The sequence below is a fragment of the Manis javanica genome, chromosome 4 (genome assembly GCF_040802235.1).
Source record: "Manis javanica isolate MJ-LG chromosome 4, MJ_LKY, whole genome shotgun sequence".
Taxonomy (NCBI): domain Eukaryota; kingdom Metazoa; phylum Chordata; class Mammalia; order Pholidota; family Manidae; genus Manis; species Manis javanica.
In genome coordinates this window covers 40,634,235-40,695,182 of record NC_133159.1, presented here as the reverse complement: position 1 = coordinate 40,695,182, position 60,948 = coordinate 40,634,235, and the positions used below count along the sequence as shown (strand labels likewise).

Sequence of the window (60,948 nt, the reverse complement as noted above, 5' to 3'; positions counted from 1 at the left end):
TGAGAGGTTTAAAAGTAATTAATTTATATACGTCTGTTTTAAAAGAAAGGATTAGATAACTGGGGAACAATCTTACCTAATCAACTCTAATTTTAGCCCTTTACAACTGTATTACAACTTTATTTAACTTAGTAGAAGCCAAAATTGATTAATCTTAATATAGTACGTGGAGATCAAATTAAAGAATACAAAGTACCTTAACAAAATATTCAGCTCAATACTAGTTTCTCAATATCATCACCAAACTACTGTGAAAGAAGCCTTGTAATAAATAAAGACTAAGAGCAATACAGAAGATGATTTAAAAAAAAAATTCATTTACCAATTTTAACAATCTAGGAAAAAAGAGTCTGACTATAATACTTGATGACAGACATCATGTTTAAGTAGAAAACACAAGGATAAAAAAAAGTAGTATCGCTGAAAATATTGCACAACTTCAGGTGTTTCCTCCAAATTTGCTTTATGTAATTGGATGGACATAAATTAATGAACAAAAACTTAAGTGAGATACATATAACAATTTAACAGAACCTGATAATCTAATTTCTTTCAGTTTTTTCCCAAATTCATTTTTTAAGTCTTTCCATCATGGACTTATAAGAAAATTAACCAACATATGGATACTACAGTCGACTGTCAAATCTTTATAAAGTATTTATGACATACTAAATTCCTCTATAATGCAATTATGAAGAACCTTCAAGATTTTTTTTTTGTATGTAGAAAAGTGTTAGAGTCAAATATTCAACTCAATATAAGAAACATTTCCAATTTGTTAGGTTGAGATTACTTTTGCTAATGAATGATTTTTTAGCTGTAATATCACTGATCTGAACAAATACTTTGAGTACATAAGGAAAAATAAACACATGCTAAATGGATAAAACACTACAACTACATCTTACTAGACCATTTCTACCTCTAACACTTCAGAAGCTTAGAGATTCAGAGTGTTCTTACATTAACCTCAAGAAAAAGATAAAGGAGAAATTCCTTCTTTTGAGATCACAACTGTGAAGTCATGTGGTTATACAAATTCTGCATTTGTGTGCAAAACATGAAATATATTTCTCTTAATTCTTCCCTGCTTATTAGACTTGTCAGTCACCTGGCAGGACTTTTCCTTTCCAAGAAACAAAGATGGAGATGTGTTTTATATAACTTCAATAACCTCAGCACTACGATAATAAGAGATGCAGTATCCTTTTGCTATGGTTCAAGACAACAGGAGGTTACAGGAAAGAATAAATCAAAACTGATACAACTGAGAAACTTTTCAGTTTCATGGTTCCACTTTCATTTTTACTTAAGCATGGTGGCATTATCAAACTCAATAAATCAGAAATCTTAATACTTAAAACTTCACCTTGACTTTCAATTATCACCATATTAACAACGAAAATAATTAGATAAAACATAGGAAAGGGTAATATTAAACCCCACTTTATTAGTGTTGGTTTTCTGACATTAACTTATTTTTTTATAGAAAAGGGATAGTGCATCTCAGTTTGCTTACAAGCTAGGAGATAACTTTGAATTCTGCATTTCCTAACTGCAAACAGATATAGCACTTGTAACAGGTTATAAATAAACTGGTTTTCAAGCATAGAGCCAGCCCCAACGATAATAATACACTATTTAAAAAGACCTAAGGCAATGAATTCCATTTCCAATGGAAAAAAATAACTGTGCAAACAAGCTTAAAACTACTTTTTTTTTGTGCCAGTGTTATAAAATGTAGCTTTTAATAAAACCTTGACCCAAATGCCAGCAACTTCGGAAAAGAATTTGGGTGGCAGGGGTAAAAAGAAAGTTGTTTCATTTAGGGAAAACAACCACTATCTTTTTCCTAATCTTCAACACACACAATTTAAACATATACAGTTGCTGTAGCACTTTACACAATTCCTATGTACTGGAGCGATAACAAGATCTAAATACAATTATATTTTTAAACACTGGGTCAAGGCTTTACATAAAAATACCATCCTACTTTTCCCCTAAGTTTCTAAAATATGACGTACTTTCCCCCAACATCTGCAGCCATTCAGGAATTTTTAGGAAAACTTTTGTGCATGATCTTAATTCCTAATCCCTGGCTCTTTGGGCTCAGTGACAAAAGATCAAAACCACCAAAAATGATGGTTCACTTGAAGTCAGATGAGAGACCCTGGCTCAATTAGTCTCGTAGGACGAAAGCAGTGCTGCATCAACTGGCTCCATGCAGGAGGGGCACGTGAAGGATCTCATCAACCAGTCATCTATACAGTCCAGGTGATAGATGTGCATGCATGGCAGAAATCGAATTGGGTCCCCATAAACAAAGTCCATCATGCAGATCACACACCTGTCGGGGGTGAGGGAGAGAAATAAGAAAGCTTTTTTAGGAGGTGATCCTTAAAATCCCATTACAAACAGTATTAATCTAATCTAAATAGATAAAAATAGCATGCCTGGCATCCTACTACCAAAGCATGCAAATCAAAATCCCCTAGGTATTTGAAGCTTTGAGAGTAATCAACAAAGCCAAGAAAAATGGATCACATGGGGATCAAGTCCAGTGCTGGACCTATGCTAGTGAGACAGCTACATATTATAGAAGACACCTGAACGAGAATGTGATGCTTTAAGCAGCAAACCATTAGTTAGATCAATTTTGTTTACCTGAGTTTTTTAGTATAATCCCAGTAGTAAGATTGCTCATTTAAAAATTGTATGTAAAAACAGAACCGCTAATTTTTGATTAAGTACTGGGCTTAGGCCAAAGGTCTCTTCATTAGCCCCGGTTTCAAGCTCACTGCACTTTATTCTACAGGTTCAAGAAACAACCCAATTCTGCAGTGTTTCAGAAGTCACATATTAGATTATGATCTTAAGCACTAGCATTAAATGATGCTATGGCTCAAACAGCCAAACATCAACAGTAAATTAGATTATGTGCTGGCAAGACCGTTCTGAAACTAAAAGGAGAATGGCTATCCTCATAAGGGATTCTCAGAAAATAATGAGCTCGGAGGACAAAACTCTACAGACGCAAAATTTTGTATTCAACTCATCAAGCTTAACAAAATTATACAAGTTAAAAATGGACATAAGATTTTGCTCACATCAGTAAAAACCTTAACAAAACAATTTTAATGGCTGTATAACCTCCTAAAGTATTCTGATACCACAATTTACTGAACTATATCTCTACTATTGTTTTTCACTAAAAACTTGGGTGAATCTCTGTGCATAAAGCTCTAGGAGTTGGAGTGAGGTACATATTTGGGATACATCTGCAAAATTAACTGTCTCTAAAGTTATAGACCTGAAGGTTCTTCACATATTGCCAAACTGCTTTTCCAGCTAACATGTCCACCAGCAATGTTGACACTAGTTAATAGGTGAATCATTTTAACTGTCATCCAAATAAACACAGGCAACAAATAAAGTGGTCAGAATTCATACCATTATTTCTAAGCTATTTTTAAATGAAAATTCTGAATTGCCACATCTAAACATTATCTTGCACGAACTGATTACATTAAATATCCAACTTCTAAAATGAAGAATATTTTTTCAGAAGCAAATCTCTAATGATAGGTCTTTGAAACATGCATAAATTTATTAAAACTTACTCCCGGATCTTTTTTTCTGATCCATCTCTTCCAGGGTCATAAACTCCTTTAGGCAGATGTTGTATAAGGCCTATTCTTTGAGCTATCCTAATTTGTTCCTCTTCGGTCAGCTGAGTTGCTAGGCGAGTCTGACTAGGTGTTGGATGATAGACTGGAACTGGAACTTGTTCCTGTATTTTTAAAAATGGAGAAAAGGATGATTTTTTAAAAAATCTGTTTTTCTGAGGGAATGTTTTCCTTTTGTTTCTTTTTTTTTGGCTGGGAACTAGGGGGTTGGGGACCTTGGGGAGAGGCAGACTGGGCTAGCATGCAGTAGTATGAGATACTGTTTTACCTTGCCTTAACTTGCCAGCATATCTGACCTACTTTTAAAGGATATAAACACAAGCTTCACTGAAAAATTGTCACAGAATACTATTTGAAGTATTTTTACATGAAGTCCATATAACCCAGATATACATTCCTGATACACAAATAGATATATTGGTATAAATGGAGTTTTGTGGCCTCATATACCATCACTGACATTAATACTGGCCATTATAGACTCTTCCTACTCACAAATTTTTTCTTCCCATACAGACAACAACCTTAAAATTAAATTTATTTGGAAAGACTGGAAATTGTAGAATTAACTTTTGTAAAATCCCTGTTAGGCTTCTGGGTACATATTTGGATATAACTGAATGAGTCAAATGAAGCCATTCTTCCTCTCAAATAGAATACATAAGCTTTTAGGATGCAAATAAAATAACTAAATAATCTTCTTATACAATTCATTTACTTGCTACATCACTATATAAAATATATTAATTTAGACATTTTTTCTCAGTTATGAATTTTATTTACTCTTTATACATTCTTTCAACAGATACTCAATAAGTATCTGTTATGTGCCAGCTGATGGGGAATCGAGAGTAAACAAAATAAAGTTTCTAGAGTGATGGGGATATAACTTTACATAAGATGCCCAAGGAACACCTCTCCTGATAAGACATTTGAGGAAGATAGTGTACCTTTGACCTAATGATTTCACTGTGGCTAGACCCATTTTTGAGTCATTTAATATGGTTTTCTAGAGAATATTTTTACTGAATTAACTGATTTAAACACAACACCCTGAATTTGTGTCTGAAGCTTGCATGGGAAATTTAATGACAAATCATAACTACCTATTCCATTAGAAAATTTTTCCATCCATCCTGTTGGATCAATCATGATCTCTTCAATTTAAGCACTTGTTTACAATGACAGCAAACATTTCCAATTGTGAAGTTATGCTGGCTCAAGGAATGATTACTAAATTTGTGATAAGCTTTAAAAAAAATTCTGGGACATGAACTCTCATCTAGAACTAGCATCAACTGGGGCTGTTTTTAGCTAATGGCTTCTGTAGTTCAAAATAAAATAACTGAGAGAGTACCCATGATAAGAGACTTTATAAAATAGAACTCAGGTATAAATATCCTTTAGAGAAAGTCTCAGATACACATAAATTTGGCTGAAATACTGAAATATTCAATTCAAGGAGAAAGACTTTATCACAATGTCTCCTAAAGTATGATGATGTCCCTTTAAATTACCCTTATTCTTGTAATTCTCCTCTCTGACAGTAGTTATTGAGTTTCTTGTCAAAGGCAGTTTGACCTAAGACTTTAAACATTCCTTTTCTCTGAGATTCAGAACAAATATATAATTAAAGATCTCAGAACCCAGTAAATCCTTTATCAAATAATTAAGAATTTCTGACACAAGTAAGATAGTAATTCACTTTCGTGTTTTATGAATTTCCACATAAAATCATTAATAGTTACTTTAAGTATTCTCATACTTCTATCTTATCATTTAGGAAATAATAACCAAGCATGTGAATGCTTATCAGAACTATATTCTTCATGCAAATATTTATTTAGTGCATAATTACATGCAAAGAAGACATCATGTTATTATGTATCGTTCTTGGATGCAGAAAACCTTGGGTTTAAGTTACTTCTCTGCCACTAACAGAGTGACCATGTTTTTAAGCTATTTAAGATATCTGGATTAGATTAGCTCAAGCTCTGAGAATCTTTTATATATAACATGCATATTAAAGCCCTAGCTTATGCACTAGAAAAATAACTTTGTTAACCAGGCTTTATAGCAAATGTAAAAGTTATATGACTCCTTAGTTATTAATGATCCTAATTATGGCTGTTGACTTTCTGGTTTAGATATCCACCTCTTTAAGATTTTACACCTTGTAGGAAAACTCAATGTAGAAGTTTCATGGTTCAGAGTAAAGAATGTCTCTAGCTCTCCTACTTATTGGCTGTAAGGCCTTGACCAAATTATTTAACTTTTATGAGTCTAGTTTCTCCATGGGTAAAGTACCATGGCCACTGTAAGAATTAAATAGGAATTTTCAAGTGTTGTCCCTGGTACAGTATGAGACACACACATAAAAGCTCAATAAATGTTAGTTATTATAATTGCAATTCCACCCTTATATGACTATAGAACAGCATTTCAATGTTTAAGAAATGGATTGGATTTACATGTTAATTATACCTTAACAAAGCTGGAAATTCAAACAAAACTTAATCGAAGGAGTGAGTAGGAGGAGAAGAAATAGATTAGATTATGGCAGAGGTAAATTAAACTTTCCACGAAAGAATCTTAGAATTCATCTAAGATGAACTTTCCCATTTTAGAGGCCCAAGCTTGCCTATAGTCCCAGAATAACTGACAGTGTTGGAATTAGAATTCTCATCTCCCTCTTAAGTCAGTAATTTCTAATATACCAGTTTGGTTGCTGAATAGCCAGGAGATTCTATACATTAAATGATTTGGCTTTTCTCCATTTACATTACTTTGAATAGTGGTATCTTGAAAAGACATTTTAAGAAATCCACCAAAATAATATGGGTAAATGTAGTAACCACATTGTTTTTTCATGTGAAACCTTCATAAGAGTGTATATCAATCATACCTTAATAAAAAATTTTTTAAAAAAGAAAGCCATCAAGATAAGGCATTTCTAATAAACGGTTTTATGAAGGTTTTTCATCTGTGATAAAGGTTTATAATTTCAATAACTTCTAAAACTTAAGAATTTTCAAGGAATGCCAAATCCATCTTTAAATTGCTCCTATAAAATAGATTCTATTACTGATAGAATTTTAAACTCCAAAATCTCATCATACCTTCTCTGTCATTTGATTGGAATTCCTGTGGTTCACAGGTAGTTATTACTGTGAGGTTGGGAGATCACATTCTGCTTCTACCTAAGCTCAAGAAGTTGTTTCAGAACACTAAGGGACAAGCCATAAAAAGAAAAGAAATCCTGCCATTTGCAATAATATGGATGATCTACAGGATATTATGCTCAGTGAAATAAGCCAGGCAGAGAAAGACAAATACCATATGATTGCACTTATTTGTGGAATATAAAAACAAAGCAAAACAGAAAGGACAAAACAGGATAGACTCACAGACACTGAGAAGTGACTAGTTACCAAGGGGGAGGGGAGGAAGGATAAAAGGGCAGAATAATTCGCAGTCACAATATAAGTTGATCACGGGATTGTTGAATCACTGTGATGTACCTTTGAAACCAATATAAGACTGTATATTAATGATACTTTAATAAAAAAACCCGCTAGGACAGTTTTCTCTTTGTGTTCATTTTGGGATTTCTGACCTCTGGTTGTCACTTTCTCATACTACCAGGTCTAAAAAGGTTTAACACAACATATGAATCTGTTGGAATTTTTTTAAGCAACAAAATTATCTTGTTCAGAGGAATCTTACTTAGAGTCACAATATTTAAAACTGAGTTTCTGTGGTGGAACGGGGATGGAATTGGAATGTGACCTAGTAGGGATGAGGAACCCTATCCTCACTCCCTACCTGAAGTATCTGTGCAGAATCCTAGGAATCACTGGAGCAGTTTTTAAAACATTGCTATCTAAGAACATGGGATTTTAAGTTTGAAAAATTAAAAGATTTGTGTCTCTGTTACTTACTGTGGCTTAATCCCAAGTCTCTTATTATATCTGACTAAAGGCAATAATAGCACCACTGTAGAGGGTGATGATACAATTATATAAGCACATCGAAGAGTTTTCTAAATGTCAACATTTGCAAGTTATTTTAAACCTTTGTTTTCTTCCCATCATCAACCAACTCTGGTTTGCAGACTTTAAGCTAACTGCTATTGTTACTGGATTTGGTCCTGGCTTTCTGGCTTGTCCTTAAATACAAAACACTCTTTGGCCTCTGTTGTGACCTCTGCTACCTCTGAATTTGCAACCCTTGGATTACCATTTTCAGTCTGAACTACCTTCCCCATCCTCAGTCCCAGGCTGGCTGACCAGTGCTGCTGAGCTACTATCCACACCAAGATAATGCATATAAAGTCAGAATGGCAACAACCGGTGTAAGTCTATGGGTAAGAAGGGACGCCAAAATCCTTGAACATACCTACTACAAGCAGAAAGAACTGTTTTAGAAGTAATAACCTCTTAGCATGTGCTTTAAGAGGCTATATTTCTTCAGCTTTGTGGTTCACATATGTGTACAGAGAACACAGAAAGCAGAACAGGAAAGCTCTGCTTTATGAAGAAACCTATAAGTAGATATTGGGAAAAAAATCCTATCATTAATTATTCATATTATGGATGTATTTTCTTCTTTGCATTTTTTATTAAACCAGAGGAACCCTCTAAGTACTACCTAGATATTTAAAATGACTCAACATTCTAATTTGTTTACATGCAACTCTTCAGAAAGCTATACAGAGAAGGAAATGACTAATAACTCCTGATATTTTAAAGATGAATGTGGCCTCACCCTTCTTACCACATACTTAATTTTAATTCCCATACTTGTTAAAAATGACTTGATATCAGTTATTATTTAGTAACTAGAGATCCACTGGTATTTTCTAGATGGCAAAATGGAATCTTGTCTCTGATAGCTAGAAGACATTGAATGGAAGATTAGACAGAGATATAAAAATAGCAATTTTTGAAAGACCTAGACTCTAGGACAGTTCTCACTACACCCTAACTGATGGTTCACTGTACCTAAACTCCTTGCGTAAACAATATGATTTATGCTGAACACCTGCTTTCCTTCTAGGAATCTGGAATTTTGGTTATGTGTTAGGCCGTGGATGCCTATGGAGTAACTAGGGCTTCCGTGGTAGACAACCCTTCACACGTCAGCACAATTCAATGTTGGAGTAAACACATTCTGTGTGACTCCATTAGGAGAAGACTCTTAGAAGCTTGTGTCTGTTTCCTATGGAACTATGCACCTTTCCCCTGTACTGATTTTGACTTGATCATATATATTTTTTTATTTTGGTATCATTAATACACACTTACTTGAGCAACATTGTGGTTACTAGATTCCCCCATTATCAAGTCCCTACCACATACCCCATTACAGTCATTCTCCATCAGCACAGTAAGACGCTATAGAGTCACTACTTGTCTTCTCTATGCTATACTGCCTTCCCCATGAACCCCCAACATTATGTGTGCTAATCGTAATGCCCCTTATTCTCCTTCTCCTTCCCTCCCCCCACACCCATTCCCTTTCCCTTTAGCAACTGTTAGTCCATTCTTGGGTTCTGTGAGTCTGCTGCTGTTTTCTTCCTTCAGTTTTTGCTTTGTTCTTATGCTCCACAGATGAGTGAAATCATTTGGTACTTGTCTTTCTCCACCTGGTTTATTTCACTGAGCATAATACCCTCTAGCTCTATCCATGTTTTTGCCAATAGTAGGATTTGTTTTCTTCTTATGGCTGAATAATACTCCATTGTGTATATGTACCAAATATTCTTTATCCATTCATCTACTGATGGACACTTAGGTGCTTCCATTTCTTGGCTATTATAAATAGTGCTGCGATAAACATAGGGGTGCATATGTCTTTTTGAAACTGGGAAACTGCATTCTTAGGGTAAATTCCTAGGAGTGGAATTCCTGGGTCAAATGGTATTTCTATTTTTAGTTTTTTGAGGAACCTCCATACTGCTTTCCACAATGGTTGAACTAGCTTACATTCCCACCAGCAGTGTAGGAGGATTTCCCTTTCTCCACATCCTCGCCAGCATTTGTTGTTCCTAGTCTTTTCTATGTTGGCCATCTTAACTGGCATGAGGTGATATCTCATCTCATTTTAATTTGCATTTCCCCAATAATTAGCAAGGTGGAGCATCTTTTCATGGGCCTGGTGGCCATCTGAATTTGATTCCTACTTTGGAGAAGTGTCTGTTCATATCCTCTGCCCATTTTTTAACAGGGTTATTTGCTTTTTGGGTGTTGAGGTGTGTGATTTACTTATATATTTTGGATATTAACCCTTTGTCAAATATCATTTATGAATATATTCTCCCATACTATAGGATGCCTTTTTGTTCTGCTGATGGTGTCCTTTGCTGAACAGAAGCTTTTTAGTGTGATGCAGTCCCATTTGTTCATTTTTTACTTTGTTTCCCTTGCCCAAGCAGATGCGTTCAGGAAGAAGTTGGTCATGTTTATATTCAAGAGATTTTTGCCTATGTTGACTTCTAAGAGTTTTATGGATTCATGACTTACATTCAGGTCTTTGATCCATTTTGAGTATACTTTTATGTATGGGGTTAGACAATAATCCAGTTTCATTCTCTTGCTTGTAGCTGTCCAGTTTTATCAACACCAGGTGTTGAAGAGGCTGTATTCCCCACTGTATGTCCATGGCTCCTTTATTGTATATTGACTGTATATGCTTGGGTTTATATCTGGGCTCTCTAGTCTGTTCCATTGGTCTATGGATCTGTTCTTGTGCCAGTACCAAATTGTCTTGATTACTGTGGCTTTGTAGTAAAGCTTGAAGTCGGGGAGAGTAATCCCCCCACCCCGACCCCCAGCTTTATTCTTCCTTCTCAGGATTACTTTGGCTATTCAGGGTCTTTTGTGGTTCCACATGAATTTTAGAACTATTTGCTCTAGTTTGTTGAAGAATGCTGTTGGTATTTTGATAGGGAATGCATTGAATCTATAGATTATTTTAGGCAGGATGGCCATTTTGACAATATTAATTCTTCCTATCCATGAGCATGGGATGTTTTTCCATTTTGGGTAACTTCTTTAATTTCTCTCATGAGTGTCTTGTAGTTTTCAGAGAATAGATCTTTCACCTCCTTGGTTAGGTTTATTCCTAGATATTTTATTCTTTTTGACACAATTGTGAATGGAACTGTTTTCCTGATTTCTCTTTCTGCTAGTTCACCATTAGTGTATAGGAATGCAACAGATTTCTGTGTATTAATTTTGTATCCTGCAACTTTGCTGAATTCAGATATTAGATCTAGTAGTTTCAGAGTGGATTCTTCAGGGTTTTTTATGTACCATATCATGTCATCTGCAAATAGGGACAGTTTAACTTCTTCCTTGCCAATCTGGAGGCCTTTTATTTCTTTGTGTTGTCTGGTTGCCATGGCTAGGATCTCCAGTACTATGTTGAATAAAAGTGGGAAGAGTGGGCACCCTTGTCTTGTTCCTGACCTTAAAGAAAAGCTTTCAGCTTCTCGCTGTTAAGTATGATGTTGGCTGTGGGTTTGTCATATATGGCCTTTATTATGTTGAGGTACTTGTCCTCTATACCCATTTTGTTGAGAGTTTTTATCATAAATGGAAGTTGAATTTTGTTGAATGCTTTTTCAGCATCTATGGAGATGATCATGTGGTTTTTGTCCTTTGATCATACCAGAGCTATGATTATAAGTCCTGTGAGTCCTCCTACAGAATCTGTGGACATTCTATATAATGTTCAAAGTGATGGATAGTGTGCACATCAACTCCTTTGTTTTCAAATAGCTTATTTGGCAACATTCATTAGAAATGCTCCTTTGTGGAAAGGGGTGTTAATGGTGGTGGTTCAGAGAGTACTTGTGTTTTACTTTTCTCAAAGTATATTTAAAATGACCCCTTAAGGAACAAATATTGTGAATTTATTATTTAGCATGGAGGAAAAAATTTTTAGATTATGTGTCATGGGCTAAACTGTGTCTCCCAAATTCATACACTGAAGTTCCAAATCCTAGCACCTAAGAAATTGACTTTATTTGGAGTGACAAATGGGACTATTTTGTTCTAGCCTCTTTTCCTGCCCTATACTTTTCACCTATTAACTATGCTCATGTTGACAGCTAAAATTGCCACCTCGATATAAATGGTTCACGAATTCATATTCTAGTCTAGATCTCTCTTTTAAACTCCAAACTCTACTTGACAGTTCCAATTTTATGTCCCCAAAAGTGCTTCAAATTCAACATGTCCAAAAATGTACTCTCTCCACCCCCAAAAGCTGGTCCTCTTCTAGGCTTCCCTACTTCAATGAATGACACAACTGTCTTTCTAGTTCTGTAAGACAGAGACATCCTTGGCACCTCCTCCTCCCTTACCCTCTTATATTCAATATACCACCAAGTTCTAGTGAATTTGTTTTCTACTGAAATACTGACAGACTTGTCATTTCTTTCCATGTCTATTGCCAGTACTCCAATCTAAGCTCTCATTTCTTCCCTGGTGTACAATACTAGCTAACAAAATCCCAATTTGTTCTCTACCTAGAAGCAATCCTTTCAAAACAAATTCAACCCTATGTCTTCCTCATATGTACCTCTAAACCTGTCCGACAGCTTCTTGTTGCTCTTAGGATGGAAGCAAAAGTCCTTAGCAAGGCCGCCAAAGCCCTGCATAGTCTGGTGACCCTGTCTACCTACCAACAACTCACTGCTTTCTAGCCCCACTTGGCTTTCTTTCAAATCTTTAAAGAACCATGATCTCTACTATACAAAGAGAGTACACCGGCTGCACGTACTTTCTCCATCAAAACTCTCCTCTATTGTCACAACTCTGCTTAAATAACTCCTTTTCTTCCTTCAGAGTTTAGTTCAACTTCTGTGTTCTCAGAAACCTTCCCTAACTAACCATTCTCTAGTATAGACTGTGTGCAACCTTCCTCACAGCACTTGTCATAGTTGCAATTTTACACTGTTTTAAGATCCATGATAAGAATTCTGTTTTTGTTCCTCACTGAACAGAGAGATGAATAAATGGTCCAATAAAAATGTTACCTACTAATGTTTAAAAGTAGTAATTCATTAACTTATTCCAGTGGCTCTTTTCACGTCAGTGTTTCTTTACATTTCTGGGAATCCCAGGCCAATTGTTAAATATTTAAAGTTAGTGTGTATGCCATAACACTGGGATTACAGAGTTGTTTGTTTTGCTAAGTATATTCTTTAAGAATGAATGATAATAATGGTACCTACCTACCTCCACTGCTCCCCAGCCATATGAACCCTAATTTTGAAGACCTGTAGAAAATGTTTACAAATTAATCATTTCCAATGTACAAAAAAGCACTTAGTACGAAAAGGCATGCTATGAATCAGTTTATGAAAATCTAAACCACCAATGCACTAAACTGCTAATTAATATAAATGCTGGCACCTTCAAATAGGTCATCTAATTTGTTGCCCTCACTGCTACATCTATGAATATAATTAGTGAGTTATTTTATGCTTGGGCTAAAAAGGTGTGTGCTTACCTGAGTGATTATTTGGTCAGTGTACTTCCTTATCACTAGACCATAAACTTGGTAAGGACAGGGGCTGTGTCTGCGTTGCCTACCAATGTATATGGTTTACTCAACACAGTATCTAGCACATAGTAGGGACTAAATAAACATTGATGAGTACTGACTTAAAGCTTTCATGTTCCTGTAATCCATGCCATATATTCATTACCAGGATATTGTAAATATGCTATGAAAAAAATTACTAAATGATTTGGATTAAGCCAGTAAAACCAAAAGGAAAACTCAATATAAATTACAACCAACATTTCTTCTCCAAGTGACAATACCTGGTTTGTTGCCTTTTCCAAACTTCCCAAACTACCTACCTAACCCACAGAAACTTCAATCAAAATGTCCCAAAACAAACTAATAATCTCTATTTTCATAATCCTTCTCAAACTCAGAATTTCTATGCCCAGTACCTAGATTAATGATAGAGAAGTAGTGGAGAGAGAACAGATATTTCATGGAATTTCAGCTCAGGTACTTATCATCAAAGTTACTTAACTTTAAGTCTAAGGTTTCTCATCAGAAAAATAAATATAATATCTATCTTGAAAGAGTGTTATAAGGAAAAACTAAGAAAATGTAAAGTACCTACACCAAGATAGAAACTCAGTATCTGGGCCTTCCTATAATGACTAGATGTCATCTAAAGTATTCATCTCATCCTTTCTGATTCCTCTGACTTTCTCCTTTTCTTTATCTCCATCATTTACTTAAAAGTCTTATAATCTTAACTATCATTTCCTCAATGTTGATTGATAGGAGACACATGTACTTGCCCTGTGAGTTTAAATTCTGAGAAAGGGAATTCACTGTAAGAGAAGCAAATATATTTTAAATAAATTTAAACATTATTTTTCTTAATGTTTTAATTTTCCCCGTAAGCCTTCATGCAAACAAAACCAAAACAAGAGAATCCAAGGAAAAGTAGCTGCCTTAAAGAAAAGGATAATTTAAAATTAAAATGTGCATTAGGAAAAGAAATGCAGCATCACTGAAGGGGATAGAAGAAAAAAGGAACAAAGGATTACAAAATATGCTGAGGCAGAGCAAAGGGAAAAAACAGGGTCAGTCATACAAAAAAGCAAGGTCTGACCTTCTGATGAGAAAAATTGCTGAAGCATTCCAGTTGTTTGTTAATAATAATGAAGCATCTACGAAATGATGAATGTTGTGAAAAATATAATAGGCTCCAGTATTAGGGAGTTTACAAGCCGAGAGAAACAAATCAAAGTGTAAACATGTCTATCTGAAAGTCACTGTATTAAAAAAGCTGGACCCAATTAACAAATATGATACAATTTCAGAAAGTAAAACAATGCAGCAGGGAAGTGCCTAAATAATGTGCTGAGGCTGAAAATAGTACAAGTCTGGTTTGTGGTGAAGGAAAAATAAAGTCACTGCTAAAGAATGCAGCTTGTCACCAAAAGCTGTACCCTTTCCTCCAGTAGGAAATAAGAATCAACCCGTCTTAAGAATTTTCTCCTTACTGCCGAACAAGCTGCTGCTGGCACCACCCCCTCCCTAGCTGCAGTCTCCGACTGGCAATGTTTTTTCTGAATTTTGCTAGACTGAAATTTAAGGCCATAAAATGGAGGATTTGGAATGTACATTCTAACTCTGATGTTCATTCAATGACACTTAACCAAAAAAAACCAAAACAACCAACCAAAACAACCGAAAGATTGGCAATAATGCAGTTTCTGACCATAAAGGATAACAATTATACATAAGGGGGGGAAAGACTTAGCATCCCATCTACTATGACACTAATAGATGATGTTATATTTAATGAGTTAAGTAGATAAATAAGAGTGATCTGCATAGAAAAACAGTACTGCTTCTATGGAGGTGGTCTGGCCTTTGTTTCTTAAAGAAATGAACAAGTTGACTTCTTTCCTTCCTTACATAAATATTCATTAAGCACTTATGACACAGGTTATTTATACACAGTATCCTAACTGGGGGAGGGTTGGTAGGCATTACCGCCAGAGGAACTGTCCATTAGAAAGTCATTAGAGACTTATTCATCTATCTGATGCCCAAGACAACTGAAATCAAGGTCCCATTTTGAGTCTAGGCACCAATTACAGTATTTCTTGAATACCCAACTATATTTCAGATGCTGTTTTAGGCAAAGGAGATATAATGGTGGCCAAGATGGGCAAGGTCTCTGTGCTTATAAAGCCTAATTCCTCCATAGCAGGCGGATAGAAAGAGAGTAAACAAGTAAAAAGAAGAGAACTACCTCACTCACAGCTCCTACTATCCCTAAATTACCCATGACCTGGCAACTTCTGGGACAGGCAGGCATACATTCTAGTGGACCCACAGCGTAGCCAATATTTGATGACTTGCTGGTGGAGAGGTTGAACCAATCAAACTCTTCTTTTAAAATTGGAAAAACTGAATCAACTGACCTAAAAAGTCATGAGCAGCAAAAAAGAAGCATGTGTAAACTAAGGTTATGAGGAAACTAATGGTATCAAAGACAGAGCCCACAAATGAAAAACTCCTGTAGGCCCTTGGTAAGAGAAATGGGAGAGTGACTGCCTCAGCTCTTTGAAGCTTTCTGATTGTAATCCATGTGTATTACTAAAATAAAGCACCTTTTCTCTGAGTTAATTTTGTCTAACACAAGAGTCTCCTAAGCACCATCATCATTCTTTCCTAAATTAGACTTAAATTAGACTACCTTTTCCTTCTCACCAAACTAGCTTCCAGAAGGAAAATGGCACCCACTTACTGACAAAGAATTGCTTACGAGTGGCGCAGTTCTCCAGGGAAGTTGTAGGCTAAGAGACACCTCTGACTCAGTGCATGAATTACTGTTGGAACCACTTCCTTGTTAAGGCCAAAAAAATATTGGAATTTTTCTCATTTAAGCATTTTACCTTTGAATTTTAGCAGCTCACAGAATAAGAACATACTAATACACTAAAGAATTCTTTGCAAAACCAGAGCTGGAATATTTATAGTCTTTAAGGAGTTAAAAGATGAGAACTTTAAAACAAAGGTACTAATTTCAAAAAAGAATGTCTGTGGCAGCCAAAGATTGGCTTTGGAGCTCAGGAATTCTGGCATATTTACTGCACTAAGTTCTCTTAACAGGAACCCTCCTCCCCTACTCTTTTTTTAAGCTGTTTTATTAAAGAACCCAGACTAATAAAAATTAATTTTCTCTAAAAACTGCTGACCTTAGGTTGTAAGAATTTTGTAAACAATTTGTTAAGAAGTAGATTTCTTGGATTCTAACAGTTTTAGAGGCTAAACAAAACCAGCCTGTTAAATGTACACATCAATTGAAATATATATTGATTTCAAAAAGCATTGGAAAGTTTGAAAAAGTACATCCCAGCAGTGAGGAAATATCATCACTGTAAGATAAAAGGCCTATACATTTAGAATAATAACCTTTATTGAGATAAAATCCACACAATATATTAACCCATTTAAAGTACACCATCCAATGACTTGTAGTAATTACCACAGTTATGCAACCATCATTACAATCACAGAACATTTTCATCACCCTCAAAAAAAACCCCCCAATGTAATTGTAGATTAATGATACCAAAACAAAACAAAACAAAAAAACCCATACCCTTAACAGTCATTTCCCCTTTCCCCTCAAAATCTCCAGCCCTAGGAAACCACTCAACTGCTTTCTGTCTCGATAGATTTGCCTATTTTGGACATTTCATATACATGGAATTATACTAATGTTTTTGAAGGCCTAAAACTAGGCGTGTTCTCAAAGATCACCCATGTTGTAATATGTATAAGTACCTCATTCCATTTATTGTTGAATAATATTGCATTGTATACACCACATTTTATTTAGCTATTCAGCAGTTGAGCATTTAGGTTGGTTACAACTTTTTGGTTATTACCAAAACACTGCTCTGAGCATTCATGTACAAGTTTCTGTGTGGACATTAAGGTTTCTTTCTCTTGGTTATACATCTAGGAACAGAATTGCTGGGTCATATGATAACTCTATGTCCAATCTTTTGAGGAACTGCCAAACTGTTCTCCAAAACACCTGTACCATTTTACTTCCCCGCCAGCACTGTATGAAGGTTCCTTCCAATTTCTCCACATCACTGTCAAATGTTATTTTCTGTCTTTATTATAACCATGCGAGTGGCTGGGACACACATTTCCCTGATAGCAAATTAGGCATCTTTTCACATGTGCTGATTGGCCGTTTGTGTATCTTGTAGAAATGTCTTTTCAGATCCTTTATCCTTTTTAAAATTGGGTTGTCTTTACTGCATTCTAAGAGTTCTTTATACATCCTGGACTCCAGTCCCTTATCAAATAAATGGCTTGCAAATATTTTCTTGCATTCTTTGAGTTGTCTTTTCACCTTCTTGATGGTGTTCTTTGAAGCACAGGTTTTGAATTCTGGTGATGTCCACCTTTTTTAGTCACTTGTGCTTTTGGTATCATAACTAGGGCTATGAAGGTCATGAAGACCTATTCTTATTTAAGATTTTCATAGTTTCAGCTCTTACATTTAAGTATATGAACTAAGTTAATTTTTGTATATATGAGAAAGGGTCTATAACTTCATTCTTTGTATGTGAATAAGCAGGTGTCCCAGTACCATTTATTTAAACTATTTTGAAATGCCTACATTTTAATGTGAGATTTTTCCCCAAGAAGCCTAGTGAAATATTTTGGAGTGGAAGTGAAAGGAGTTAAGGATCTTATAAAAGAGCTGATCCGAAGCAACCAGGGTCTCTTGAGGATGCTTAAAATTAGTCTGATCAAGTAGGCTTTCTATATCCTCTAGTCAGATCTCCTGCTAAAGCTTCTACACAGGTGGTTCCTATTTTCTAATGCACCATTTATTCAATTATCATATCCCTAATAACTGCCTTCTAACTGTGTTATTTCACATAACATACCCTAACATAGGAAACAAGAAAAATTATAGTTGTCTATGGATGATCCTCTTTAAGATACAGACAAAAAAGCCCTGGATCTCAATGTTGAGACTATATTAAATAAACAGTAAGATGCTAGTATTTGTCTACTAGCCTTGTAGGTGTCAAGTGTCAGCCCCTGTAAGTGTGGAAGTAGAAAATCAGGTTTAGTTTTTGGACTCTTCCTCAAGCTCAATTCCAGAGTCATGTCATCAGTAAACTGTTTTAACTAATAAGAGAAATGGCAAATAGCAGGAATTCTATGGAAAACATTCATGGAATATAGAATGCTTAAGTCCTTTTGGTAATGAACTTAAAAAAAAAAGAACCTCCTCATTTGACCTAAACAGTAAAAATTCAAGTAAAACAAAGTGAAGATTACTAGGGTTATTAATCTTAGAACCCAAATGTAAAGTTCTACCAAGGCTACTTACCGATCAGCTAGCTATTTACAAGTTATTTTCAAACTGAAACTGTAAGTGCACTACCTTTTCATAAAATGCTCCCTGGCACAAATTTCTAGATAAGAAACACACCTCATTATCTCCTCTACCTCTACTCCTATCAAGAATCAAGAAATTTACCATGGAATATCAAGAAATGGACATGAACTACATGTGCAGAATAATACAGACTTAATAGGACACTTAATGGCTTTAAAGAATTAGAGCTTTAAAGACTGGCAATAGGAGATAATACTTAAAAATGACAAAGTAAAAATTAAAAGGATGCAAAAACAGAGTATTGTTACAACATGTTTAAAATATTTGCTTTTAGAAAGAAATATACATTGGAATGTTAACTATAGTTGCATTAGAGTATTACAAATATGAGTTATAATTATTTCTCTGTAATTATACTCAATTTACAATTTATTATAAAGATGGAAGACAACATTATAAAGTTGGTATCACTAATAGCTAATTTTTAAAAATGCTGTTAGGAAATTCAATTTATAAACTGAACAGAAAATGATAGCAAAATAGAGACAAGTCATAATGCATACTTAATTCTGATAATATGACTTTTACAGCTGAGTCTAACTCTACTTCTTTCAAATTGAGGTGAAATTCTCATAACATAAAGTTGACCAATTTAAAGAGAATAATTCAGTGGTCTTTAGTACATTCATAATGTTGTGAATTACCTCTACTTCCAAAACACTTCTATCACTCCAAAATAAACCTCTGTACCAATTAGGTAGTTACCACACATCCCCCCTTTTCCCCAGCCTCTGGCCACTACCTATTTCTATGGGCTTACCTATTCTGTGTATTTCTTACAAATAAGAATCATACAGTAATGTGACCTCTTGTATCTGGCTTCTTCACTCAGCATAATGTATTCAAGGTTCATCCACACTGTAGCATGTATTAACTCCATTTTTAAGATACAGTGAATCAGTCTAATACATACACATATAATTTTTTAGTCTAATATTCTTTTTATTCTTTTGAGTGTTCCTTGCATGGAGGACATGACTATTAGCTAAACAATACTTGGTTTCAACAATGCAACTCGAGAAAGTACACAAATCAGTGGAAAGTAATTTTATTTTTTTACACTTGAAAGAATAAAGCTGCCAAAAAAAGAGGATTGTTCACAAATTTCAAAATATCTTTTTCAAGTACACAAACCACTCTTATTAGAATTATGCAATGAAATCCAGTGACAGAACATGCTGTATATCCTAAGTCAGGAAAATGCGGCTCAGTACAGAGTCACAAAATAACTGCAGGACCTTGTCACATCCATTCAGTCAAATTTCCAAGAATATCAGACATTAAATGTTCTTAAATATTTGGCCTTTATATGAAACAACAGGCACTGAGGAATCAGTGAAGACATATAACATAAAGACTACATTTTAACAGGCTGACAGTGGCAAACAAGATAGATACACTGAAGAAGGCCATGAAATAAAGCAGGAACAGAAGTTTGATCAAAGGTTGTTAATCTGAGGTCTAGGATTAAGGGAGTATATTAATTCCTTGAAATCGAATGCAAAATTCTGTGCACCCTTCTAGGAAAAAGAGGTTCAGCTTCTCAACAGTTAACAAAGAAAGGGTTAAACATTTAGGTGAACTTAGATGGTTGCCATAAAAGTAGAAAAACCATCTGAAGTATTAGGAAAAAAATCCAAACAGGGGAATAAATGTGGGAATGGGAAGGTGGTCTTGATTTGATACTTGAACACCCAGACCCCCAAGAAGCTCCTTACAAAATTCTTAATCCAAAGTTAGCCCTCCCACTTCAACCCTTCTCTAGCACTTGTTACCCCTATGACTTCGTGCTGCTTCATGTTTATATCCTATACATGGCCCATGGCACCTAAAAGTGAAAGTGACATCACAGACCCACTAAAACTGCTGAAAAAATTATTAACCATTTGAAGGTGACTTAAGTCACTCTGCAAACAAATCTGAAATTTGGGCTTAATCAATTTTTCTATTTTGATTAAAATTACATGCTCCATAACTGAAAAACAGTAGAAAATTGAAATTCTTTGGAAATTGGGCAGTAATGTCTACAGTTTCTGAACCTATAACACAGTCTTTGCCCTAAAGAGGGCTTTTTGCCCTCTAGATGGGCTAGATTCATTTAAACCTAGAATAAAGGGTCCCAATTTGAGGCTACCAAACTAATCCTAATTCTTCTATTAAAAGGTAACTTCTGAAAGTGATTTTTGAATGACAAAACATGTAGTTTCAGGAATTTTCCTGGCTCCTGTCATCATCAAATAGGAAATAGGTTAGATAGAAAATGGCACTTGAAATAAATACTATGCAGCTTAAAAAATGAAGCTTTTTATGTACTGATAGGGAACAGTTTCAAGATTTAAAAAGTGGGGGGGCGGGAGCAAGGTACAGAATTTTGTGTGTAGTGGGCAACTTTTTGTATAACGGGGTAGGGAAGAACTATTTTTATTTGCTTGCTTGTATAAAATCTCTTGATTCACAAAAACACTAACATTGGCTGTTTCTGGGATATGGAACTGAGTGGCTAGAGTACCGAAGTGGTTGGAGTCTTACAGAATGACCACATGAATGTATTACTTAGTACTTATTATTAAAAATATTTTAAGGCTAACCTTACTATCTCTTGATTCCATCTGTTTGTAATTTCTCAAAACCTTTCACTATGGATTTTCGCTGTTCTCCCTAGTCAACCTCTTCTTTTCACTTGTTTATAAACATGATTTAGTCTCATTAAAACAAACTAATCCATCTTCAATTCCATATCTCATTATTGCCCTATTCCTGTATCCCTGCATGGCTAATCTCCTCCCAAAACATTCTGTTCTTGAATGTTTCTATACCACAATCTCCAGGATACATTTTTTCCATACAATTCATTACTAAATTCTGCTGTTTTTGTCTCTTAAACATCAACAGAGGTCATCTATAACTCTTTTTCTCTATTCCCAATACCCTAGTTATCAATATTTGCTAATGCAACTAGTCTTCCCATATCCACTATCCCCTTCCAGTTTGTTCTCGGGGATCTCTTTTTAAAATGGAAATTAATTTCCATCATCACCCCCAACCCCATCCTTTATTTGCTAGCTTCCCACTCCTTTAGGATAACAAAATAAGGACCTGGCACAAGCATCTTCATGACTATTCCCACTGGCCAAAGTACCCACTTCTCTAAAATGCTCTTTCACAGAGAGACAAGTTTGGACTCCTAAGAGATCTTGTTTGAGATGCTAGACATACAAAGTATTTTAAATGTATTTCATAATCTTATCTTTCTGGCTGTACATCTTGGAATTTTTTCTAAACTGCAGGTCATAACCTTTTGTGGGTTGTGAAATCAATTCTAGAGGTCACAGTTAGGAATTTTAGAAAATGAAATACGATATACAGAATATATAGTATGGGTCAATACTGTTTTATGAAATTTGTTTTCATTTTTATAAGCTAAAGCATGGTATAAAATGGTTTTTCTTATTTTAAGTTGAGAAAAATGAAATCCCGTAGTCTCAGCAATTTTTTTGAGATTATCATGTTTTCCTTGTAATACAAAACTTTTTTATCTGTAAGAAATTCTACTCCAAGTTAACTTTTCAAATAGATTCCAGAAATTCAGCCATTGTCAATGGCCTCATTTCATGCTACCTAATCTTAAACGAGGTCTGACAATTTACCTAATTATGTTGCAACAGCAAAATTTAACTGAATTCCTATACCACACACCTATCAGAACTCTGTGGCTCAAGCCCCAAAGGCTTTGTGGTATCTGGCAGGGGTGATATGAGCTCTTTACCTGTAACTCAGAGACTGCCTCTCAAGGATTAACCTTTGTGGCAAGAAGCCTTTGGCAATCTAATGAAAGTTATGGACCCCTTTTCACAGTGTTTTTGGATGAATACACAGGATTACCAAGGAAATCAATTTATGGAAATGCAGTTCCATCCCTGGTCCTAAATGGGTCTGTGGACCTAACGGTAAGTATTTATCAATCTAAAGATTACATTTAGCTTAAGAATTTAGATTTTACAAGGAGTTCTAGCTAATTAAAGCCTATTTTAAGGGATAAATAAAAAGTATTTTGAGAAACAAAATCTAGAGAGAAAAATTCCAGACAATTAAACACAGTGAGGAAGGGAAAGGGACACATATGTGAAAAATGAAACACTGATAAGCATACCTCAATTTTAAGAAGGTTCCTTCCCTTTATTTTTCTACTCTCATACGCATGTGGACTTCCTATCAAAATTGACTTTATTTAGCAAATTTGTACCAAGGAAAACTTTAAAATAAATCGTTTTAAGCTTAAAAAAAAAAGATGCCCATGTAACCAACTCCCAAAACAGTACTGCCTTTGGGAATCTCTTTATTGGTAGTTGTCAAGAAGTATTATGAGGGGCTTGATTATCTGGTTTTCTGATATGCAGATTAGATGAGGTACTGCAAGGGTAGATGCACTAATAGCAGATGAGGAACCATCTGACAGTGGGAAAATACAGTGAGGAAAAAAATGATAAAAAGCAAGTATAAGAATTAAAAGCAGAATAGGCTTTACCAATAACACAAATAGTCCTACATAATTCAAGACTTTGAAGGCACCATTCTACTACCTCTAGTGTATAGTAAACTAATCTTTCTAATAATTTTGAATCAATAAAATCAGATAAAAACTTCAAAACCTCCCTTTTATCCTCAATTACCAACTGAGGATAGAAAAGACAGACCTGCGAACACCAAAAACACACTTTGATATCTTCAGCATTTCCTGAGTGGCAGCACTGCTTATCTGTAAATGACAAAATAGATGTTATATACAAAGGTATTTTTGTCAATTTAGTAGAACACTGTTGTGCCATATGAAACTTATCTTTGTATGATTTATGAAATACTTTTAGAAGACCCACTTCATCATAAAGGAATCTCATTATCTTAATTATCACTGTATAAACCATTTTGTTTCAGTATCTAATTCTTCTGACAGATTCACTCTACTGGAAATGGACTCCTAGTTTCCCATGACTGCCTTTGAGCTAAATCTAGTGTACGGTATCCATCGTCACTCTTCTACTATTCCTCTGCCACACTGCACAATTACCTTCACAGTCTAAAACTCAATTTTCACAGCTGCCCAGCTCTACTGCTAAGCCAGTTTCATCATTTTTAAGATGGGAATAATATTCACTTTCAAAGAATTATTATGAAAATTGAGAACTTGGTAGTTTCTGGTCTGGCATGTAAGGAGCTTACAGAAGTTGCCACTCCACCCTAACAAAAAAATATCTGAAAAAAAAAATCAACAACTCTTCTTAGATCTGTCAGAGAAGTGAGGTCACCCCAAAATTGCTGACAGACAAGTGGATAAGAAAATCATAACTTACTGGAGTAGAAACCCAGCCACTGCTAGGGAAGGAAAACCTGAACTCTAACTGATGGGCTACTGGGGGTTGGCTCAGTGAGGACAAGTCTGAATTAAAAACTCCAGGCGAGGCCACCTTTCTGTAGTTTTCTCTCCAAAGAGCTCTATAAGGTCTATACAGTATCAGAGAAAAATTCCCTCATGCTTCCAACAGGGGGAGAGGAAAAGGAATGACTCTAATAGATACCAGCATTCTATTCTCCTTAACAAGGTCTACCTACCCTCAGGAAAAACTATTTTGCCAGAACCAACCTGCTGGAGTTTTCTCAGAATCTAACCTATCTGAGAAAGTGAAGTAAACCAGCCTTCTCTAGCTTTCCACATGTGGGAAGAGAAATATCAAACCCCATCTCTCTCTTGCCTCCTATCTCACCAAAAGGGGTATAGGGCACATACTGACAAGCACTGAGGATTGCAAATTAAAACAACCATACTTCTATACACCTATTAAAATGGTGAAAATCTGAAACACTGACAACATGAAATGCTGGTGAGGATTGTGGAGCAAAAGTAATTCTCAGTCACTGCTGTTGGGAATGCAAAGTGGCCCTGCCACTATGGAAGATAGTTTAGTGGTTTCTTATCTTACAAAACCAAACATATTCTTACGATGTATGATCCAGCAATTGTGCACCTTGGTAATTACCCAAGGGAGTTGAAAACTATGTCCACCCAAAAACCTGCACATGATTTGCAGCATCTGTATTCGTAACTGCCAAAGCTTGGAACAACCAAAATTTCCCTTAGTACGTGAATGGATAAACTGGTACATCAAGATAATGCAATACTATTCAGTGTTTAAAAGAAATGAGCTATCCAGCCATGAAAAGACATGGAGGAACCTCAAATGCATAATACCACTAAAGGAACCTTAAATGCATGTCACTACGTGAAAGAAGCCAATCTGAAAAGGGCTCCATGCTGTGTAACTCCAACTATATAACATTGTGGAAAAGGCCAAATTATGGTGACAGGATTTTTAGGGCAAGGAAGCTAATTTATGTGATTCTATAATGATGGATCCATGTCATTATACATTTGTCCAAATTCATAGAGTGTACAACACCAAGAGTGAATCCTAATGTAAACTATAGACTTTATGTGATTATGATGTGTCACTGTCGGTTCACTTGTTCCCTTGGTTATACGTATACTAGTGGGGTTGCTGTCATGGAATTCTATGTTTAAACTTTTGATGAACTGCCAAATTGTTTTCCAAAGCACTTGTACCATTTTATATACCCCACTAGCAGTGCACAAGGGTTCCAATTTCTGCACACTGTCACTATAAAACTTATTTATTATTAAGTCATTCTAGTGGCTATAAAGTGATATCTCACTGTAGTTTTGACTATATTTCCCTAAAGGATAATAACATTGACCATCTTTTCATGTGCTTGCTGGTCATTTGAATAGACATTTGGAGAAATGTCTATTCAGATCCTTTGCCCATTTTTAACTGGGTTGTGTTTTTCATTTTTGAGTTGTAAGAAAAATTGTAAGAATTCTTTATTGTTTTCCCTTGTCAGACACATGATTTGCCGAGGTTTTCTATTTTGTGGGTTGTCTTTTTACTTTCTCAGTGGAGTTAATAACACAAAAGTTATTAATCCTGATGAATCCAATTTATTTTCTTGTTATCTGAGCTTTTAGTGTTTTATCTAAGAAAAATTTTGCCTAACCCAAGATCACGAAGATTTACCCCTATGTTTTCTTCTAAGGATTACATTTTTAGGTCTCACACTTAGGTGCGTGATTCATTTTGAGTTTTTTTGTGTGTGTATAGTGTATGGAAATTTATTCTTTTGCATATGACCATTCTGTTGTTACAGCACCTTTTGAAGAGTATTCTTTCCCCATTATCTTGGCATTCCTCCCCAAAAATCAATTGTCCATAAGTGTAAGGGTTTATTTCTCGACTCTTCAGTTATGTTCCATTGATTTCTATGTCTATTCTTAATGCTAGTACTATACTACCTTTGTAATAAATTTGAAATAAGAAGAGTGACTCTTCCAAATTTATTCTTATTATTCAACACTTACTATTCAACAACTTTGGGCTATTCTTAGTCCCTTTTAATTTCACATGAAATTTAGGATAGGTTGCCAATTTCTGCAAATAAGCCAGCTGGGATTGAGAAGGCCTCATTATTAAACTTTAAAAAAATCAACCTACATTGACGCATCATTAGCATCCAAAGTTCATAGTTATGTTTACACTATGTAGTCTACTAAGTACACAATAACATTATATGACTTAGCTAAAATACACTATTGCTAAAAAATGCTAACCATCATCTGAGCTTTCAGAGAGTTGTGATTATAATATGTAAAAGTTCACTGGACTTATATATAAAAGTTAAGATACTGTTAGTTATACTACCAAAGATATACTCTTTAATACATATAAACAAAAGGTTTATTTACACACACACACACACACACACACACACACACACACAGACACACACACATTATTATTACACTTTAACTGTATAACATTATACAACACCCTCTAAATTCAGCTCACCACCTTCTGGTTATCCTTTCAGTTCCAAGCTCCCTCACTCACAGTTTAATTAGAGTGGTTCTTTTGGTTTATTCATTTTTTACACTGATGTTCATGTAAGTCTTCATTTGAAGTCTTCAGAAGCTAAGAAGTAAATCTGTGATTCACTCTTCCCTGTCACAACTTGATCCCCCTACCTCAAAAGTCTACATGAAACAATCAAATGTTTGATTATATACTGTTTCACACTGAACTAATACATGTTTCATGTATACACATTATTCTTGTCTCCTTAACTAAAATGACAATTTCTTAAGGGTAAAGGACCCATATCTCCTTTCCCCTTGGTGCCTAACATGTAGTTGCTGATGGAGAGAAGAAACTAGTCCTGGTTTTTATCTGTTTATGGTAAACTGCATGAACATAAGAAATTACTATCAAAATTACATGTAATTTTGTTGCATCAGTTAAAAAAGTCTTACTCTTTTTAAAGCCACTCAGCTTCATACGATTTCAGAAAATTTTAATAAACTTAGAAAGAAATATATCTGGAGGACTGCTTTCTTCATTCGCATGCTTTCAGATCGCTTAGTTACCTTACTGTACATACGCTCTCTGGATTAAGTAACAAGATAATTACTCAACTGGCCTCTGGGAGCACACTCAAGGTTGGCTATTTAATTAAAAGACAGGTATATGTGCATTCATATCAACTTGAACTTAAAACATACTTAATCCATTAAAATAAGGAATTCTAAGATTTCAAAAGCAACATATCATAAAGCCAAACTGAGTATCAAAATCAAAAGGTCAGGCAGATTCCCTAAGAGCACAAAATATATTTAGTTCTCCCTTATCACTTAACTTTTCAATTGCAAGTAGCAATCTCTTCTGCCATTAAAAACACACACTTTGGCTGTCTATAAAACCAGCTTTTCTTCATATTGTTCCACTTTCTGAGTCTTTAGTATCCTTACCAACTCACTATAAATTTCATTTATATCACAATTGCAAAAATCCTTAATTCTGAGCAAGTTAACAGTATCATAAATATATGTGAAATTCAATATAAAAGTTAGTGGTAAGGAAAATCAACTTCTAGAAATTGGTTACAGCCTATTTTTTTAAATAACCTATCTGACTACAGGGCAGAAATACATTATCCCTAACTCTTTGCTTGAAGGAAGGTAATACACAGTAGACGATTAATTCAGAAATGGTTAAGGCAAGATGACAAAGGAATATTAACAGCTAATTTCATTTGCATTTACAATCATCCTCTTTTCACTCTGCTCCTCATTTCCAGAATTCATCTTGGCTGAGACACAGTAAACACAGAAGACAAAGAGAAAAGTGGCACACATTGAAGAAAAGTCAGGGAGAACCTACAGTAGTCATTCTGTGACAATTTTTCTATTTAGAAGAAACCGAGTAAAAGTTAAGACGTTTAAAAGGAGAATCCTATCCTACCTAAAGGATGGGATTTTAAATAATTTAAATTTTACAGCAAAACATGGAGGCTTCTACGAACTATTTATTAAAAAATGTTTTTAAGAAAGTCAAGTTCTTAGATCTTACGTACCAAGTAACTCATTATCCCTATCTTCTCAGGTTACCCTATAATTAGCTCTCGAATTAAACTCTTGATGCATAGACTGTCCTACTCTTAATGGTGTATACATTCTTAATGGCAGAATCAGCCTTAATCAAAGGACATCCAGAGTAGGAGATCAGGCATAAACAAAACCCCTGCAACAATGGTTACAAATAATGGTTATATCCTTGCTTATTTACTAAAAATAAAATAAAGTAAATAAAGTTAAATAAAGTACATGGAACATAAACCAAACTCAAATGAAAAATGTGCAGAGATTAACTTATCCAATGTTCATGCAATTTATAAATTAGAAGTGAGTAAAACACTCAATATAGTCAGATAAAATAGTTAATGTGGGAAAGAAAAATAGCAGAACCTCATGCTCTTACAGAAAAATGTAATAACTGATTTTCACATTTACTCAAGTATTTGAGTGCCTGCTATCTGAAAAGCATGGTTCCAGCAATGCGAAGATGAATCATCAGACTGGGATTCTTAGAGATGGGACATTGCTATAAGTAATTAAAAATCAAATAGGAAGTGTAAAGTGTCCTAAGAATGGTAAACAAAGGGCTAAAGGAGTTCAGATTAAGACATTACTCCTGTTGGAGATCAGAAAAGGATCCATGGCATCAAGCTGGACCTTGAAAGCTAGAATTTATATGGGGAACCATTAAGAAAATCAAAAGCAGACACTGAAGAGCCAAAGGCATATATATAAATACAAACTACTCTGAGTAAATAGGTTGTATATAAGACTACAAAAACACTGGAGAAGTTTATAAGGAGCCAGATCATGACTTTGAATGCTAAAACAGGGATCTTCAGTGATGACTCATGTAGAGTCATTAAGGATTAAGAGGCATGGGAACTGATCTGAATAGTTTATCTAGCAGCAAGGAATGAAATGAATGGGGAAGAAAGGAGACATCAATTGCATTATGGTGACAGGTAATGAGGACCTCATTCATGGTGGTAAAAGTATAAGAGGGAAAAGGCATAAATCTAAGTTAGTCACTGGATGTCTACAATGCATAAGGTGCCATTCATTCCACACCACAAAAGAAAATTTATATATATATATATATATATATATATATTATTAAGGTATTATTGACATACAATCTTATTCTCAGGTTTCACATGAGCAACACTGTGGTTACTACATTCCCCCTCATTACCAAGTCCCCACCACATACCCCACAACAGTCACTGTCCATCAGCATAGTAAGATGCTATAGAATCACTACGTGCCTTCTTTGTGCTATACTGCCTTCCCCACGCTCCACCTATATTATTTGTGCTAATCATAATACCTCTTAATCCCCTTCTCCCTCCCTCCCCACCCACCCTCCCCAACCCCTTTCCCTTTGGTAACTGCTAGTCTATTCTGTTGCTGTTTTATTCTTTCCATTTTTGCTTTGTTGTTATACTCCACAGATGAGTGAAATCATTTGGTACTTGTCTTTCTCCACCTGGCTAATATTTCACTGAGCACAATACCCTCTAGCTCCATCCATGTTGTTGCAAATGGTAGAAATGGTAGGATTTGTTTTCTTCTTATAGCTGAATAATATTCCATTGTGTATATGTACCACATCTTCTTTATCCATTCATCTACTGATGGACACTTAGGTTGCTTCCATGTCTTGGCTACTGTAAATAGTGCTGCAATAAACACAGGGCTGCATATGTCTTTTTGAATCTGTGATCTTGTTTACCATGGGAGAAATTTTTAAAATCTTAACACAACATTCTCATTTTTAAGAAACTATAATCTGAAAAAAAAATAATTGTTTAAGCACCAAGAGCTAACTAGTAAGGTAATTTAGGATTTCCATATAAACATTACAAACTAAAGTACTGCACTTAAAGAAACTGAAAGTGCAAAAGAAAATGGTCAGGAAAGGCTTTAAGAGGCTGGAGTTGACCTGTACCTTAATGTAAAGGCAGAACTTCAAAGGGGAGGGGTGGATAAAATTTCACACAAAGGGTGTGTTTATTAAGACCAAGATGTGAAATACATTTTGAGGTAATTTCCACCAAAAAGGTAAACAAAATGCTAATACATAAAAACAAATCTTCAATTAACTGAATTTAACTTCAAAAAGTTATCAGAAAAACAAGGTATGAATGTATTATTACAACTTTTAATGCTTAAAAATAAGCATATTATTTTATTCTAGTTCTTAAAGGAGGTAGTTACTTTTAATGAGTTCCATGAGACCAAGCCTTCTTTTAAAAGTTATCTTGAAGAAAACTTTATTCTGTCACAATTTGAACTATCCAAAATGTTGCTTTGTTTTTTTGTAAAAGAAGTTCCTCATAACATAATATGATAACCTCTCTTCATATTTTACATGTGACAAGGATTTGAACGCAGATTCATCTGACTCCAAAACGAGAGCCACACTTGCCCTCACTCCTGTACTAACAATAACTTTTCTTGATTTTAAAATCTCAAATACATTAATCACAAAGTGTAAGACAAGAGGAAGAGATTAGTAAATCTCAAACTACATAACTACTGCAAAACTGAGTGAGTACCAATCTTTGTGTACACACACACACACAAACACACACACACACACACACACAGTATTCAGACAGAAATACTGCAGTGGCTTTTGTTGTTGTCCAGTGAATATTATGCTCTTTCTAACACAGTGCTGCTCTTGAATTAGCATATGACAAAGGAGTGTCTTAGAGTGACAGTAATACCTCAATCTGTTCACATATACCTTTCATCGCTGGGCTACCTACCTGGCCCTTTCCTCTTAGTGGCCTTCATTTCCCAGGCTTGAATGACTTATCCTCCATCTCACTACCCTTCTAAGACTGCCCTTGATGGGTATATTTCCCTTGTATTCTTTTTTAAACATTCAGGAAGGAGAGAGTTGAGAGTATGCCAAACTTCTTTTTTCTTACAATTGAAGAAAAGCTTCAACTTCTTTCCTCCATTTCTTTAATAACAAGGATTCAAGTGTTTTCTCATAAACATTTTGTATAATATAGCGTGAAGAAAAACCTAAATTATTTTCTCAGTGATTATTTCAAACCAATCTCTATATTTAATATTATTGGGACTTAATTTTTAGGACTGAGTACTTAAAAATGATTCATAACAAAAGAAAAAAGGCACTAGGATATGCTTAGTTCTTTTAAGACATTTGACTGCACTTGCCTCCAAATAAACGGTTATATTTCATTTCATTTCAAAGAAATCCATTCACTCAACCAATAATTGAGTGCCTAATGTGTGCAGACTGTTCTAGGTGTTCAGGAAACAATTTTTTAAATCCCCTTTCCTCAGGGTGCTTGCTACCTAGTGGGAGGAGACAGATAATAAAAAATAAAGATAGTGTGTTAGAAAGTGATAAATACTATGGGAGAAAAATAGAACAGGGGGAGAATTCTAGGGTGTTGAGACAGGGTTGTAATTTTAAATAGAGATGTCACAGATGGTTTAAGGTGTCATATGAGTAAAGACTTGAAGGTGAGGGAGTAAGTAAGCCATGGTGATACCTGGGGGAAAAGTACTCCAAGTATGGAAACAACCAGGGCAAAGGTCCTGGAGCATCTTAGGAACAAGCAGGCCAGAGAAGCTAAAGGAAAGCCAGCAGGGAGGAGAGTAGGAGAGTTGTCAAGAGAGGTATGTTTGAGGGCAGAAGAAAAGAATGTGTAGGGTTTATGGGATACTAAGGAATTTGGCTTTTATTTAAATGAAATGGGAATGCACAGAAGTTGCAAAGTGACAAGATCTTTTTACACCAGAATCACTCCGGCTGCTGGGTTCAGAACAGATTATAGGGAGGGAAGGGTAAAGGCAGAGAGACCAGTTAGGAAGCCACTAACGAACCCAGTATAGAAATATGTACTTCCTATATGCTTTTACCATAACAGTGCAGCTTTTACTTTAAAGCATAAGTATATAAAACAAACCTCTTCAATCCTGCTAATAGGAAATAACTGGAATTTAAGAGTTTTACTTGAGTTCTTGACATATATGTACATTGTGCAACACAAACACAAGGCCATCTTTTAACTACTCAGTACAGGGACATACCAAGTATTTTCCTTTATAGTCAGCTATTCCCTTTAAGAATTTTAAAAAAATCCTATTTCAGCTAAGACTATTCTTTTAAGAAATAAACCAATGTTCGGGTAGCTCTGTTAATTATATACCAACAAAAAATTACATTTTTTTGAAGAAAAAAATAAATTATTTCCACTACTGAACATATATATCATCTACCTTGGATTGGTATTTCTTAGCTCATCTAAATTAACCATTCCCCAAAATCTTATTTCCTTCGTGGGGGAAAATTTTTTTTTCTAAAAGTTTCTTTTTTGCTCCTATCTTAAATTATTTTACTTCCAATTGATACCAAATTTGCATATCAGTATCTAAGTCATTGACTTCAGGAAAGGGCAACCACAAAAAACTCCAACTGTCACAAATAACATGTTTCAAAAAATGTTCCTTCATGATGCCAAAACTCTCATTGACAAATAGAATTCCCAAAAATTCTAAAGAAGTTATCCTTAACACTGTAGTATCATATGGATAAGAGAAACAAAGCAATAAGTCAAAGATACCAATTTGCCTGGAAAGGGGCTAGGGAATATGGGAGATTTTTAAATAAAATTTATATCCCTAAAAAACTTGTTCATGAAACAACTGAAATAAGCACATTGTTCTATAGTATAAGGGAAATGAAAAGTGAGATATAAACAATATACTTGCTTCAAAGATTCAGAAAGACATCTAGATTTAGGTTGGATTTTTAAGACTTCACCTGTGACAACTGTATGGAAGGAATGGATATGTAAACTTACAACATGGACAATTCAAATTCATTAATTCATTCAATATTTAGGTTTTTATTTTGTGCCAGAAATTACACAAAGCACTGGGGACATCGTCCTTATTCTCAAGGGCTTATAGTCTTCATTTACCCCAGTTACTGAGTATCTACTATGAGCCAGATGCTGGAGATACAACAGCAAACAGGTGAGACAGGATCCCTACCTGCATGTAGCTTACACTGGGGAAGGAAGGAAATGCCTCAAGGATGAGACAACATCTAACTAAACAAGGATATTAACTCTCAAGAGTTATATGTACTGTTTAAGTAAGTGTTGAGGGTTCTGGGGACACAAGGGAGTGCTGGATTCAGAGAAGGACGGAGGGGAATGAAGGGACTTCAGATGTGAGGTGACACAAGAGCTGAGTCCTCAAAGAGGGTTAGATGTGCACCTGGCCGACCTTGGGGGAAGGGCTCCAAGCAGAAGGAGCAACTGGAGCAACTGCAGAGAGGTGTGAACAGGCTGGTGTATTTGGTAGGACTGGAATACAAGAATGTCAGATAGTCATGGAGGCTTCAATTAAGACTATTAGTATATATGAGAAGCCCTTGAAGGATTTTATTCAGAAAACCAACATATATAATCAGGTTTTTCTGGTGTGATGAGACACTGGTTTACACAGGAATGAGAAAAGAATAACACTAGATGATGTCACCACATGAAACAACAAAGGAGAATGCCTAGTTAGAAAACTAAACTGCCTTTAGGAAAAAAATTAAGCCATTTAATTATTCAAGCCCGACTGGAAATAAAGCTTTTAACAAACATCATTTAAAATCGAAAAAAGTAGAAGAAAGGTTTTGTGTATCTTGTACATTATTGCATCCACATATATATTTTGAGTTTTCTCAAGAGGTCTTGGCTCTTCATGAATTGTGGAAACACATCTGGAGCTGCTGATTGCTGTACAAAAAGCAATGAAACTACTCAGGAGAAAAGTCTTTGATACACAGGGAGAACCATGAGCAACACCAGGTATTTCTTAAGCCAGGTTTAAAGCTTTCCAAAGTTCAAGATAATCAAGTTTTATTGAATCAGCGTGTTTAAAAGCCGTGTCATAGGGGTAGAGCAAAAAGAGGAGGGGTTACAAATTAATATATACATATATATAAACAAGTAACTCGATGTCGTTGGGTCTAAAATCACCACTTGACGAACTTCTCCCAAGTAATAGAAACGAACACCTATCAGATCCATTAACAGACAGAGAAGAGGGAGAGAAGGGAGTGGACAACACATGAAAATATAAGTGGGATGGGGTACAACCACCTAACTAGAACCCACAATCCAGCTGGCGGCGCGATAAGGAAATCATCTCTAAACTTCACAGCTCAGACTCCACGATTCAGACAAAAGAGCAAGAAAATGTCACTCCCAAACTCTAAAGGCGAACCACAAGCCACCAGCCAAGGGGATATGATCACAGACTCTGATCCCCGAACTCAAGGACAGAGAGTGCCACCCCATACCGGGGTGGAGGTGAGGTGAAGGTTCCCCCTATTTTGGGAGCGAAGAGCAACCACCCTTAGATGAGGGGGTCAGTCACACGTAGCCCTGTCAATCCCGGCCGGAGCCGCTCTACTTGCACCCCCGCCTCCCCAACACACACACCCTCCCCTACCTGATATGGCGGCGGCGGCTCCTGCTCCGGCTCCGTCCCCTCGCCGAAACTAGCCCGGTCAGACTGAGACTCGTGAAGCAGGGAGATGTCATCCGAAGTGGGGGATTTGAGGCAGTTCCCCATCTTCTGGGGCTGGGCGTGTGATATGGGGGCGGAAGAACGTGGCGGGGTCGTTCGCACGCTCCGCGGTCAGCCTGTCAGCGAGGTGGGGTCGGGCAGCAGGCCGGGGCTCAGGCGGCGGCGGCTCCTCCGTTCCCCAGCGCCGCCGAAGCGCCGCTCATGCCAGACCCCGGCGGTGGGGGCTCAAGGCCGGGTCGCGGGCTCTACTGGGGTCGCGGCGGTCGCCTCCGGCTGAGCGAAGAATGGGGGGGGGCGGGAAGACGAAGCACTTCCCCACCCCGCCCCCCCAAGGGGCGGCGGCGGCCACGGAGCTGCTGGGCCTAATCCAGGTCAGAAGGGTGGGGGCGCGCCCGTCGCGGTCACCTCAGCTGCTGCCTCAGCGGCTGCTGCCCCTGCCAACGCCGGAGCCGCGGCCGCAGCCGCGGGCCTCATTCTACGCCGCCTCAAAGCGGCGGCGGCGGCACTCAGAACGAGGCCAGCTGCGGCCCTGCGTCACGCCGCCGTGCGTGCTCTGGTCCCGCCCCCGGCGCCGGGAGGCGTGGGCGGCCCCGGCTGCGCCCCATTCCCACCCGCCGTGCTGCTGTTCCTAGGGCCGCGCTAGTTTCCGTCTCTCTTAACAGTTGGCTCCGTACCTGACTCCGAAATCTCTCTCCAGTCTCGTGCTTCCCCACATCTGCTTTTTCCTCCCCGTTTGTTTCGGTTCTTACCTGTGCACTGTTCTGAAAGTCCTCTCACCACCTTCTGCCAAGTGATCTATTTATAAACCCGTACCTGAATGGATCACTCCCAAGGTTAAAATGTTCAATGCTTCCCCTGTGTAACCTCAGAATGAAGTCAAAGCTCACTAACGAACCTTCCCTACCTTTCCAATCACTTCCTTATCCTCCTACATCACAGCCAGATTCTTCTTCCAGTTGTCTTAGATTGTTCTATCTTTCCATTCCCACCACCATCTTCCAAGCCACCATCATCTCTCGCCCACATTACTGCAACACTCTCAGCTGTTCTCCCAGCATTCACCATTGCCCCTATCCAATCCATTATTTGCACAGTTGAATGATCTTTTTAAAATATAAGTCTGATCATGTCATTCCCGCTTAAAACCTTCAATGGCTTACCAATTCTGTTATGACTGTTGTGACTAAGCATTAATTCTTAAATGGTTTACAACTCTGACTGCCTCCCGCCAATCTTAGTAGCAGCATTGTCCTCTTACATATCTAAATTATAGGCTATTTTAAATAAAGTATTTTTGGTTATCTAGAAGGCTGTTCCCCTCTGCCTGAGGACTTTACCCATATTGTTTATCTGACGGAACCTCAACCACCCCGACCTTCCACCTCCCATCAGGTTAGCCGTTATTCCCATTTGTCCTTCCAGGACTCAGCTTCATTTCTCCCAGAAAGCTTCTAATCCTCCAGTCTGAGTTAGTTGCTTCCTCTTTGCTCCGTTAGTTGTTTCCTCTTTGCTCCATCGCTGAACTTTTCTGTCACAGCCTGATTAAGCTGAATCATCTATCCTTCCTCTGTGCAAGGGCTGGCACGTTGCCTAAGGTAGAGTAGGCTCTCTTCTTAGTTGAATGAACAAACAGCTCAAGAAGCAATGTATGCAAAGGAAGGTAACAAGAAAGTTGAGAATGAATGCTCCTAACACTCATTCAACAAGAAGTCAAGTGGGTCTCTCAATCCACTTTCTTTTATTCATCATTTACTGATTGAGTAATTGACTGATTCTGTGTACAAGACCTTAAACTAGGCACTAGGGAAACTGATATACCAGACCTGGCCTTTTCATGATGGATGCCACAGTCTAGCTTGGAAGACAAATGAACAGATGAATCCTTCTGCCATACCCCCATCAAAGGTTTTTAGAGGGCCCAGAGGAAAATGATTAGACCATTTCGATAAGGATCAGAAAAAGGATTCTTAGAAGTAGGATTGGGTTAAACTGGTCCTTATCTGAATGCTTTAACTTTGGAGTCCTGTTCTAAAAAAATTACTCTCTTATTTAAATACAGTCATGTCTCATATTAAGCATAACCTTTTTGCTATTTGCCCTTTTCTTCAAGACTTGCCTGCCTTCCTCTAATAGCCCCCACCTAAATAGGTGTATCCCTAATGCCTTGATTGTATCAGAATATTTCAAATATCCTCAAGAATCATTGCTTAATTCTCTAGCTTGGTAAAGTGAAATTACTGGATCTTTTGGGAGGAAAATGTCAGGCATTTGCCTCTTTACCCCCACTGCCATTTTCCTTATCTTCTCTGAGCTATTGCAACAGCTTCTTCTCTTTCTTTAAACTAAGTTAAACTGTGTATTTTTTAAAGCATAGGAAAAAAATCCTGGAAAGTTGCATAACAATGTGGTTGTCTGGGGTAGTAAGATTATGGGTTTTTTTGTCTGCCAAATATTTATATTTTGCAATTTTTATGTAATGAGTATAACTTCTTTAATATATTTCAATGAAGTTGTACAACTTTGTCCATAAAGATTAAGCAGATGTTTTGTTAGATTTAGTCTTAGGTACTTTATATTTCCACTGTAATAAACACCATCATTTAAAACATATTTTTCTTTTGCTGTTGTATAGAAATGTAGTTATTTAAAAATTTTTTATCAGATATGTAGAACTTTGCTAATAACTCATAAGTTTGGGGGGGCTTCCCATACAAACAATTATATCACCTGCAAATAATCACAGGTTTGTTTCTTCCTTTCCATATCAAAAAGAAATTCTCTATACCCTTATAGCTTTGTTTGTTTTTCTTGTCTTATTGCACTGGCTAGACTCCAGCATAATGTCAAATAGAAGCAGCTATCACTGGCATACTGGACTCATTCCAAATTTTAAAGGAAATGTTTCCAGTGTTTTACCTTTAAGTATGATGTTTACTATAGGGTTACTATGTTTTTGTTGTTGTTGTTGTAATCATTTGCCAGGTTAAGGGAGTTAACTTCTATTTTTAGTTTGGTAGGAGTTTTAACAGGAATTAGTATTTAATTTTACCAAATACTTTTCCTGAATCTGTTGTGATGACCATGTTTTCTTTCCATTCTGTTCTACATTGATTTACATTAATAAAGTTTTATATTCTTCTTGTATTTCTTGTTTAAACTTAGCTTGATCACAATGTAATTTTATAAATCCAATATTGAATTTGGTTTACTAATATTTTGTTTAAGACATTTCCATCTATATTATTACTGATATTTATTGATTTATAGTTTTATTTTCTTATACTGTCTTTGCTTGGTATTAAAGTTATACTAACCATACGAAATTAGTTGTAGAGAATTCCCTCTTCTACTAACTCTGAAAGAGTTTGCATAAAATTGGAATTATCTATTCCAATTTTACCTGAATGGTAAAATTACGTATAAAATCCTTTTTTTTCAATAAGGTATTGATATACACTCTTATGAAGGTTTCACATGAAAAATATTGTGCTTACTACATTCACCCATATTATCAAGCCTCCCCCTGCAACAGCTTCTTAATGAAGCCCTTGCCTCAATCCATTCTTCACACTACTGCCATGAAAAATGTGATCAAAGAGCATTCATAGGCCTCTGGTTCAGAAATTTGGCATGGTGTTAAGGCCTTGCACCACCTGGTCCCATCCTCATCTTCCATATTACTCTAATTCCAACCAGGCATCCTACGATCCAGCCACATCATACTACTTGCCTTGCCCTCAATTTTAATGATGCTTTTCTACCTCTGACTTTTTGTCATGCTGTTCCCTTCTACTGAAATACAGCCATATTTTTAGGACCCTACTTAAATACCACTTTCTTCATGTAGCTCTCCTTTCATTTTGCTTAGTTGGAATATATGTAACAATATAAAATAAGTGGGATCTATTATTCTATTATATTGTGTATATCTTTATATCATACATAAATATTTTAAAACAATTTTTTTTTATTTTGGTATCATTAATCTACAATTACATGAGGAACATTATGTTTACTAGACTCCCACCATAACCAAGCCCCCCCAAAAAACCCCATTACAGTCACTGTCCAACAGTTTTGTAAGATGCAGTAGAATTACTACTTGTCTTTTCTGTGTTGCACAGCACTCCCAGTGCCCCACCCCCCACATTATACATGCTAATCACAATGCCCCCTTTCTTTTTTTCCACCCCTCCCTTCCCACCCATCCTCCCAAGTCCCTTTACCTTTGGTAACTGTTAGTCCATTCTTGGGTTCTGTGAGTCGGCTACTGTTTTGTTCCTTCAGTTTTTTCTTTCTTCTTATACTCCACATATGAGTGAAATCATTTGGTACTTGTCCTCCGCCTGGCTTATTTCACTGAGCATAATACCCTCTAGCTCCATCCATGTTGTTGACAATAGTAGGATTTGTTTTCTTCTTATGGCTGAATAATATTCCATTGTGAATATGTACCACATCTTCTTAATCCATTCATCTACTGATGGACACTTAGGTTACTTCCATTTCTTGGCTATTGTAAATTGTGCTGTGATAAACATAGGGGTGCATATGTCTTTTTCAAAGTGGGCTGCAGCATTCTTAGGGTAAATTCCTAGAAGTGGAATTCCTGGGTCAAATGGTCTTTCTGAGTTTTTTGTGGAACCTCCATACTGCTTTCCACAATGGTTGAACTAGTTTACATTCTCACCAGCAATGTAGGAGGCTTCCCCTTTCTCCACTACCTCACCAACATTTGTTGTTGTTTGTCTTTTGGATGGTGGTGATCCTTACTGGTGTGAGGTGATATCTCATTGTGGTTTTAATTTGCATTTCTCTGATGACAAGCAATGTGGAGCATCTTTTCATGTGTCTGTTGGCCATCTGAATTTCTCCTTTGGAAAACTGTTCAGCCTCCTCTGCCCATTTTTTAATTGGATTATTTGCTTTTTGTTTGTTGAGGTGTGTGATCTCTTTATATATTTTGGATGTCAACCCTTTATCGGATCTGTCATTTATGAGTATATTCTCCCATACTGTAGGATGCCTTTTTGTTCTATTGATGGTGTCCTTTGCTGTACAGAAGCTTTTCAGCTTGATATAGTCCCACTTGTTCATTTTTGCTTTTGTTTCCCTTGCCTGGGGAAATATGCTCATGAAGAGGTCACTCATGTTTATGTCCAAGAGATTTTTGTCTTTGTTTTTTTCTAAGAGTTTTATGGTTTCATGGATTACATTCAGGTCTTTGATCCATATCTAATTTACTTTTGTGTATGGGGTTAGACAATGACCCAGTTTCATTCTCTTACATGTAGCTGTCCAGTTTTGCCAACACCAGCTGTTGAAGAAGCTGTCATTTCCCCATTATATATCCATGGCTCCTTTATTGTATATTGATTGACCATATATGTTTGGGTTAATGTCTGGACTCTCTATTCTGTTCCACTGTGGGTCTGTTCTTGTGCCAGTACCAAATTGTCTTGATTACTGTGGCTTTGGAGTAGAGCTTGAAGTTGGGAAGCGAGATCCACCCCACTTTATTCTTCCTTCTCAGGATTGCTTTGGCTATTTGAGGTCTTTGGTGGTTCCATATGAATTTGAGAACTATTTGTTCCAGTTCATTGAAGAACTGTTGGTATTTTGATAGGGATTGCATTGAATTTGTAGATTGCTTTAGGCAGGATGGCCATTTGACAATATTAATTCTTCCTAGCCAAGAACATGGGATGAGTTTCCATTTGTTAGTGTCCTCTTTAATTTCTCTTAACAGTGTCTTGTAGTTTTCAGGGTATAGGGATTTCACTTCCTTGGTTAGGTTTATTCCTAGGTATTTTATTCTTTTTGATGCTATTGTGAATGGAATTGTTTTCCTGATTTCTCTTTCTATTAGTTCATTGTTAGTGTATAGGAAAGCAACAGATTTCTGTGTGTTAATTTTGTATCCTGCAACTTTGCTGTATTCCGATATCAGTTCTAGTAGTTTTGGAGTGGAGTCTTTAGGGTTTTTTATGTACAATATCATGTCATCTGCAAATAATGACAGTTTGACTTCTTCTTTACCAATCTGGCTTCCATGTATTTCTTTGTTTTGTCTAATTGCTGTGGCTAAGACCTCCAGTACTATGTTGAATAACAGTGGTGAGAGTGGGCATCCCTGTCTTGTTCCCAATCTTAGAGGAAAAACTTTCAGCTTCTTGCTGTTCAGTATGATGTTGGCTGTGGGTTTATCATATATGGCCTTTATTTTGAAGTACTTGCCCTCTATACCCATTTTCTTGACAGTTTTTTTCATGAATGGATGTTGAATTTTGTCAAATACTTTTTCAGTATCTATGGAGATGATCATGTGGTTTTTGTCCTTCTTTTTGTTTATGTGGTGAATGATGTTGATGGATTTTTGAATGTTGTACCATCCTTGCATCCCTGAGATGAATCCCACTTGGTCATCATGTATGATCCTCTTGATATATTTTTGAATTCTGTTTGCTAATATTTTGCTGAGTATTTTTGCATCTATGTTCATCAAGGATATTGGTCTGTAATTTTCTCTTTTGGTGGGGTCTTTGCCTGGTTTTGGTATTAGGGTGATGCTGGTTTCATAGAATGATTTGGGAGTATTCTCTTCTCTTCTATTTTTTTGGAAAACTTTAAGGAGAATGAGTGTTATGTCTTCTCTTATAAAATTCTGAGGTAAATCCATCTGGCCTGAGGGTTTTGTTCTTGGGTAGTTTTTTGATTACTGCTTCAATTTTGTTGCTGGTAATTGGTCTGTTTAGATTTTCTGTTTCTTCCTTGGTCAGTCTTGGAAGGTTGTATTTTTCTAGGAAGTTGTCCATTTGTCCTAGGTTTTCCAGCTTGTTAGCATATAGGTTTTCATAGTATTCTCTAATAATTCTTTGTATTTCTGTGGGGTCCGTCGTGATTTTTCCTTTCTCATTTCTGATTCTGTTGATGTGTGTTGACTCTCTTTTTCTCTTAATAAATCTGGCTAGAGGCTTATCTATTTTGTTTATTCTCTCAAAGAACCAGCTCTTGGTTTCATTGATTTTTGCTATTGTTTTATTCTTCTCAATTTTATTTATTTCTTCTCTGATCTTTATTATGTCCATCTGTCTGCTGACCGTAGGCCTCATTTGTTCTTCTTTTTCCAATTTCAATAATTGTGACATTAGACTATTCATTTGGACTTGTTCTTCCTTCTTTAAATATGCCTGGATTGCTATATACTTTCCTCTTAAGACTGCTTTCGCTGCGTCCCACAGAAGTTGGGGCTTTGTGTTGTTGTTGTCATTTGTTTCCATATATTGCTGGATCTCTATTTTAATTTGGTCGTTGATCCATTGATTATTTAGGAGCATGTTGTTAAGCCTCCATGTGTTTGTGAGCCTTTTTGCTTTCTTTGTAGAATTTATTTCTAGTTTTATACCTTTGTGGTCTGAAAAGTTGGTTGGTAGGATTTCGATCTTTTGGAATTTACTGAGGCTCTTTTTGTGGGCTAGTATGTGGTCTATTCTGGAGAATGTTCCATGTGTACTTGAGAAGAATGTATATCCTGTTGCTTTTGGGTGTAGAGTTCTATAGATGTCATTAGGTTCATCTGTTCTAGTGTGTTGTTCAGTGCCTCTGTGTTCTTACTTATTTTCTGTCTGGTGGATCTGTCCGTTGGAGTGAGTGGTGTGTTGAAATCTCCCAGAATGAATGCAATGCATTCTATTTCCTCTTTTAATTCTGTTAATATTTGTTTCACATATGTTGGTGTTCCTGTATTGGATGTACATATATTTATAATGGTTATAACCTCTTGTTGGACTGACCCCTTTATCATTATGTAATGTCCTTCTTTATCTCTTTATCTTTTTACTTTCTTTGTTTTGAAGTGTATTTTGTCTGATACAAGTACTGCAACACCTGCTTTTTTCTCCTTGTTGTTTGCATGAAATATTTTTTTCCATCCCTTGACTTTTAGTCTGTGCATGTCTTTGGGTTTGAGGTGAGTCTCTTGTAAGCAGCATATGGATGGGTCTTGCTTTTTTATCCATTCTATTACTCTGTATCTTTTGATTGGTGCATTCAGTCCATTTACATTTAGGGTGACTATTCAAAGATTTATACTTATTGCCATTGCAGGCTTTAGATTTGTGGTTACCAAGTTAGCTTCTTTACTATCTTTACTATCTTACCGTCTAACTTAACTTGCTTATTGAGCTATTATAAGCACAGTCTGATGATTCTTTATTCCTCTCCCTTCTTATTCCTCCTCTTCCATTCTTTATATGTTAGGTGTTTTATTTTGTGCTCTTTTGTGTTTCCTTTGACTGCTTTTGTGGGTAGTTGATTTCATTTTTTGCCTTTAGTTAGTATTTGGTTGGTCTGCTTCTTTGCTGTGATTTTATTTTCTCTGGTGACATCTATTTCGCTTTAGGAGTGCTTCCATCTAGAGCAGTCCCTCTAAAATACCCTGTGGAGTTGGTTTGTGGGAGGTAAATTCCCTCAACTTTTGCTTGTCTGTAAATTGTTTAATCCCTCCTTCATATTTAAATGATAATCACGCTGGATACAGTATCCTTGGCTCAAGGTCCTTCTGTTCCATTGCATTAAATGTATCATGCCATTCTCTTCTGGCCTGTAAGGTTTCTGTTGAAAAGTCTGATGATAGCTTGATGAGTTTTCCTTTGTAGGTGACCTTTTTTCTCTCTCTGACTGCCTTTAATACTCTGTCCTTGTCCATGATCTTTGCCATTTTAATTATTATGTGTCTTGGTGTTGTCCTCTTTGGATCCCTTCTGTTGTGAGTTCTGTGTGCTTCCATGATCTGAGTGACTATTTCCTCTCCCAGTTTGGGGAAGTTTTCAACAATTATTTCTTCAAGGACACTTTCTGTCCCTTTTTCTCTCTCTTCTTCTGGTACCCCTATAATGTGCATATTGTTCCATTTGGATTGGTCACACAGTTCTCTTAATATTCTTTCATTCCTGGAGACCCTTTTATCTCTCTCTGCATCAGCTGCTCTGCATTCTTTTTCTATGATTTCTGTTTGATTAACGGCCTCTTGTACCTTGTCCATTCTACTTTTAAGTCCTTTCAGAGATTGTTTTTTTTCTGTATTCTCCCTCTCAACTTTATCCGTTAGCTCTTGCATTTTTCTCTGCAGCTCCATCAGTATGGTTATGACCTTTGTTTTGAATTCTTTTTCAGGAAGATTGGTTTAATCTATCTCCCCAGGTTCCTTCTCAGGGGATGCCTGTGTGATTCTGGTCTGGATCAAATTCTTCTGCCTTTTCATGGTGATAGAGGTAGTCATGGGCAGTTGGCACGTGTGCTAGCTGGGAGAACAACGTCCCTTCCCACTTGCTCGTTGCCTTTCTCTCCTGCAAGAACGGTGACCCTGCACGGCTTGTGCTGGGCAGCTGAATGCTGATGGAGTCTCTGAATCTGGCCCAGGCAGCTGCAGGGGTGGTGGTGGGGATGCTCTCTGTGGCTGTTGTGGGTGTGGCTGGTCTCAGGCTGCTGCTCCGGTATGGCCTGGGTTTCCCAGAGGGGGAACAGGTAGGAGGCTTTTTATCACCATCAGGTGCCTCAGAGCTGTGCTGCCACCCAGGGCATTAGGGCCCCTGGAGTTCCCCGGGATTCCCAGCTGCTGGGCTGAGTGTGCCAGAACGCTTCTGTCAAGCTGTGAGGTTCCTGTCCCTTTAAGACTTTCAAAAAGCACTTGCTTTTCTTTTGTCCCGGGGGCACTGGCTGTGGGAACCCACTGACAGGTTTAACTGTTCCATTTCCCTAGTATCCAGCACACCACACACTGTGTGTCTGTGCTCCCAGTGCAGATGGCTTGGGCTGGGTGTTGCAGTCCTGGGCTCCCACTACCTCCCTGCTCCAACTACTCTCCTCCTGCCGGGGAGCTGAGGTGGGGGGCATGCTTGGGTCCCACCAGGCCATGACTTGTATCTTACCCCCTTTGTGAGGCACTGGATTCTTGCAGATGTAGATGTAGCCTGGCTGTTGTACTGTATCTTCTGGTCTCTCTTTTAGGGATAGTTGTATTTGTTGTATTTTCAAAAATATATGATTTTGGGAGGAGATTTCTACTGCCCTACTCACACCACCATCTTGGCTCCTCTTTTCCTACACTTTTTAATTGGGTTGTTTCTTTTGTTATTGAGTTTTAGTAGTTCTTTATATATTCTGGATGCTAAGACCTTATCAGATATGTCACTTGCAATTATTTTCTCCCACTCTGTGGTTTTCCTTTTTACTCTATTGATAGTGTCTTTTGGTGCAAAAACTTTTTAAATTTTCATGAAGTCCAATTTGTCTGTCTTTTCTTTTGTTACCTGTGCCTCTGGTGTCATAACATGATGGTGTGCCCCAGAAATCATTGTGAAGTCCAATGTTGTGAAGCTTTTGTCCAATGTTTTCTTCTAAGCATTTTATTTCAGGTCTTACATTAAGATTCTTGATCCATTTTGAGTTTTGGTTAGCCAAAGATCCAACTTTATTATTTTACATGGGATGTCCATTTTACCAGCCTTATTTGTTGCAAATATTGTTGTTCTTTCCCAATTGCATGGCCTAGGCACTCTTGTCAAAAACCACTTGATGATATATATGAGAGTTTATTTCTGGGATCTCTTTTCTATTCCATTGATCTAAACATCTCTCTTTATACTAGTAACACTGTTTTGATTACTATAGCTTTGTACTAAGTTTTGGTATCAGAAAGTTTGAGTTCTCACTTTTGTTTTTCTTTTTCTAGATTATTTTGGCTATTAGGGGTCCCTTGAGATTTACGAGCCCTATAAATCCTTTGGGAGTCACTTTAGCTGGATGGATAGGGGCTTGCAGCTCTGGGAGGTGGACCAATAATATGGTTGCTTGCCCCTTTGTCTGTACCTTTATAGGCATTTGCAGCAGTGTGCAGTCAGAGCACAGATCTCCAAAATTTGAAGGGCGGAGTCCTTTTGGCTCATCTTAGCTCTAGCAAGCTGTGTCTAAGCTCCACCAAGAATATGTGTACAGCTGCCAGCCACTGGGGATGGGGGATAGACAGCTACTGTTGTGCAAAGAGCTGAAATTGATAGAAATTAACCACAGTGTCCCTTCTAAGTCTTCTCTGGAAGCTGTAAGCAAGTCTTCAATAAACTCCAGAGTTCCAAATAGTTACATGAGGCAGATTATGCCTGTACAACTGTTGTCTAGGTGGGGAGGCAGAATCCTGATGCTTAGTTCTTTGCCATCTTCCCAGAATCCTTTCTTGGTTACATTTTGTCCTCTTAAAAATGAATTGTGTAGATCAAGATATTGTGATCAGTAAAAACTAGGAACTAAAAACTACATATGGTCCTATTTGTGGGCTTTATTTTATTTAAATAAGAATTAAAGTGAGGAAAATTTTATAAATATATTTTTTTCCACTGAAGAATATTCTCAGCAACAATGATCTAAATGTTTGATCATAAGGAAATGATTAAGTAATTGAATATTTACTCCATGAGGTATTTTCTAAAATGGTCATTCTCTGCAAACATTATTCTCTATTCCCTTGCCTTGCTTTGACTTTCTTTATAGTATCTTACATCTTACTATGTTTTATGTGGTTTTGACATTTACTATGTATGTGTATTGTTCCTTCTGTCTCTCTCACTGGAATTAAGTCCACAGGGTAAGGGCTTTGTCATTTTCATTACTGAATCCTCAAACTAAAATAGAACCTGGCATATTATAGGAACTCTGTAAATGTTTATTGATATATGCATGAATGAAACATGAATATTCCCTGGGAAATATTATTTAGTAAAAAATAGGAAAATAAAAGGAAATGTGTTCTTTCATTAAAACAATGAAAAAATGACTTACATGTTAACAGATCTTGGAATTTAGGAACTTGGAAACAATGGTCACCAAGGTAATGTGGAGAAATGAAAATGGATATTTGACAGGGTTGTTGTTGAGCAATGTTCTCTCTCTCTTTCTCTCCCTTCTTGGTATTAGAGTTTCAAAATGTTTTATGTGATGAAAAAATAAAAAACATCATTTTCCTGGGACTACACCAAACTAAAAAACTTCTGCACAGCAAAGGAAACCATCAACAAAATGAAAGACAACCTACTTCATGATATATCTGATGAAGGGCTAAAATACAAAATATATAAAGAATTGTATAACTCACACCAAAAAAAAAATCTGATTTAAAAATGGGCAGAGGACCTGAATAGACATTTTTCCAAAGAAGAAATACAGATGGCCAGCAGGCATATAAAAAGGTGTTCCACATCACTAATCTTCAGAGAAATACAAATCAAAACCACAATGAGACATCACCTCACACTAGTCAGAATGGCCACTATCCAAAAGACAAGAAATAAAAACTGTTGGTGAGGATGCGGAGAAAAGGGAACCCTCCTATACTGTTGGTAGAAATGTAAATTGGTGCAGCCACTGTGGAAGACAGTTTGAGATCTCTCAAAAACTAAACAGAAATACCACATCATGCAGTAATTCCACTTCTGGGAATTTACCCAAAGAAAACAAAATCATTGATTCAAAAAGATATATATGCACTCTTATGTTGTTGCAGCATTATTTATAATACCAAGATTTTGAGGCAACCTAAGTGTCCATTGATAGATGAATGGATAAAGAAGAGTGGTACGTGTATATACAATGGGATATTAGCCATAAAAAGTGAAATCTTGTCATTTGCAACAAAATGGATGGACCTAGAGGGTATTATGCTAGGTTAAATAAGCCATTCAGAGAAAAACAAACACCATATGATTTTTCTTATATCTGGAATCTGAAAAACAAAGAAATGAACAAAACAGAAATAGACTCATGGACATGGAGAAGAAACTGGTGGTTGCATGGGGAATGGGGTAGGGGTGAGTGGGTGAAATAGGTGAAGGGGGTAGATAGGTACAAAATTCTAATTACAAAATAAATTAATCATGGAGAGGAAAGTACAGCAAAAGGAATATAGTGAATAATATTGTAACATCTTTGTATGTTGACAAATGGTAATAATACTTATTGTTAGCATTTAGTAATGTAGGTAATTGTCAAATCACTGTATTGTACACCTGAAACCAATGCAATATTGTATATTAACTATCTTAAATTTAAAAAAAATTTCTTGAGGCAGGTGAAGGTATGAATAGAATATTATGCTTGCTAAACTTATTCCTGACAAATGGGGCTCTATATTCTAGGATTGGAAGAAACAATTCCTGGAGCTTTCAGAAAGGGAAAAATAGGCACAGAGAAGGAAAATGATTCTTAGTGTTTGAACAGTAAGTCACAGAATATAGTAGAGTCAGAGGATGTGGGGAGAAAGGAATGAAGACTAGATTCTCTGGTCTGTATCCACAGACTCTGTTTTCAGTTTAACAAAGGAACACCAATAATCAGGCAAGGCCAGAACAGAGAATTGCACATTTGGCATATTTCACAAAGGTTCCCAAGCCAGGAAACAACTGGCAGCTGGAAGTCAAACCTTACTCTACTCCCCAAGTCATTGAAACCTGGTGGGGTGCTGTATCTACCATTTTCTAATTTTCACAAAGGCATCACAGAGAACAGGTAGTGGAATAGGCCACTGACTTAGCACATTGGAGTCTGATGCTATATAAAATGACTTCTTGGTTGCACCACACAAATCTCTATCCTAGCAAGTATAGGGTCAGACTCATTGTGTAGTCTTCAAATAACTGTATGAAAAGGCATGATTAATATTCACCATACACAGTCTGTTACCCAGACTGCATACATATTGAAAGACAGAAGTTTATCTGCTGGATATAAACATAGAACACTAAATGACCTTTCTTTGTCTAATTCTACTGCCATGATTTAATAAGAAACAGGTGGGGGCATTGCAAATAGAAGCAGAGAAAGGAAGACTTTGGAGTCACAACTCTCAGCACCATCAATTGTAAAAACATTAAGTTGAAATGAAGTTTTCTAACTACTTTTTCTCTGTACCTCTCTGGAAAAATGTTAACTAATTTCCTAGTGGCTTGTACCCCTTACATCCTCCATGGCTTCCTCCCACTTGAATCCTTCCATGTTTCCCAAACAGACCATTGTCTCCCACCCCACCTCCCTTTGGCCCATGCCTAGAAAGTCTTCCATTGTCTTCTCTTTTCAGCAAATTCTCTTCAGCTTTTAAAACTCAGCTCCAAGGTCATTCCTCTAGGAATCCCTCCTAATATATTCCCTCTTCCACACTGTAGATATTTCTTCTCTCTTCTGTGTTCCCCCAGAATTTGACATATCTATTTATCAGCATCTAGCATTATCTGTGAGTGCATTTATTGACCTCATTAGATTTTGAGCTATCCCAAAATAGAGTTTATACTTTTTTATTGTTTATAACCTGTCTCAGCAGTTAACATGGTACCTAGAAGACAAGGGCACTCCAGAAATGTTTGTTGAATCATGAATTAATAAATGAATGAATAAATGTTATAATGATGCATGCATGCATGCATCTAGAGGCAGAAGATCTGGGTTCAACTTTTGGCTTTACTGTTTAATTTCTTTTTATGGCAGATTAAATATGGCCACTGTGGGTAAAATTGCAATATTTCCAGAATCTCTCACCTGGCTTTAGTGAATCTCCATATCAATAGGTGTTTCCAAGGGGTGGAGAGAAGCAGTCCATCTCCATATTAATAGGTAATTACACTGGCAAGCGAGGACTTTGTGGACCAGAGAGGTTGGGTGGAGCTCTCTTCTTCTGCAGCCAGGTCGGGAGAGACGCAGGATGACTGCTTGTAAGAAATAAATGGGTTTCTTAAACTTTATCTCTCCCTTTGACTGCTTTCAGTTTCAAAGGTATTTTGCCCTTTGAAAGGTATAGGAATGGTGGGGAGGCCCCAAGTGGCTGCGGGGGTAGACAGTGCAGCTGCACTCGGGAAGCCCCTATATGTGGGGCTTCTAATTGGGGAGCACCTAGTGAGGAATTGGTCTAGGGTAAAGCACTTCCTAGAGGTGTGGGGCCTTCCCCAGAATTGTAGAAGAGTGGAGACACCAGAAGCTGCAGAATTAGCCCTCCATCAGACAGAAGACTGCTTAGAGCCCCTGAATGGCCATGTAGCAGCTGGGATTGTAGGATCTCTTTTCCTTTAGATAGCGGAAAGTGTTATCGAGGAGAGAGACAGGGTTATTGAGGAGAGAGAGAGACTTCGGCAGGACAGAGGCATACTTAAGCATTACTTGGAGGAGCTGGTCAATGACCTATGGGATGCCCTAAAGGAAAAGAGACAGTTATTTAAGAAGACAAGTCATGCTCCTGGAAGATTCCTTAGCAGCAGCGAGGGGGAGGCAGCTGGAGACTCCTCATTGCAGGAGGTCATGGGGGAGGGGGAGGAAAGAGTGGTGCCTTCAGCCCAGGCGATGGTGGAGGAGGTGTCAGAAGAAGCTGAGGGGATGGGGCTGAGGGCTGATCTGTTGGGGAGGCCACTGCTGGAGGCACCAGCCTCTCCTGTATGAAAGGCCCACTGTTGTGGTTAAGAAAGTAAAAACACAACAACCATGGGTTCCTCAGGGGGAGGAGCCACCCCTTCCCCAGGTTGTGGAGCACTCCATGCGCTGCCCCTATACCCAGGATCAGCTGGTGGACATGAACCTCTGGTATCAGCAGAAGCTATCAGAACCTCTGCCTATATGGTTTTTGCCATCTCTGGGATATGGGGGTGGAAAACATTGTTATGTGGGGTTCTGAAATGAGCAGACTGGCTTCCCTGATAACTCACCCTTCTCTCCAGCAGTGATTGTAAAGTGCTCGTCACACCTCAGGGAATCGGGTGCTTCTGGATTGGCTGACAGCAGCCATCAGGGCAGTTTGGCCTAATCAGGGTGATTTACCATTCTTACCCACTAGCTGGAAAATGTCTGCAGAGCTCCAGCAGGTGTTATAGGAGCTGGGCATGAAAAATATCATCTGTAGTATGGACCCCTAGGGCCCAGATGAGGAGTTGTTCACTGTAGGAATGAGAAATCTAGTCCTGCATACAGCTCCCCCATCTCTCTTTGGGTCCCTAGTGATTATTCCTGCCCTCATCATATGGCAACCCATAAGTGAGGCTACTCATACGTTAGCAGATCTGGGGGAGGTTGAAACAATAAGAGCACAGAGGGAAGTACAGGCTATGAGAGGTGCAAAAGGCCCCATGAAGTTCTCGAGGACCCAGATGTGGGTTGATCTGATAAAGGCTGGAGTAGTGAAAGAAAAAAATTGATGGACGGCTCAATAGGATCTTGTTAGAATTGTGGCACCAATTAAAGCCAGAGTAGCAGTTCCAGCTGCTGAGGTCCAGGACACAGAAGTTGGAGGCAAAGCCCCGTGTCTGTCCTGTGTCTCTACAAGACCTCCTGGTGGATGGTACTCAGACTCCACCTGGGTCCTCACCCCCACAGGATGACACTTGGGTGTCACAGTTTTACTGTCAAGGCTCCCACCTTGGGGGACATGGTGGGAACCAGAGACCACAGGTAGAACTAGCAATTCATTGGTCCCCTGTGAATGTCCAACATGTCCTGGCACTGATATGCAGAGGAGCTGAATGTTCTCTAATTTCTGACAACCCTGAACATTTTCCTGGGACCCCTGCTGTGATAGATGACTATGGGGGTAAGGCTATCAGAGTGACGAAAGCCCAAATCCCACTGGGGATAGGGTGTTTACCCCCAAAGGAGTATACTGTGTACATTTCTCCCATCCATGAATGTATTTTGGGGGTGGATATCCTGAAGGGCTTGTAGTTACAGACCACTGCAAGTGAGCTCAGACTGAGGGTATGTCTGGTAAAGGCAGTTTTGAGGAGACATGCTAAGCACCCACCTGTAGCTCTGCCTGTACCTAGGTGAGTGAAAAATACTAAGCAGTATAGATTGCCTGGGGGGCACAAGGAAATTGGATAAACTCTACAGGAGTTGGAGAAGGTGGGCATCATAAAGCCCGCTCATAGTCCTTTTAATTCCCCAGTGTGGCGAGTGAAAAAGCCAGATGTCTCCTGGTGTATGACCGTGGACTACAGGGAATTGAATAAAGTCACACCTCCTTTGCATGCTGCTGTCACCTCTATAGCAGCCCTTATAGACACACTAAGTCATGAATTAGAGATGTATCATTATGTTGTGGACCTTGATAATGCTTTCTTCTCTATTGATATAGCACAGGAAAGTCAGGAACAGTTTGCCTTTGCATGGGAAGGCTGGCAGTGGACATTCACTGTCCTTCCACAGTCCCAGCATATGTCACAGACTTGTAGCCCAGGACTTGGCTACATGGAAGAAACAGCAAATGGTGTGGCTGTATGCTCACATCTGATTCTCTTTCAGATTTAAAAGGGGAAGTTCCTAGACTGCTGCAACATCTACAGGAGAAAGGATGGGCTGTGAACAGCACCAAGGTTCTGAGACCTGGTTTGCCTATAAAATTCTTGGGGGTTTTCTTGTTGGGTAAAACTAAAATTATTCCTGAAGCAGTCATAGACAAGGTTCAGGCTTTCCCCAACCCTACCACTGTGGCAGTATTACAAGAGTTTCTGGGTGTTTTGGGCTACTGGAGAGTGTTAATCCAGCACTTGGCACAAATTCTGAAGCCCTTATACTGGTTGGTATGAAAGGGCATTAGGTGGGACTGGGATGAGACACGTGCAGCTGCTTTTACTGCTGCCAAGTGGGCAGCCATACATACCTTGAGTGTAATGGACTCATCAAGGCCCTGTGAGCTGGATGTTCATGTAATCAAAGATGGTTATGGATGGGGCCTTTGGCAGTGGCTTGAAGGGACACGCCAACCTATTGGATTCTGGTCACAACTATGGAAAGGAACAGAGGTCCTTTATACCTTAATAGAGGAGCAACTGCCTACTGCGTACCATGACTTTCTGGCTACAGAGCCCATCACTGAAATCCCTCTGACCAAGGTAATAACTCCCTATTCCATCATGGGGTGGGTGAAAGACTGGGCACAAAGTCCATGGAGTGGTGTGGCACAGATGCCTACACTGGCCAAATGGGGTGTATATTTATAGCAGCATTATGCCCTCTCTACTAGCCCCTTAAGTGGAGAACTCCAACACTTATTGGGGCAAGTGACATATACCAGTGGAAAGCAGGAAGAACTTGCTTTTGAGCCATTGGTAGCTGAGAGTCCTTATTAAGAGGGAAAAGCCCTTATTCCTGAAGACGCTTGGTACACAGATGGCACCAATCATGGGCAAACCCCGAAGTGGAGGGCTGTGGCTTTCCATCCTAAGACTGAGACAACATGGATGGAGGATGGAGAGGGGAAGAGCAGCCAATGGGCTGAGTTGCAGGTGGTATGGCTCATGATCACCCAGGAGCCCACCCCTATAATTGTGTGCATTGACAGCTGGACTGTCTTTCAGGGCTTGAACTGGTGGGAACCAATATGGTACCATGTCAACTGGATGGTTGGTCACTGGCCATTTTGGGGGCAAGAGTTGTGACAAGACCTATGGGCCTCTGGTCAGACTAAGACTATTGCCATATATCATGTGACTTGCCATTTGCCTTTTGACATCCCCAGGGAATGATGAAGCAGACACATTGGCCCAGGTATGTTGGCTAGAAGGAAAGCCTGCCTCTATTGTAGCCCAATGGTTATATCAGTGTTTGTTGCATGCAAGGCAAAAGACAATGTGGGCTGTAGCCTGTCAGTGGGGTTTGCCATTCACCTTTGAAGTCAGCAGAGCCAAGAAGGAGTGCCTTGTGTGCTCTAAGAGGGACTTATACCGAGTCCCACAGCAACATGGGACAATAGTAAAGGGGTTGATACCCCTTGTCAGGTGGCAGATAGACTATATTGGGCCTCTGCCCATATCAGAAGGACATCGGTATGCCATGGCTTGTGTGGACACAGCTACTGACCTGTTAGTTGCTTTTCCTGCATGTCATACAGATTGGCAAATAACCAAAAGGGGCCTAGAGCATCTCTTTGCAGCCTATGGTCAGCCTCAGGTGATTGAGAGTGATCAAGGCACCCACTTTACTGGACATGCATTACAGGAATGGGTGCAGCAGTTAGGAATAAAGTGTAAGTATCATGTACCATATAACCCTACTGGGGCAGGCATGATAGAGAGGTACAATGGTTTGCTGAAATCTGGCCTGAAGATGGACACCAATAGTCTGCAGGGCCGGTCAGTTTGCTTACAGACAGTGCTACAGTGTTTGAATGAGAAGCCCTGAGAAGGAGCCTTAAGCCCTGTGGATATGCTAACACACATTGCTGCCTCTCCTATACAACTGTATGTGCAAACCAAAGAGGAGTTATTGAAGCCAAGATATGGCCAGCAGAGCAACATCCTGCTGCCAGCCCCAACTGCATTAAACCCTGGAGACACTGTTGAATGGATGTGGCCCTGGACATTTCAACACATAGGCCAGTGATGGCTGGCCCTTCTGGAACTTTGGATAAAAGTTCTGGAAACTGGCCTCATGTGTATTCTTGGAGTAACAGCAAAGTGGCCCCCAAAGATCACAGTAGTGTACCCAAAATGTCTGGGAGGCAAGAGCATCTTACAGGGAAGTTTTGCTTTATCTATATGGCCAGTGCATGTACCTCCCATAGTCCTATATATTGAACCATCTGTAACTCCCACAGGGAGGAGGGTGAAAGTCTAGTATACTAGACCATAATGAGATCCCATTCCTGCCACTGTCCTATCATAGGACCACTCTTTTGCATGTATCCTACCTGATGGACAAGATTTACCTATGCTGGCATCATTAAAACATGTATCTTATACCCTTAAGGTTATTTTCTTCTAGAGTTCTTGTGGGCTGGATGAACCCCCTGGCTGCAGCTGCTGTGTGATGATTGCCCTGAACTCCCTACCTGTTCAGCTACTGATTGCCTGTGGAATGGGCAAGCTACAGACTTAATCTGCATAGGACTTTGAACCTAGCTGAATCCTCCAGCTTGAGGATTATCATGATTTTATTGCTGTTGGTATTGTATGTTATTAGTCTGGTTACAATGCTCCAGTTTTCTCACACAGAGGTCATTGTGGAAGATGGGGAACATGTAGATTGTGAGGTGAGATTTCTGGAGGGGTGGGCTGTGGGTAAATTGCAATATTTCCAGAATCTCTTGCCTGGCTTTAATGCATCTCCATATCAATAGATGTTTCCAAGGGTTAGAGAGAAATAGTCAATCTCCAACATCAATAGGTAATTACATGGGCAAGTGAGGGCTTATCTGGACTGGAGAGGTTGAGTGGAGCTCTCTTCTTCTGCAACCAGGTTGAGTGAGATGCGGGACGATTGCTTGTAAGAAATAAACGGGCTTCTTTAACTTTATTTCTCTCGTTGACTAATTTCAGTTTCAAAGGTGTTTTGCCCTGGAATATTCCACTGGAGTTACAGCCACAAGTTATTTGATACTTCTCCTATTAAGAAATGGTGTCTATATCCTTTTCCCTTGAATCTGAGTGACTGTTACATCTGTTATAACTAACAAAAGGTGGCAGAAACAACACTTAGTTTTCAAGACCTGGGCTTAAAAAAACTGGAAGCCCATTTCCTATCTCTTGGAGCACTTCAGGGTCATGTATGATATTTGACCTCACTTCTGGAGAGACCTCGTGGACAAGCTTTGAGGGTTCATGAAGAGGAGAAGGGTCTGATTCAGACTGTCCTTCATGAGAGACAGATGGGACTAGCTCAACCCAGCCCTCCAATTCCAGTTGTCTTTACCAATATTTCAGTCATGTGAGTGAAGCTAACTTGGATCCTACAGACCAGCTCAACTGCCAACTGAATACCATCAACTGACCCCATTTCACTCTACATGGAGCACAAGAATTGACCATCTAAGACTTATGACCCACAAAATTGAGAGATAATGATTTTTTTAAAGCTACTTAATTTTGGGGTAATTTATCAGGTAACAACTGATAACCAGAACAGAAGTTGGTACTTGGAAACAGGGTACTTCTCTAAGACAAAACTCAAGACATTTGACATTGGCTTTGAGACTGGGCAATGAGTAGAGACTTGAACGGTCTTGAGGAGTCTGTTAGGGTAAGCTGGAAAGGTCTGCAGAAATTGTTGGTGAGGACCTGCAAAAAGCCAAGGAATTGTTATTGACAGTGGACAAAGGTTTGACAGTATGGTCACTTGTGGTAAAACAGAAAATAAAAAAGTACCTAAAGAACTTGAGGACCCAGCTGGGGGAGATTCCAGGCAGAAAGTGCAAAGTGTCAACTGGCTTTTTCTAGCTGTCTGTGATAAAATATGAAAAGAGAGTGGTAAACTAAAGAAGGGCCCAGGATTTCATTTCCAGACAGCACAAGGCTCTCCAAGGAACAAATGGTCTCATGGTAAAGATGAAATCCAAGGTGTTTCCAGCAAAATGAGATCACAGGGTAAAGATAAGTCAAGGGTACAGCTGTAATATCTTTTGTTAAGATCTCAGAAAGATTTAAGGCAGTGTCTCATAGATCCTTTCAAAATAGTTCCTTGGGGGAGGGAAATTCTTTCTGAGGATCCGAATGCTGTGCTTCATTGACCCTCTATGTTAAACAATAGGCTTTCTAAGAGTCTTAAGGGTGTCATTCCACAGCATCTGGGAGGCCCAAGGTTGAAAAAGGCTATCTAAAAGAGATTTGTGGGTGTGTTTTTTGGATCATGGAGTAGAGTATAATTTGAAACACAGGAAACTACCCAAATTTTAAAAGGATTACATAGCTTGGCTTGAAACTGATAGAGAAAGCACAAAATGAAAAGATGTCTTTGGACTCCCAATCTACTAAGGGCAGAGAGTAGGCTGAGAAAACTACTCAACTATGAAAATGGGCTATTTCTTGTGGGAAGGGAGGGATGACTCAGAGGGCAGAACCAAAAGGCAGAGAGAGACTCATTCTCCGGGGGTAGATCTAGGTCTTAATTAAAGAACTGGCAACATATGCCTGGCTAGATTTCAGAATTTCTGTGCACCAATGACTACTATGTGCTTCCATTCCCCCAATCCACCTCTGCCACCATCCTTCAAACAGCATTGTCTATTGCATTTATCTTATGCCTTTCTCACCAATGTAGTTGGGTGTGTAAGAAGCAGATAACAAATCTTTAGTTCGGAGATCTTCATGTTGAAGGGAACAATTCTCAAGAAGTTACACCCTAGGAACTACATATGAGGAACCTTGTCCTTACCTGGTACTTACTGAGATGGTGAGATCATGGACCTTGATCTTGAGTCTGATGCTGTGATGGGCTGAGTTTTGGGGGTAGATCATTTGAGGGGAATGTATGTTGCATGTGGGAAGAATGTAAATAATTTGTTGCCAGAGAAGACAGTAACCGATTAAAGATGGATGTAAATTCTTTGATCCTCTTACCATTGATATATGGGGTCTGTGTCTCTTCCTCTGGAATCTGGGTGGGTTTAGTGATTATTTTTATCAATAGAATACTGCAGTTTCAAAGCCCCAATCTTAAGAGACTGATATAACTTTCACTACCTGTCTCCAGAGTACCTTGTCTCTCTGAGCCCTAAGCTACCCTGTACCCTGAGAATACATCACATTGAGCCTATCTGGACAGGAAGAGGGGCCCAAATGGAGCTGGCTTTCCAGCTGTAATTCCAGAGGAAAAATCCAGGAGCAAAATACCTGTGAAACCAAAATCAGTCAAAGGGAGAAATAAAGTGGGAGAAACCCATTTATTTCTTACAAGCAGTTGTCCCGTGTTTCTCTCACTACCTGGTTGCAGAAGAAGAGAGAGCCCCACCCAACCTCTCAGGTCTAGATAGGCCCTCACTTGCGAATGTAATTTACCTATTGATGTGGAGATGAGTTGCTTCTCTCCACCGCTTGGAAACACCTATTGATATGGAGATGCACTAAAGCCAGTCCAGAGACTCTGGAAATATTGCAATTTTACCCACACCAGCCATTCCTGCCAAGGCTCGAGGCATATGAGTGAAGACAAATGAATACCACTGAGGGACCTCAGTTGACTCCATGTGGAGCAGAAGAAGCAGCTAGCCTAGCCCTGACTGAATTCCTGATTCACAAAATTGTGAGAAAGAATAAAATGGTTGTTGATCTAAGCCACTGAACTTTGGAATCCTTTACTACACAACAGTAGGTAACTAAGATCTCTATGACCTTGGGTCATTCTCTTCTTTCTGGAACTATTTCTTCAGTTTGGGCGGTGCTGGGCTAAGTTAGGTGAAAGCTAGAGGGTCTAACAGCTCTGATTTTCAGTTCTGATGCACTTGAAAGCAGTTGGACTATTCCAGATGGCATTTAGACATTTGTTGGATGATCAGAGGAACACAGAATATATATAATTAGTTACTCAATAAATACTTTAATGAGTTTTGAAGGATGAGGAAGAACTGAGTAAGTGAGGGGATGAACACTTCAGACAAAATGAATGCCATGTGCAAAAACTAAAAAACCTGCACGGCTTAAGAAATTGCAGGCATTTCAGAATTGTTGAAGTGCCAAGTACAAAGGACAAAGGGGGAGATAAAACTGGAAAAGTAGACAAGTGCTAGGTAGTAAAGAGATTTGTGCCTGGCTAAGTGTTGTAGGCTTTATGTGCAGATGCTGGGAGGCCTCAAAAGGAAAATTATTACTGGATCCTCAGTCAGATAAAGGATATTATTCCTCTTTATATAGATATGGAAACTGAAGTTTTTTCCCCTGTCCAAGATCACCTAATTAGTAGTTGGCTGATCTAGGATTTGAATCCATTCTGATAGCTTTGAAACTGTATTTTAAAAGACTTCAGAAGTGAATATAACTTTATTTTTAAAAAATCACTTGGGGGGATCACAGGAAGTTGGCGGCATGAGTAGTTCAGTGGAAATCTCCTCCCAAAAACATATATACTTATGAAAATACAATAAATATAACTATTTCTGAAAGAGACACCAGTGGATGCAGTACAACAGCCAGGATAGATCTACATCTGCAAGAACTCACATCACATGAAGTGGGTAAGATACAAGCTGTGGCCAGGTGGGACCCAAACATTCCCCCACCCCAGAACCCGGCAGGAAGAAAGGAATCAGAATGGGGAGGGAGTGAAAGCCCAGGACTGCTTAACAACCAGCTCTAGAAATCCGCACCCGGAGCACAGACACAAGGTGCACGGGGTGCTGGATATTAGAGAAATGGAAAAGCAAAACCTACAGGCAGGTCCTCACAATTGGCACCCCTGAGACCAAAGAAAAGCCAGTGCTTTTTGCAAGTCCTAAAGAGGCAGGGACCCCACAGATGGATGAAGTGGTCCCGGCACACTTAGCCAGCAGCTGGGAATCCCAGAGAACTTTAGGTGCCCTAAACCCCTGGGCAGCAGCGCAGCTCTGAAGCCCCTCATGGCACTAAGCAGCCTGCTAGTCGTTCCCCCAACTGCTGTGGACTCTAACACACTGGCGCACTAGTGGGAGAGTGGCAGTGTACGCCAGGGGCGGTGGCGCCAGAGGGGACTGGGAGCAGCCCACGTGCACCAGCAGGGCCAGAGGGCACTGGAGGTGGCTCATGGGAGTCCACCGCGGTGGCAACCAAACAGCCCAGGAGCGGCCCGCATGTGCTGGCGGCAGTGGTGCCAGAGGAGCCCAGTAGAGGTCCGCGTGCAAGAGGCCTGTGCGCAACTGCAGCGGTGCCAGAGGGAGTAGCCACGCTCCGAGCGGCTGACTGGAATCTGAGCCCAACACACAGCCACCCGGGCCAGACCCAAAGGCTGCTGCTGGCACACAGCTGCCTGGCAGAGGTGCCACTATTGCGGGGGAGCGCACCTGGTGTGCCTGACACGTCCTGCAGGGCTCCGCACTGCTCTGATGGTGACCCCGCCCAGAGCAGTTTAGGGGATTAACCTGGTGGCTGCTCCAGGAGTGCGGGTAACCGACACAGGCAGCAGAGAAAGGCGAGGTATCCAGCAAGCAGGAAAGGACTTTCTTCTCCTAGCTGACACAACTGCAACCTGACTACAGCCACCGCTATCACCATGAAAAGGCAAAAATATTTAGTCCAGTCCAAAATAGTCCAGACAACACCTGAGAGAGGATCTTCAGAGACAGACCTAACCAGTCTCCCTGAAAAAGAATTCAAAATAAAAATCATAAACATGCTGATGGATCTGCAGAAAAATATGCAAGAGCTAAGGGATCACGTCTGGAGGGAGATTACAGAAATGAAACAATCTCTGGAAGGATTTATAAGTAGAATGGATAAGATGCAAGAGGCCATTGATGGAATAGAGACGAGAGAACAGGAATGCACAGAAGCTGACGCAGAAAGAGATAAAAGGATCTCCAGGAATGAAACAATATTAAAAGAAATGTGTGACCAATCCAAAAGGAACAATATCCACATTATAGGTATACCAGAAGAAGAAGAGAGAGAAAAAGGGATAGAAAGTGTCTTTGAAGAAATAATTGCTGAGAACTTCCCCAAACTGGGGGAGGAAATAGTTGCTCAGACTACAGAAGCACACAGAACTCCAAACAGAAGGGATCAAAAGAGGACAACACCAAGACATATAATAATTAAAATGGCAAAGATCAAGGACAAGGACGGAGTAATAAAGGCAGCAAGAGAGAGAAAAAAGGTCACCTACAAAGGAAAACCCATCAGGCTATCATTAGACTTCTCAACAGAAACCTTATAAGCCAGAAGAGAATGGCATGATATATGTAATGCAATGACACGGAAGGGCCTTGAACCAAGGATACTGTATCCAGCACGATTATCATTCAAATATGAAGGAGGGATTAAACAATTCCCAGACAAGCAAAAGTTGAGGGAATTTGCCTCAAACAAACCACCTCTACAGGGTATTTTAGAGGGACTGCTCTAGATGGGAGCACTCCTAAAAAGAGCACAGAACAAAACACCCAACATATGAAGAATGGAGGAGGAGGAATAAGAAGGCAGAGAAATAATCATCAGACTGTGTTTATAATAGCTTAATAAGCGAGTTAAGTTAGACAGTAAGGTACTAAAGAAGCTAACCTTGAACCTTTGGTAACCACGAATATAAAGCCTGCAATGGCAATAAGTACATATCTTTCAATAATCACCCTAAATGTAAATGGATTGAATGCAACAATCAAAAGACACAGAGTAGTAGAATGAATAAAAAAGCAAGACCCATCTATATGCTGCTTACAAGAGACTCACCTTAAACACAAAGACATGCACAGACTAAAAGTCAAGGGATGGAAAAAGATATTTCATTCA

At 38.3% G+C, this 60,948-nt stretch overlaps 1 protein-coding gene across 1 annotated transcript; it reads right to left on the bottom strand.

Annotated features, from left to right (window-relative positions):
• Positions 1-296: 296 nt before the first annotated feature.
• RNF11 (ring finger protein 11) lies at positions 297-35,268 on the bottom strand. Its single transcript, XM_017646604.3, has 3 exons — positions 34,667-35,268; positions 3,624-3,793; positions 297-2,350 (listed from the first exon to the last, which is right to left on the bottom strand). The coding sequence occupies exons 1-3, from the start codon at positions 34,787-34,789 to the stop codon at positions 2,179-2,181; spliced, it is 465 nt and encodes a 154-aa protein (XP_017502093.1). The 5' UTR covers positions 34,790-35,268; the 3' UTR covers positions 297-2,178.
• Positions 35,269-60,948: the final 25,680 nt, after the last annotated feature.

What these genes read in the sequence shown, in the direction of transcription:
- RNF11 (XM_017646604.3), bottom strand. Translation starts at nt 34,789, where the DNA reads ATGGGGAACTGCCTCAAATCCCCCACTTCGGATGACATCTCCCTGCTT. An exon ending in AGCCGCCGCCGCCATATCAG is followed by an intron (nt 3,794 to 34,666) that starts GTAGGGGAGGGT and finishes TTAAAAATACAG; the next exon opens with GAACAAGTTCCAGTTCCAGT. An exon ending in TCAGAAAAAAAGATCCGGGA is followed by an intron (nt 2,351 to 3,623) that starts GTAAGTTTTAAT and finishes CACCCCCGACAG; the next exon opens with GTGTGTGATCTGCATGATGG.